Genomic DNA, 66435 nt, shown 5'->3' on the forward strand with positions numbered 1-66435 from the left:
CTGAATCCGAATGCTGACGACTCAGGAGTCGCGCGCCTTAGACCTCTCGGCTAACGAACGTAATGAAATAGGGGGGACATTTTGCGGTGATGAGGCACTCACTCTTAGTCGAAAGAGTTACAGACGGACAGACAAACATACAGGTGAAGCTAATAAAAAGCATGTAAAAAGCTAGCATACATTTTCAATTTTTAAAAAATATATATATTAATATTTGGCTGGATTATTATATTAAAGTAAGTTTTCTTAGTATTTACGTATATTTATATTTAAACTAGGATTTAAAGTTGTATGTATTTTTTAATCAATAAAATACTTTATCCAACCAATATTGTTTAATATTTAAGTTAATATCATCAAGTAATTAAGCTCTTTGTTTGTTTAGTTTTAAATCATTACGATATATTTTTTTTTTAATTATATGGATAATATAGTTACTATTATGCACGTAGCATAAAGAGGACTGTTTTTGTGTTAGAATTCCTTAAAAACTTAGTGTAATTGTGTTAAAACGAAAAAAAAAACTAATAATTATTATAATATCATTATGTTTGGTTGCAGTTTGTGTCACCATGCAGGCACTGAAAGCTCTCTGCCACTCGGCTAGACAGGGAATAAACACCGGCTAAAACAGCTTGTTCGACTCGACCAAGTGCACAGACGGGCACAGTAACACCTGCTCACGGGTGCTGGGCTCTGGACGCACCAGGAGTGCAACATGGCGGCCGTGTCCCGCGCTGTGACGTCACCCGGCGTCCCTGCAGTTCGTCGCAGAGCCGACATTCATTAATTATCTCCGCGCGACATTCGCTTCGGCCGCGAGTTTTAATAAGTCCCCTCCCCTCACTCTTCGCCCTGTGAATAATTACCCTCAGCGAGAGGCCTTTATTGGCCGGCAATTACCTCCCTTAGCAGGGGGGAGGGGGGGCTGCTGGATTAGCGTTATTTGTGTCACCTGCCAATAACTGAGCGGCCATTACCTCCTCGCCCCGCGCAGCACGCGTCCACCTTGTGGCATACAATACAACAATACAATACAACAACAGAACAACAGCACAACTTACATGAAGAGTAGCAAAGAAATCCTACATCGGTCTCAGAAACAGGTCCACACACCTCCAGCCCGGTCTTCTGGAATGAGAGTCTAGCTTGTTACCACTGCACCGCCTAGCGCCTTGGCCTTGATGCAATAATCTTAAAAATATATTTAACAAATAACAAAAAAATAATTGCAATTCTAGGAAACAACCACCTTGAAAACGTAGTTCTTGTATTCGGTATGATCAAATAAATAAATCCTTTAAGGGGGATTAGGACCCGCCATCTTCATTTTTTTTTTCACATTTTTGATATAGTTCTAATTATGAACTATTTATCCGATTGTTTCGGCATGTCAAGTCATAGATCATATCTCCCAGACCTTCTATACCGTGTTGCAACTAACAGTCTCGAGCTTGTTATCACCGCTAGGAAACAACTTATTTCTTCACGCGGGCGATGGCAGCTGTCACGATAACCACACGACACCATTTCAAAAGTGTCAACTTCAACAAGTTGCCAAAGCCAAGTTCTATGCCATGTGGTCCCAAAAACTTTAAGCACTGAAGCTTTATTGGAAGCGGTGTCAAATATTTTCAATGCTAAGAAGACTAAGCCTAATCTCCCTAAGTCTCGCAAGAAACAGTAAAAAATCATAACTATTTATTAAATTACCAGTCTTTACTGCATGTTTTTTTTAACACAAGTAAAATTCTTTAGACGTATTTATATTTGTGGGAAAAGTCCCTGGTGCAGTGGAACTCAGCAGGTATGAAGTTTACCATTATCAGCTTCACTTGGCCGGAGTCAGCGCCGGTACAAACGACCGCAGACAGAAACACCTCGCTGATGCTTGCTCCGCGCCTGATTGCAGCGAGGGGCGGGGGTTGCTCCGCGAAGCGCTGGCGATGAAAGGGCGGGAAAGAAACGAGCGAGGAAGATGAGAAGGCGCGCCGCAGATGAAGAAGGGGGTGGAGGGGAGGTTAGAGAAGAGAAAATTTGAAAGTGATATCTCCTCCCATCGCGGCCGTATGCATAAGAGGAAGGGCGGAAGTGCGAGCGAGATGGCGGGGGTGAGGCGTGTGAAGCTGGGAGGGAGGGCTGCGACTGGGAAACTTGTTATAATTTAATTTCGAGATAAGGGCGCCTGCCGGGTGAAGGGGGTGAAGAATGTAGTAAAGAGGCAGCAGGTCGCCTCACTTGGTATTACACCCGGGACAGGCATGTGGACCCGGGGGGGGGGGGGGCTGGCGGGTGAGCACACGTGTTCGTGAGCCGAGGTCAGCGGGCATTACTGGGTGCCGTCGCTTGTACGTCTCACTCCCGTCCTGTACAACGTATTTAGGTCAAGATTCGTCCAATTATTTTTAACACGATAAAGTTATTTCCGAACGTGCGCCGACATACATTCATGCTAGTGATTACATGAAGAAGTATTCATTGAGCACTACTCGTAAGGCCAACGAGAGAGCAGTTCAGGCGCGCGTCGGCGAGTCAAACTAGGGTTTGGAAATACGCAGCCGGGCCGCGCTGGCAACCCGCAGCCCAGCGAGCCGAGCCGGAAGGCGTGGGGAAACCACTTGCTAGTTCAGCACGACGCAGTATGATTCTCCGCGCAGTCGGTCAACACCGCATCACTCCAAGCATTATTGTCATCGTCGTAATCAGCCTCGTTTGTGTCAAACTGGAAACCTAACCTATTTGTCAAGACGCGATCATGAAGTGCATGCGCACTTTAAATTATCATAGGTCTATGCAAAAGGAGTTTCAACTAAACTTTATAATTATTTGTTATCACTACGACCGCTGACTACTAAATGAATTTAACTGTAAAGCTAAAAAAGTATACAGTCCATTCTTAAAATTTACGTTTGTTTATTATTAATTTTGTGTATTTCTATCACCCATTTCCCAAATAATTAAGTTGTGAGAAACTAAGTAAAAGAAAGTTTTTTTAAGTAACTTTAATGTATTTGTTAAACTCTCACGCTCACTCTCTTGAAGCACCGAGCTGTAATCCACGGCGAGACTCACAACTTGTCAAGTTGTCAGTTTAATTGACGTAAACTTAGTTCTGTCACCAGTCCGCTAGGCCCAATGGCTTCTCAGGTTTTCACTGTCCTAATCTAAGTTCCTAATTCTCTTTTCCATAGTACAGTATGGTGCTCGCTTCATTATTTACCTCTAAGGTTAACGATAAAGCTTTACATTATAAATAAAAACAAGCCTTAAAGAGTTTTTCGCTTCGCTCATACGGAAACCTCGCCTCTCTCTCTTCAGAATATTACAAGCTACTCTATCGTTGCCACACACTGCAGTGCGCTTGTCCTGCTCTCTACCGAGAAGTGGAGACACTTGATAACCACTCGCGGCTGCACTCTGGCGGGTCGGGTGGAAACTAATTAAGTCGGAACTGGAACGAATGCTCGTTACTATGAATACTTTACATTTTGTGACTTTCGTGTTTTCTGCTGTCACAGACATTTAAAAAAACTGTGGAAGGCAGCTAAAGAATAATGTAGGTAGCACAAGTGTAGTTCAAATGTTTTTTGTAAGCACATGACCGTTGTTTTTAAGTCTATTATATTCACGTGAGTCTCTTTAAGTACTATTATAAACTTTGAAGCGAAAAAACTGCTTTTGACCTGGATAGTTCAAGAAAGAAAAATATCTACATCTGATAGCACATATTAAATAATCATTATACTAGTATCATACACATTTTTCTTTTACAATTCCCACGAAGCTCTTTTTGTTAAATATCTTGATATTTAAAAATTTAAAAATAAAGTGGTATGCAATTTACTCTTAGATATGTTTTACATTCATCTCCGTTCGTAAAAAAAATAAGCTTATAAAAACTGTTTTGATATGAACGAAGTAAGATTATTTATATTTTTATAAGGCATCTTTAAGGAGAATTTAATATTTTCTCGGTCCTGTCTTCTCATACATCTGAAACTCATCTTCTTGCTAATGCTGCTTATCAGGTTTACGCCTCACAGAGTTCTGTGCCTTGAACTAATTTTAATTTAAATATTCATGCAGCTGTACGCAATGCAATACGGGGCAAAGAGTATAAGACTACATATTAATGCAAAATAAACATATTACTTTTTTTAATTCGTTTAAAAAATATAACTAGTTCTTCGAAGTTTGCGCTGCACGATTTAAAAGCGTGAGAGCAATTTCTTAACCGTCTGTATTGTCGAAAAGAAATTAGAAACATCTTTCGAAATGTTTTGTATCGGTTATTCTAAGGTTTTTTCATCTTTTCCAGAACTCCAGATCCATAAGATAGGGACCGGAAGCCTACTGCAGCGTATTTATTCTTTGACATCTTCCTATAAAGATATATTATAATTTGTTTTATCGTACGGCCTAGAGAAAGTATTTAACATTTCTGGTTGCTGAATTTCTGGTTTCGCATCACACATTTACTGTGTTTTGGTTTTTTAAGAAGCAATATTTTTTTTAAAAAGATACAAAAGTAAAAAAAAAAACGTTATTACTACGAGACAAATAAAATTTCTAACAACCCCTTCTTCCACACTTTAAGTTTATATTAATTAGCTTTTTTAATATTAATCTACTTTATATTACAGACTGAATGAAGTGAAAAGAGGTTACAGCATTACGTCAGCAAACAGCAGCACATGTCAGAGCAGTCATGCCACGGGCTAAGAACATTGGCTTCCTGACATGTGCTAGTTACCCGCAATTGTGGTATTGTTACTCTCTGTAAAAACATATAATCACGCACTTTATTTTCCCCTTACTTCTAAAATTTTATTAAAATTATCAACAACAGAAACTGATAATTGCTTGACATTCAATGGATCTAACATATTTGTTTGTTTTTTTTTTCCCTATATTTTTTCAAATTTTTCAAACATTTGTCTTTGTTCGTATTTCCCGTCTATGTTTGTGTCTGCTTCTGTATTTGTATACTGCCACCTGGTTTTGGACATTGTATGTTTGCTAGCACTAATATATATACATATAAATATATAATAAATCACGCAAAAGTCTTTGTATAGAAACCTGCGAGTCTTCTCTAAGAATTAAGAACGCATCGTCAGTACGAGAGGAGGTTATCCGAGAATAAACTCCGAAATTGCAGTTTTCTACTTTCTGACATATTTTATAATCATTACGTAAAAGAATATTACGTTATTCCAAGACGCTTATCGATAGTTTACCATTTTATTAGTTAGTTATGTTGTGTTTGCTACATTTAAATTCCTTTTTAACTAGTTTGAATGGCTGATTAGGTTAGGAGCTACATTAATTACATTTTAAAATTCATTACGTATTAAATACATTTGATTAATGTAATTAACCTATGAAAAGGTACCTATTTCTTTGGAACAATTACCAACTTGTAAGAAAAACTCACCTCGGAAACATGCATTAAAAAAATTAAACAGTAATCAATACTACTAAATAAGAAGAATCATAAAAAATCATGTTCGAAACTACTTACAACCGCTAACAACTTTCACATTTCAAATGACATTAGAAAATCTTTTTACAATTGACGATTCAAAGAAACCAACAAACCCAAAAATAAAAATATATATAAGTATAGTCAGACAACTGATCAGTTAGAAAATTTAGTCGATATTCGCCTCTCAACGTAATAATTTAATTTTCTTTCAATAAAAAAATAACACTTAGAATAAAACCTTCAGGATACCAAAAGGTAATCCTTTTATTCAACTGAATTTTATTTTCACAAACCTAGTGACTAAAAACAACATATTAAAACATGCATAGTATTTCCGTCTTTCAGACAGTAAAATACTCGCTTGCTTCACCATAAAACAATAGCAAAATTATTGAACGTCAACTTCAACATGGCAAAATTCAAATCCTTCAATTAACATGCTACTGTGATATAATTCTGCCTCAGGTAACGAAATATTACAATTATCACTTTTACCTTTTACAGAATAACTAATGCAGTCGTCTGAACGTAAAAAAATATTTATTATTTTTTTTTTATATCCCCCTCCGTACAAAGCATGATCTGATTTGTAGTTGCAACCTCACTGCTGGCTGTGAGATGAAATCTTCACAACAAATTAGTATTTATTCGTTAAATAGCGCATCATCATCACTGAGCTACCGAACGAGCGACTTGCCTAGAAGTATCGTATGGTTTAAACAATCAGTTATCAAATACATTCGCGCGGAAGAAATTGTACCATAAATTTTTTGGATAGCAGTGTACACACGGGGAGTCTGACACAGGATTCAAGATGAGGAACAGGCCACGAGTCAATGATAGCCATCTTGAATCTAGACTTGATGACACTGAAATGTCTAAACTTTTTATTTTTTATTGCCTGACCTCTGAGGATATTACAGTCTTCAGACTCTGTTATTAGTTGAGAATACCTTGAGGCGTATCACAAAAATTGTGGCCATATCGAAGCGGTCATGAAAAATAACATGTGTTCGGATATTTATTTGACTTTAAATGAATCTGCGATATCTTCGGGTATGTGCGGAACAACACGTGACTGCAACACAGCCGCTTCTGTACCACAGACAGAGGAATGCAAGTGCTGCATTCTCACTATAACGTCTGGTCACTGCATGGAATTCATTTGTGGAATGTGATACCCTGGCATACGCACATGAATACGCAAATATTCCGCCTTTGTGTCGTTACCCTATGACCGTTGGGGAAAATTCAAACCAAAGGACCAGATGCCAATTGAAATCATTCCAGACATATAATACTTGCTATCAGCTTTCGGAATACTTCCGAAAACAAACACATGATCTCCACAGTACAAAACACTTCAGTTGCAATTTAATTAACCGACAAAAAACATTATTTTAGAAGGTGTAATTTATTCCTTGCCATATTTAGTCGCAACATAAGCTGTTTATCTTGAATGATGCTAACACATTACAGGGCGACAAAGTGTGTTCTGTACAGAAAATATTTCGTTTAGTTATACCACTCTATATGTGGGATATTATTTTTTTTTTGTCTTCAATTCGTTTAACAATTAAATCTTGCTCAAAAACAAACCTTTAAACTTTTTGATGTATAGAAATTACCCAGACCCACTGATCCGGAGCATGTTTCTACATACTCTCGCTTTGGTTGGTTGCGGCCATGTTTGTACAGGTTCAAGTCCATGACATTTGAATGTATCTGTACCAGGGCCGGTGCAAGGTAAATTGGCGCCCTAGGCGAAAAACCTTAATGCCCCCCCCCCCCCCCCCACCGGGCCGGACACCCCAAAAACAAATTTCCTTGCCTCAAAATACATCACGTAAGCCTTAGATTTTGTCAACAATGAAATATAAGCAGGCTTGTGTTTTTTTTTTTACTTTTTTACTTATTACAAATCATAAACAGGTCACCGTGGACATTAAATAATTACTTATATCAATATAAACATTCCAAACTGTTACAAAAATCCATTTTCATCTAGTTTCAATAATCGTTAAACATATTATATGAGCTGTTATGTGTCGTGCTGCGCCGCCCCCAGCTACTTGGAGCCCTAGGCGGTTGCCTAGTTCGCCTATATGGACGCGCCGGCCCTGATCTGTACTGTATTCTATTGTAAAGAGCACCTGCCTCATGACGTTGACGATACAGTCAACGGGAAGTTGCGCAAACACCCGGGGATATGGCGGAGGCCGGCTGGCAGTCTGGGGTAGTTTCACGGGGAGGCCTGCAGCAGCGATGCCTGGCGAGTCACGTGGCGTGGCGACGGGCCAATCACGGGCTCCAGCGGGCCGCGGCGACCTGCGTCGTGCGCGGGGCAGAGCTAGGTGGCGCAGTGGTAACACACCGCCTCCCCTGGTCGGCAGCGCGCGCTCCACTTTCAAAACAACATTATTTTAGTTATTTTTCAATGTTATATGGCCACGTATTTTTTTTCAAACTTAAGTCAGTTATAATTTTTAACGTTATGAAATTTAAAATTTTATTGTAAGTTATGAGTGTTATGGTTTGTAAAGTTGGCAAACGAATTTGGTGTTGGTAACTTGTAAAGGTGTATTTTATAAATAAGTATTTTAGTTTGATTTTAAACAATTTTTTATTTTAAAAAAAATTGTGAGCTAGTCTTTAGTACTCGCCAGTGATGTGTGAACATCTTCCCTCGCTAAAGATCCAACTCATTTGTCCTCATGTTGTTCATATTGAAAATAAACTTATAATACGAAACTCGTACACGGAATCCAACATATAATTCTTTAAAATAATGCCGAGCGTGATAAAAAAAAATCATAAATAAGGAAGTCACTTTTTAAATTCCGAAATTTCTGGATGAGAATCACACACATTTGGGCCTGATTTTCTTCAAGGAATTTTATCAAAATACTGCCCATTTTAAAAATTCATTATACAGTTGATATAATAACGAACCCCTTTGGCTTTGTGAACTTGATTCGCGCCATCCGCCAGATGGCAGCACTGTTGGTTACACATTTCCGTTCCTCGACTTCCGTCGAATACACAAAATTACTCCCAAATGCCGTAAATGAGAGCTAAGATGTTACACACCAAAAATATTACTCTATCGATGTTTAAATATCAAACTTTGTTTGTTAAAATAAAAAATAACAAGGATCTGAATATTGCACTAGGGCAGAGGTGCCGAGAATACGGCAGATAAAGATTTTTTTTTTTTCACATGAAAAGACATCCCAGTTTGTTTGACGGAAGTATACACCACGCGATGTTATCGAGCCTTTCAGCAGGACTTCTCGCGCTTCGACCTCGCAAAGTGCAGTTGTGCGTTAAGCCCCCCCCCCTCCCCCCCCTGGTGGGTAACACTGGGGGTTTACAGGCCGTCGGCAGATCGTAACATCGCCTTGCATTTACCGCTGGTGCCGCGATACAAGATTGCCTATAACCTTCCTACTCGAGCGAAAATATACTGTTTAGTAGCGAGTTATCAAATAAGTAATAACGATACATGGGAAATGATCCTACACAGTTGCAATATTAGATCAATAATTTAATACTTTTTTTGGACATACGCCATTGCTGTTGTATACTGTTTGTCATTGAAAAAATCAACAATGCAAAATAAGAAATTAAAAGCAAGTGATTTTCAATCTGTTTGTTATATTAACTTTTTTTTCGTTTGAAAATAAACGCTACAGTGTGTTCTGCGTTTGAACACACCTGGACGAAACGCGCTTGCGCATCGGACTTCGACTTGTTACATTCCCGTCGCGTGATGCGCGCACTTCTTTACATTCTACGTCTCACCTTCGACACATCTAAACAAATATAACTTCAAAAGCCCCCACACAAATTTTGATTTCGAATAAAAAATGTCTGTCAACATTAAGTTTCACAAAATTCCACATTATCAGTCAATTAAACTAAACAATATCAATTGATTGAAGTGAGTAATAGTTTTGTAAATCCATGATTATTAATTTACAATATAATCACGATACGAGGTGTGATACATCTGTTAATACTAAAATAACAGCTACAACCACGATTACCTATTTGTTTCACTGTTGAAACTAGCGAACACAGTTTTCTCTTCAGGTTTACTTATAATTTATTAGCTGAGCAAAGTGCGTTAGAATATACCTAACAGGTCGACGATATGTACCCCTTCGTTGGTTCTCTTTAATATGATGAATAATACACCATCTCATTATTTTGATGTTAAATACCTGCTTTATTTATCATGCCAAAGAAAAATAACTTCTAGCGAGCGTACATTTTCATTATAATATATCTTAGATTCTGTTTGTACCTACAAATTCTATGCTTCGCGAAACTTATTGACAAGTTTCACTTCTATCACGTGTATTGAGACACACGCGCTCTTTTTTTTTTTTACTTTTTCGAAATTATTTAATGTATACGTAGCTAATAAAAATTATTTACCACGCGAAAATTGAATGGTACAATATCTGTGATAGTGATTTGCTACAAATATTTTACCGCAAAATATTATCTTTCTGAGGTTACCGGATCAATTCCACAGGCTGGACACAAAAAAAAAGCCACAAAAAATATAAGAGCCTGCAGAAGGTCGGTATTTGGCGAGTCCTTATAAATAAACATAACCCCCCCCCCCCCCCAGCAGCATCGTCTCGGCGTTGCTGCTGCGAGGAAACGAGAACAAAAACCCTTCTGGAGCGGACCAGGAAATGGCGTCCTGCGGAATATCACAGCCGCGGCCTCGTGTTATTTTCCCCGCGGAGTCCCGAGGGGGAAACTACCGGAGCGAAACAAACACCCTTTGACGGCTGGTGGAGGAGCGAGGAAGGGGGGGGGGGTGGGAGTAACTTCGTGTCCGAGTAACATCCGACCACTTTCGTTACTCCGCAACACAAATAAAATATCACTGTTTGGTTTCTGTTGCCGCCTTGCCGTCCGAGCGGATAAACTCCTCTAAGGATGTTCTGCGGCGCCGGGCTCGAGGCTGTGTGTGTGTGTGTGTGTGTGTGTGTGCGAATGGCGGCATCTCGCCCGCCGCTGAACAACATGGCGTCTCCGGCAACAGCCGAGAGCGCTCTGCCTGCGGGCAATGAGCTACGTCACAGCGCCTGTCGGCCTGCAACCCGGCTAGCAGGCGTGCAGCACTCTCGTTAGCAGGGTCTCACTGCCCTCTTCTGTCCCCAACATCATATTACTCTTTACGACTATTTTATATATTTAAATTATTTTCTTGATTTTTATTTATTTGGTCATACGTTTATATACGTATCAAATTTATTTGTACATTAATCTAATAATATATTTTTAATTTTTATTTATTTGCCCAGTTACAGTTCGGGTTACAGTTGCGCGGGTCTTCAACACTTGCACTTACATTTAATATTTCACATCGTAAAAAAATTATCCTAAAAGTAATATTGTTTCGATACAGTAATTAACCTAGATATACAAAGTATACGATTGTCTCGTCGGCACTATGGGACATAAAGGTTGGGTGTAAAACAAGTGAGGGAGGGCAGGAGAGGAGAGGCTGGTGGGGCAGAGGCAGGCGGAATGCTCAGGCGAGGGACAGACGAAGCACCCAGAGAAGACCCCTTCCACCGGCAACGTCCGCCACGTTCCCCACTGGCGGCAATCCCAAGGACACGCAGGGGACAACCCAGATCGCTAGGCGGGAGACCATAACCACCAGGTGAACATGTTTGTAAGAAAAATTCAACCTTCGATTATAGGGATAAGCATTTCGTATTAACATCATGCTTGGTAACATAATTGAGTAAGCTTACAAATAAGGTAAAGGTCTTAGCTGGAGCTATCGCAAGCCGTGTTCATCGGCCCTACGTCGTATTGTATTCCCGCCCCCAAGACGCAGTATTATTCCAACTCCTTCGCTGTTTCTGCGGCGCGCGACTGAAATAAGCCCCCTGCGAAGTTGCGAGACTCAGAAATACTCTCCAAGTTTAAACGAGAGGTTGCGAAATACATTGTTCAATGTCGCCAGTGATTCCTCAACCACTTCCGCTTATGTGTATGTTTAATGTTTGTAACCACTTGTATATCTGCTGTATTTGTGTTTTAAATTCTTTTATTTTTAATGTTCTTAACTTTTTTTGTTAATATTCTTTAGTATTGCAAATGTCAGGATTTTTAGTTCCTAAGATATTAGTTTATGTTAAAATAATATTACAAGTTTACTAAGTATGATTTGTGTGTGGTTGTGTAGTACTATTGTTAAGTGTGATAGAAGGCTTAAGCCTTAACTTTGTCATTAAGTCAATAAATAAATAATAAGGCTTAGGGCGATGAGAACTTCGAGGTTATAGTGGAACCATGCCCGGGAGAGAGAGAGAATACTGCCTGGTGCTGGGTCGACTAACTGTACCAACAAGCCACAGAGGAGCACCACGAGACAAGCCACAGAGGAGCACCACGAGACAAGCCACAGAGGAGCACCACGAGACAAGCCACAGAGGAGCACCACGAGACAAGCCACAGAAGAGCACCACGAGACAAGCCACAGAGGAGCACCACGAGACAAGCCACAGAGGAGCACCACGAGACAAGCCACAGAAGAGCACCACGAGACAAGCCACAGAAGAGCACCACGAGACAAGCCACAGAGGAGCACCACGAGACAAGCCACAGAGGAGCACCACGAGACAAGCCACAGAAGAGCACCACGAGACAAGCCACAGAGGAGCACCACGAGACAAGCCACAGAGGAGCACCACGAGACAAGCCACAGAGGAGCACCACGAGACAAGCCACAGAGGAGCACCACGAGACAAGCCACAGAGGAGCACCACGAGACAAGCCACAGAGGAGCACCACGAGACAAGCCACAGAAGAGCACCACGAGACAAGCCACAGAGGAGCACCACGAGACAAGCCACAGAGGAGCACCACGAGACAAGCCACAGAGGAGCACCACGAGACAAGCCACAGAGGAGCACCACGAGACAAGCCACAGAAGAGCACCACGAGACAAGCCACAGAGGAGCACCACGAGACAAGCCACAGAGGAGCACCACGAGACAAGCCACAGAGGAGCACCACGAGACAAGCCACAGAGGAGCACCACGAGACAAGCCACAGAGGAGCACCACGAGACAAGCCACAGAAGAGCACCACGAGACAAGCCACAGAGGAGCACCACGAGACAAGCCACAGAGGAGCACCACGAGACAAGCCACAGAGGAGCACCACGAGACAAGCCACAGAGGAGCACCACGAGACAAGCCACAGAGGAGCACCACGAGACAAGCCACAGAAGAGCACCACGAGACAAGCCACAGAGGAGCACCACGAGACAAGCCACAGAGGAGCACCACGAGACAAGCCACAGAGGAGCACCACGAGACAAGCCACAGAGGAGCACCACGAGACAAGCCACAGAGGAGCACCACGAGACAAGCCACAGAAGAGCACCACGAGACAAGCCACAGAAGAGCACCACGAGACAAGCCACAGAGGAGCACCACGAGACAAGCCACAGAGGAGCACCACGAGACAAGCCACAGAGGAGCACCACGAGACAAGCCACAGAGGAGCACCACGAGACAAGCCACAGAAGAGCACCACGAGACAAGCCACAGAGGAGCACCACGAGACAAGCCACAGAAGAGCACCACGAGACAAGCCACAGAAGAGCACCACGAGACAAGCCACAGAGGAGCACCACGAGACAAGCCACAGAGGAGCACCACGAGACAAGCCACAGAGGAGCACCACGAGACAAGCCACAGAGGAGCACCACGAGACAAGCCACAGAGGAGCACCACGAGACAAGCCACAGAAGAGCACCACGAGACAAGCCACAGAAGAGCACCACGAGACAAGCCACAGAGGAGCACCACGAGACAAGCCACAGAGGAGCACCACGAGACAAGCCACAGAGGAGCACCACGAGACAAGCCACAGAGGAGCACCACGAGACAAGCCACAGAGGAGCACCACGAGACAAGCCACAGAAGAGCACCACGAGACAAGCCACAGAAGAGCACCACGAGACAAGCCACAGAGGAGCACCACGAGACAAGCCACAGAGGAGCACCACGAGACAAGCCACTGAGGAGCACCACGAGACAAGCCACAGAGGAGCACCACGAGACAAGCCACAGAGGAGCACCACGAGACAAGCCACAGAAGAGCACCACGAGACAAGCCACAGAGGAGCACCACGAGACAAGCCACAGAGGAGCACCACGAGACAAGCCACAGAGGAGCACCACGAGACAAGTCACAGAGGAGCACCACGAGACAAGCCACAGAGGAGCACCACGAGACAAGCAGCAGGGCGAAGCAAGGTCCTCCAGGATGTGAACTGGGTAGCAACAGTCTGTCTAACAGTCCTGCACTTGTTAAGAGTCCGGGTACTGGGGACATCCTTCCTTGACGTGAAGAGTCCTGAGTGGGAATACAGCTGAACCTCCAGCCAGCGCCAGCCCATGTCTCATCCAGAGCAGAAGAGGAGGTGGCTGATGACTCATCCACATCCAGAAGGAAACACATTCCTTCCTATCAGGTAAGCCGCTGGAGTCTCGCCCATGACGAGAGGATGAAGAGACCCATCCCAGCATCATCACCGAGCACATCCCCTATCTCGCTCAGTTAACCAGACAGTTGGCTGTGTCATCAACCGTAGGAATCCAATACTGCTGGCACCCACCCCGATCCACCGCTTCATTCCGGGCCCCCTCAGTCATTGGTCCGGTGCAGGTCTATCCACCCCCTCCTAGCTGTCCATGCTAGTACCGGAGCTGCGTCAGCTCTTCGCGGGACTAGGGAACCCTCCAGGCTTGCTCCAGGCGATATGAGCACCACACCAATCTGATCCCGGGGCGTCAGAGAAACCCTCGGCGAGTATCCATTCACCAGAAGGATCATCCTGCACTAGTACCAACTTTCAGTGGCACCAGCAAATTCTAATGTTTTATTTGTTATTTGGATATTGTTGCACAATTAATAAGTAAAAAAAATTACATGAGTTCCTACTGTTCATCCTTTGTCCCGGTTTGTTAGGTCAGGTCAGTTACATTATAAATACTTTAAAACTAAACAACCATTACAATTAATTCATATTATTTTTAATGTCAGCTTAGTTTGAAAGTATTTATAATGTAACTGACCTGATCTAATCGACCATTTTAATTAATTAGGCATTCACGAACACACGTTAGAGTGTAACTAACCGTCAGTGCCGCTGCCAGATACGAAGAGCACTCGGCATACCTCGGGTATTCCCGATGCCCCCTTGCCCCTCGGCCCGGGGGAGGAGGGGGTTTACAGCCGATAAAGGCCCGAATGTCCTCTCTTTTCCCCCATTAGCCTTTGGTCACCAGGTCCCAGTGGTCGAACCCCCCTGTTGCCCAGACAAGTGGGGATCCCCGAGGCCACGGGAGCCGAGAGGCTGTGTGTTCGCATCCTTGCACCTTCCGTGGACCTGCTGGGTCGCGTCAAAGGACAGTCACCTCACCTCCCCCTCCCCCATGGATGACAGACTCTCTCCCGACACGAGGACAGCACAGCGGTCAGAGGCGGAGTGGAGGCAACTGCAGGCAACACATGGAGGAAGCACGAGGAGAAGCGCCCGTCGTCGAGTTGTCCCCACGCCAATCAGCATCTATGACAATGATTATGGTTTTCTTGCGCTACAAACTCACCTATACTGCGTTAAATAAAACATCCTTGTTTTGCTTCGTTACGAAAATTAAAGCGCTGATGTCGCAGCCATGCACAGAAAGACTGGCGACTCCTGCCTGTTTTTGAACAATGAGTATTGTACTCCGTACGCAAAATAATATCCTTCATTTATTAGTTCACGAAGTAAACAGACAGAGACCGACAGCGATACAAAATAAACTTCTAGTAAAACACCCCAGTACGTATTTTTACACGTTACTTCCATCACAATGAAAAATAACCGAAAAACATCTGCCGCTGTTGTAAAAACATATGATTATAATCAGCTGATGTGACAGCAGATTTTTTTTTTGTTTTCTTTTTAGACAAAGGAAATAAAGCGGAACAAATCCGCGATACAACAAATTATTCTCGCGGGCAATTCGCAAGATGTTCGCCATTCGTCTCCCGGCGCAGTGCCGTGTTTCAGCCGCTCGTCGGAAGGCGGTCATTAATCTCTTCCAGACCATCGTTTATTTCATGAGTCCACGGCGCCCGTGCGGAACAGAACAGAACGATAATCCAACAGGAAAATCTGGCGAATAACAGCACCAAAAACATCATAAATAAAAGCAGTACGGCTTTTGGTGTGAAGACAACTGCACTTGCTAACATCACAAAAGAATCATCCAAATGGTTTCATGAAATCAGTGCTTTCATCGTATAAAATTATATCTTAATAGTAAAATAATGTATTTATATTAAATTTAAAAATAGCAGAGAAAGCTCTTATTTTTTGTAATAAAGTCGTAAAAAGACGCTTTTGGGCCGCTCATGTTGCTTACGCGGACTTATGCACGACTGATAAATCAAATTAATGTACTACAGATTTATAGGTCTTAAAAAAGCCTAATACAGAAAAGTCTGCGATAGCATATGTCTATCTTCTAAGGTTTACCTACAGTAACCGTTTTTATAGTTTAGTGAATTTTAACAATATGGAGAGTAGTTTGATAAAATTCCTTGTCGAAAATCAGGTCCAAGTCGGGGTTTAGTATTCTTTCAAGTCTTTTTTCGCTTTTAATTGGAAATGTTTCAGTATATAGTTTAAAATTTCGCCCTGAAAATGGAATGATTCGATAGTTGATGTAGGTGATCCGGCAGCGAATTCTAGCGGCGGGAGTGGAAACTACGTGTGATTCGCGTCCGTAAATTTAGCTGGAAACACAATTTACGTATGTTTATCTCGCTCGGCGCATTATTTCAAAGAATTCTGCGTTACATTACATGTCCGAAGCCAGAGTTTCGTATTACAAGTGTATTTGCATCATGCAAAATATGAATTTGCTCGTAACCGAGTTTAGATGTTACACATCACTGGCGAGTACTAAAAGACTCGCCAACATTTTTATTTTTACTCTCACGTATTAAAAAAATTACCGCAACCAAGATAATTAAGTTGGTGATTTTAGAAAAAAAATAATATTTTGGTGTCCACAGATCCTTTATGCACTGTAATTTAAATTTTATCAATACGTGTTTACACACAATACCCGTTTATCTTTCTCACATGCCCTCTACCTCGTGAACACGTAACAAGACAATTATGAACACCAGGGTTGTACACAATTAAAAAATTGACAATAACTGTCCAAAGTTGCGTTATAATATTTTGATCCAATCTTCTCCCTCGTTATTAAAGCTATACTTATAGGTGCCCGAACAATAGTTAAATCAAATAAAGAGGTGACTTTTATCTACTTACGTAAGACCGTAACATTCCGAACTGAAAATAAACTATTCCTTAACCTTGTGGTTATTTTCATATTCAGCAAATTATATTCCTGCGTAATATTTCCTTACCTCCGACTTGGGAGATAAGTATTGCCGAGATTTTTTTTGTAACTTATTCATAAAGAAAATATGAGGTCACAAATATAGGAATAGGTATTTTAGGCTTGTTAGTAATCAAATATAAGCGTATTTTAAGTGCATAGTATCTATCGAATTGAGTAAATTCTGTGAATCATTCACTATTAAATAATTCTCGTGAGGTTTTCTACCCGCCATGTCGTCTGGCAAGACTTGTCAGTGCGATGCAGTAGAAGAGAACAGCGACTGTAATTAAGGCGCGCAGCTCCCTGCAGAGTTCAAGTAACAACAAACACCGCGCGTGAATAACTGCAGACCTGCGCTGTCCCACGGCGCGCGCAACAGACAGACACAAATTAAAATCTTCAGTTAACTTCCTAGGCATTTCCTTGAACCCGCGAAGACAAAGAGCTTATCGCCGGCGAGGAAACAAAACAATACCGCCTCCGGCGCAGGCTCGTGGCGTCGCAGGAGCGAGAATAAAAATTAAAGAAGGAATATGAGGAAGAGGGGTGAAGGGAGTGAGTTCGAGGGGCGAAGGGAGAAAAAACAAGAAAGTTTTCTCTTTCCGGCAGTTGCCACTTTGCCTCGGCGCCCCCGAGATTATTTATGTGTAGCTGGAAGTAACTTAATTTCATTTTCTTATCTCCTTCCTCTGCGCCCGACACGCCGCTAGAGGGTAATGAGCGAGGTGTTGACCCGCGAGACAGCCGTGGCAAGGAGGGAGGGGGGGGAGGCAAGTTGGCGTAATGTCTTTAGTTCGCCTGGTTACCGCTCGCGGAGGCAGGCGCGCGCGCGCCACCTGGAATACTGGAGCAGTCGCCCCGTGGCCCTGTGTGCCTCCCCCCCCCCCCCCCCCCGGACCGGGTCACACTGGCCCCTCTAGCCCCCTGGCCTTCCCTAGCCGCCCAAGCCGTCACTCTAGCCCCAAACCCCCTTAACCACCCTAGCCTTAATCCTAGCCCCTAGCTACAATCCTAGCCCCCCAAACACCCTGGCCATGCCTAGGCCTCCTCTTGAACCCTCTGCCCCCCCCCCCCGGTCCAGCGCGGCATTGCTCGACTTTCCTTCCTCAGTACCGTAAAGGCTCTGCAATCCGGCAACATAGCGACCACTGCTGTGCCGGGTTGCCGACTTGCAGATTTATCGAAAGTTTTTTAGCAGGAATACTGCAGAAAATTCGACACGCGGTACAACGATATTCAAACAAGTTATCACAACCCGCCCTGTGGCAAGGAGACGCACACATGAGCGGTAACTGCTCATGAGTCACGGAGCGACCAATCACAGGCGGCGCTGTGCGACCTGGCGCGAACGTGCCGGATTAAAGAACGTGCCGAACCCGAACACTACCGGACCTAAGAGCGCCGGAGAAGACCACGCCACATAAAATAGGTCAATAAAATAAGTAAGTTATCTTTCAAACATCGGGCTGAGTTAGATTTTCAAAACGCAAACAAGGTTACAAACCAACGTTGTAAGTTTGCTTCAGCAGCACATTGATATGTTTACCATCCACCCGGCGACCGTCAGTTGCACTCTCAACCAGAACTCCTTCAAGCTCACGATCATTCTTTAAGTAGGCTACAAGTTATCGTGAGTTTCTCATCATACAGTTTCCCCCCCCCTTAATTTATTCCATATACACAAGTACAACACGATTAACTAACAACTATCTTTCTATACATTGTTGTTAGTTCAGGAGCTTTTTTTTTTCCAGTCAATTACAGATTTTGCCAAATTCCAACTGCGAAGAATAACCGACACTACTTTTAAAAGGGGCACAAAAAGTTAAAAATCTTACATATTTGTATATTAAAAAAGTAACTGTTTGTTTCGTTCTTTTTGTCGTCCATGACACGGTTTATAAAAAAACTCAATTAAAAAATGGTTGTAAATATTTATATTTGTAACATAAGTCTGTAATGCCCTTCCTGGGCCCAGTACAGGGTGTGCGAGCCCACAACACCGGGCCTGTCACCGCTGACCGCCTGAGCCCTGGCGAGGAGTGGCTCCGCCCAACATGGCGGCCAGCAGGGGAGCGGGTGCTGATGGCCCGCCATTACTTCCCACAATTCGCCGGGGTTTACGGGCCGGCCTTGTTCGCCTTAAACGAGCCGCGATAAACCGTTCCAAACATGCCCCCCCTCCCCCGGCAGTCGTATCATCAGGGGAGTGAGAGGAAGGAGGGGGGGAGCTCGGAGCCCGGGGACCGTGTGTGGACCTGAAGACACAGGGAGGCTCACTCGCTCCGTCAGCATCTTGGCTCGGCCACGCGAGCTTCAGTCCTGCCTGGCTTTGGCTTGACTCGCAGTAACAAGCTCGTGGCAACCTAATTCAAGTTTCACGTAAGCTTGATGTAGGCAGATAGAAGTCAAACTTCTTTGGCAATTACAAAAAAAAGAGTGTTCTTTCTCTATTCTTTATTTTGCATTTAACGGGAACCACACATAACTTAGAGACACACAAATTAGAACAGTCATATCTTAATAACCTTGGAAAAAATCCAAGTAACTTAGAACTGTCATAAGTTAGAACGATCATAACTTAGAAACACGTAACTTAGAAACACAACGCAGAATTACACAACTTAGAAACGCTGTAACGTAGAAGGTCATAACTTAGAACTATAACAACGTAGAAACTCACAACTTAGAAATGTCATAACTTAGAAACACGCAACGCAGAATCACACAACTTAGAAACGTCGTAACGTAGGTCATAACTTAGAACTATCACAACTTAGAACTATCTTTACTTAGAAACACGCAACGCCGAACCACATAACTTAGAACTATCTTTACTTAGAAACACACAACTTAGAACATGCATAACTTAGAAGTTTCTATCTTGTGTGTTTCTAAGTTATGTGTTTATAAGTTGTGTGTTTCTAAGTTGTGACAGTACCCCGCATTTAACCAGACTGGGCCACAGCAACGCGTGGCCGGTACAGCTAGTGTGTGTGTGTGTTTGTGTATGTATATATAAACACCCAGAAATAAATAATTACAAACACGTGAACACATCTTGTAGCTACCCACAACCTTTTAACGCGAGATGCGAATAGCAGGAGCAAGCTAAAGCCCATTCACCCACAGGATGCTCATTTTATGCTATAACTTCTGTTATACCCATGGGAATATAAATGAGCATAAAAGTTACTATAGCAGAGGAGAAGAGAGAATTCTTAACTCCATACACGATACCTAGAATGTTAACAGCAAACCAGCCAACGGAGTTGCCGACCATAGGGGAAGGATATAAACATGTTGTTAAATTAACGAAATACTGAAAATATATATATATTAAAATTGCAGCTGTTTATGTTTTAAATTATGTAACCTGGTAAGTGATTTTTGAGATATTATTTTTTATATTTCATTTGCAAAAAATATAACAAAGGTGGTTTAGTATTAAAAAACGAAAACAGAGCAATTTTTAAAATTAACGAGATAGTATTTTGTATTGGTAGGTTAGTTTCAAAACAACATATTAATTATTATTAAATTAAAATCTATTTTTTTTGTATCCACAAATCTCAGGAAACAGGCTTTGCATCGTTGCTATTAAATCACTAATTTCCTCTACAAATAAAATCAGGGGTAGGTGCTCCAATCTTTGATACGTATCTTTTAATAACTGTTATGGTGTAGCTTCTCCCCGAGCAACCTGTTGTTTACAGACGTAACTGACATATCAGCGCGAGCGCGTGGTTCACACGCATCCCTGGAGCTTAGGTGACCCGCGCGCCAACAACAAAAATTGATTAAAAAAAACCCGCGGGGGGTCGGAGTTTGAATCAAATGAGACGTGGTCGAACATTCGGCCAGCGAACACTCAGAAGTAGCTTGGCTTCTGGGCTGTAGCCGTGTCCTTGGCAAATAATTCACCAACATTTCGGTCGACATTGCAGTCGCCATCATCAGGTTCTTACTTATGCCCCAAGTCGGAGGTAAGGAAATATTACGCAGAAATATAATTGCTGAATAAGTAAATAACCACAAGGTTAATGAATAGTTTATTTTCAATTCGTAAAGTTACAGTCTCACGTAAGTAGGTAACTGCTCCCTGATGATGGCGACTGCAATGTCGACCGAAACGTTGGTGAATTATTTGCCAAGGGCAAGTGTATGCAGCCTTTTTTCATCCAGTAACAATTTCATTGCATGCTGCGGGCGCATCGTAAAAATTAACTCTTTTTTTTTTCTTTCATAACGCCCCTAAAGAAGTATAACGTAAAAAAAATGTAACTCCATATTTCCGTGAATTACTTTTCAAAATGTCGGAGATTAGTTGGCACAGCCCCCAGACCAGGCGCGAGGCCCGCGGCGGGAAGCGACCGACCAGAAGGCCCGCCATGTCTCCAGGGAGAGTACACTCGAGTGTGCTCGTCGCAGTGATGGATGGCCTGAGCCGAGGACACGGCGGTCAGCTGGGACTGGCGCGCCCTCAGCTTCCTGTTCCGTCCTCTGGGATGAACAGAATGTTGTGTCGCGTTAGTTCAGTCACGAGGGAGGCTTCCAGGATGCCCACAAATACCTTGTGATCCAATTTCACGACTTTTTCAGAACTTTTTAATAAAATTTTCGCACATATTTTAATAACAGTCATTTATACATATTATATATAAAGTTATTTTTAATATATTTCAAAATAATCTCTAATCGCAGTAACACGTACAATTTTAGGTTAGAAAACTATAATATTTTCAGAAATAACTTGCGTGATTTAACTGAACAATCTCCAATTATTAGAGACCTGAAAAATTCGCGGATTCACTTCGCGATAAGCTAGAATCCAAATATGTTTGCCTTTTTTGCTGCGTGGGTGATTGGGCCACAGTTTGTCTGAATGACTCTGGGCCAATGAGAAACCTTCAACAAAAGAAGTACCCAATCACAAGCACCCCGGTTAACAGGTGTCACGAGTCAGTAGCCAATGAGCATGTATAATTTGCCCGAGAGCGTAGAGTATCGTGGAGTCTACCCTCTAGGTCATTGAAATAGCGAGTTTTTTCCTGTCTCTACCAATTATGCATGTTAAATGTGCCACAATGAACTGAATTGAGGCGTCGAAAAACCAAAATCCAATTTGGACAAAGGCTGCTGGAGACTAGCAACGCTACTGTCTGGACTTTTCCCTGAGCTCCGTCACCTGCAGACACCCGGACTGCTGGTGTGCGCTTGTGAGTCCCAGGAGCGAGGGCGATAAGGGTGACACCTGCTCGTGCAGCAAGCGTCACATCGCCTCTACGCGCGACAGTGGCACTTCGGTCAAAAGACAACAAGAAGTTTGTTCCCCACAACTATTCGGTAACTTGATATTCGATTATGTAATTTGTTTTAATTTAAGACCTCTCAGAAAATATCCGTTGCGTCCCTTTTTACGCTGACGTAAATACACTCCAGGAAGCAGTAAAACGTGGTTCACTCATGTTCATTCATTCATTGGCCAGAAGCGTCAGCAGGATGATGAGTATTTTTGAAAGGCTTCGCGCACCGCTGAATGTCACTGGTGACGGGTGAGCTAGTTATCAATAGGGTTGCGTCTCTGAGGTCATGAGTTACTAAAAGACGCAGGGGCTTGTGACAAGACATCGGGGGTCTCGCGAGTCTCCACCGAGGGCCCCACACACAGCGAGGAAGAACCGCGGGCGAAACCATAGTTCTGGAAAGAAGAGGTCTGAAAGGCCCCACATACGCTCAGCTTATCCGCCAGTTTCCCCACGTGTGACGACCAGCTGAGGCAACTGCGCAGTTCTGTCCAGTGACAGCTCCTGCATAGGGCATAGCCCCGGGAGATCAGTCTCTGGTGTCAGCTCACCTTCCGCGACAATAACTACAACAGGGAGAACTGACACAACTGAAGAAACTGAGCTGTGGCTACGAAGGCCCGGTTCAGTTCCAATCAGCATCCAGGTGAACTGGCAGACAAACTGGACGTGTTTGGGGCCTTAAGAAAATAAAAAATTTAAAATTTTATTCATATAAGTAACTGATGTAAGGCCAGATGCACTGGCATCTAGAATTTTTACCACCGCATGTTTACATTTTCATTGCCACATTGATTACTGACAATCGTGGATGAAAATTACCAAACTTTCTAGTAGTAAAAGTTTTAACTAACATTTCACAATGTAGCTTGGTAGGCTTAAAGAAAATTTCTGTTTAGCAATTATATGATTAAAAATAACTACAAGTAAACAGAGTACGCAATGATATTGCAGTAAACAAAGCAATTTCTTCGAGTATGATGGAACTTCATTCTGGGACGGACACTTCTGCGCGAGTGAAAGGAGCCGTGAATGTCGAAGCCTCGACACTCAGCCACCCTCGACACTCAAATTTCAGTGGAGTAGGGGGAGAAAAGAATTCGGATAAGTGTCGCCTTCCATTTGGAGAGGAAATGAGTGGCACTGGAGCAGAGAAAAGTCTTTAAGTATTTTACCCTCTCCCACTGATTACTCTGCCTTAATGCTGAAGGCTTAAACACCCTCTAGAGTGCGACTGTACTTTAGACTAACATAAAAAGTATTTCGATGCGCCACAAATTACGTTCTAGAGTTTCATTCGTGGGGTGACTTTTTTACTGGCGGAAGTTTATTCTCCAAATCTACAAATGACACCGAAGGTGTCTGTGTTAAAAAAAAAAAGGCGCATGCTCAAATGATAACCCATTAAATATTAACAAAGATTAAAACGTTCCCCATTCACCGAAAAAAACACACTCCAAAATTTTTTCACTAAAGTCAAAGATAGATATATTATATACACTACTAAAAAAGTAAACGTCGAAAAATGTTTTCAATATGTTGAAAATTTTTGAGTCTTCTCAAAATATTTTTCACGGAATAATTTTATACGGTATTTTGTGACGGCCACGTAACTCTTTTTTACTGGGCGATACGTTTGACAGACTGTAATGTACGTACAGTACGACTAACATAGGCCATACTGTAGTATATCTTACAAAGGTCATTAACATATATCCTATTGAACGACTAAACTGTAAGCAACGTCTAGTGTTAAGTATTCCGAGCCACGCGAGTAAACCTGTGAGATAACCACAGCGCACCGTGACGTCTATCATTCCAGAACATTCCAGAGGAGCGACTATACTATCGCAACCTACACTCCAGTCTGTACAGTCTGTACAGGCTGTGCAGGCTGTATTTGACCTTGGGGCCTGCACACGTTCATAGCCAAAGTCATAGTAACAATGAATTAATATTTTGCTCCAAATTCAATGAGAGTTCACTTCATAAGCAAGAACTTTCACCTAACCTTATCTGGATCATATCATACTTCTCATATTTTTCAGCGTTTTCTTATATATATTTGAGAGTTTTATATATATATATATATATATATATATAACTCTCAAATTTACGTTTTCAAACCCCACAAACGAAGAAATAAATACGTAAATTCAAAAATCCAGCATTAGAGTCAAATAATCTATTTTCGTAAATGGGAATGTGTGTGCTTGCTTCGGGTGAGCCATGGACGAGACACGAGCTATATAATTCAGCCCACGACTTCTCTCGGATAAAGGATGAGACGATATTCTAGATTAGAGGATAGTTTGTTTACTATTTCCTGGTGCACAGTTAACTCCGGCTAAACGCGACCACACACATATATCAATCGTCTCGGGGAATAACAAAAACAAACCGTGCAGAAGGCGTCTCGTGAATACTGATGTGTTTGATGCGATAACCCCGCCGCTGATGAGACTCGATGCCAGTGATGAGGCTTGAGGGTGGGGGGTGGGGGGGATTCCAGCACAATCAGGGCTAATGCCTAACGAGCTCCAGCAGATCACTCCGCGAGGTGACGAGAGGCAAGAATACAGCGCGGTCGGAACTAGTTCCTCACAATCTCATTTTCCCAGTTGGAATTTGAAATGCACGCTTGTGCTCTGACGCACCGACAATTCCATCGAATACACGCGATTGCAGTATTACTGCGTTTGATTTAGTTACAAATTTATGGGAAACCCCGAGCAAACAAATTCTTTTAAAGGAAGGCCGATCTGGTACGGTTATGCACAGACACTTGGGGTGACAGGATTTTTCTATTCTTCGAACCAATTTTATTTATTTATTTTATTTTATACACGAACAAAATTCAGCACTAGGCCGGTTTGCAATTTACTCGTGTTATTACCTACACTACATTATAAAAATAAAACACTTATACACTGAACATTGGGACCACACTATTGAATACAATAAATTAAGGAAGCTTAATGAATAATATAAATTAAGTAAAAAACACTAAAAACTATTCCAAAAAATCACTTGGAAAAATAAAACATAAATGTAAGGGTTCGTAGCTACACAATACAATATGCCACATCTGTAAAAAAAATTGTATGTTGTAATATTTACTGGGAAGGTCACATTTCCAGTGTGCAGTGTGCATTGTAACATTAAGATCAAAAAGAGACAAAATACGTACGTAAGAAGGAGGGGGTAAATTAGGGACCCCAAGAAAACGTTTGAACTGATTCCTAAAACTTTAAAAATATTCCGTCGGGAATCGACCGATCAAAACTGTCCAGCAATGACTAACGTAAAAATTCGTTATTTCTATCAATCAGTTTTTGAATCAAATTAAACAAAATTTTCATCTCCGCATCGTTTTTGACATTGTTGTCGGTCTCAACAGCGTGTGATTTTATTTCCCAGTGTAGTTCGCACTGGTTAGCTGAATGATAGGAGCAGGTTTAGTAATCAACTGTGTTTTTTTTTCAAGAAAAGGTTTTTTTTTGGAATTTCGTGGATGCGTCCTGTGCCTTGGCTTCCTAGAGGATCTTCTTCCCTAAACAAACGCGAGATGATAATTCTGGAGGGAAGTTAGGACGGCGCCGCAGGAAATTAGGGATTGAATTACAGCGTGGAAGGAGATAGTGCCCGCGCGACCCACAACCCTTCCCCCCGTCCTCAGGACCTTCCAAGGGCTGCTACTGTGGCCACCTACCCCCTCCCCCGTCCCTTCTCGCGGGCCATCCCTCTGGGCTGCGGTGTTCCCGGGAGCTCATTAATCTAAATTAAGGCTTCCACACTGCCAGCTAATTACGAGTAACTGCTATCCGATTAACGTCGCCGGCTCAGGGTCTAGCCGCTCGGGGATTGGCGCCGGCAGAAGAATGACTCCTGATGAACCTGCCACAAGCCTGCCACGAGCCTGCAACGAGCCTGCCACGACCCTGCTACGAGCCTGCCACGAGCCTGCCACGAGCCTGCCACGAGCCTGCCCCGAGCCTACCACGAGCCTACCACGAGCCTACCACGAGCCTGCCACGAGCCTGCCACGACCCTACCACGAGCCTACCACGAGCCTACCACGAGCCTACCACGAGCCTGCCACGAGCCTGCCACGGCCTACCACGAGCCTACCACGAGCCTGCCACGAACCTACCACGAGCCTACCACGAGCCTACCACGAGCCTACCACGAGCCTGCCACGAGCCTGCCACGAGCCTGCCACGAGCCTGCCACGAGCCTACCACGAACCTACCACGAGCCTGCCACGAGCCTGCCACGAGCCTGCCACGAGCCTGCCACGAGCCTGCCACGAGCCTGCCACGAGCCTACCACGAGCTTGCCACGAGCCTGCCACGAGCCTGCCACGAGCCTGCCACGAGCCTACCACGAGCCTACCACGAGCCTGCCACGAACCTGCCACGAGCCTACCACGAGCCTACCACGAGCCTGCCACGAGCCTGCCACGAAACCTACCAAGAGCCTACCACGAGCCTACCACGAGCCTGCCACGAGCCTACCACGAGCCTGCCACGAGCCTACCACGAACCTACCACGACGTAAACGAATCTAGATTTTCTAACAATAATCTAGATTTTCTAACTCGTACAAAGAGTATCTAATGGGGAGGGCTGACTTTACAGAGTCGCTCTTAGCAAATTGCAGAACAATTAACGCTTTTCGCTCAGGTGTCGCCATTTTGCGTAGGTGGCGCTGCGAGCGAGAAAACAACGAAGCAGTACCCGCGCGTTCGCTTATCTGAAACTGTTTGAGTTACTCTTTGATTGTGCCCTTGACCAACACTCTACATCGCTTACAGTTGATACTATTAAAACTGATAACTGAGACATTCTTTTACGGACATACGGAGTTGAGCAGTTTTGGGCCGAGCTGTGCTCGACTCGGGAAGACGTGACGTCCCGCGATCAGTCAGAGCTTCGCTCGACTGACGGCTCGCTAATTGCGAGCTCGGCTCGGCGGTACAAATGGCGCCAGAGTCAACAAGCGCGCGGCCATCTTTCACGTTTCTCCGCTACTCCGCTCGCAGCTCAGGCGCTATTCCCCTGGTCGGGCATTCGCGCACGAGTTTAAGGTCATTATTGTAGTTGTACGGTTGACACGGTTAAACTTGTAGACTTTATAAGTGGCTGAACATCAAAAAAAAAAAAGTATAAATTCAAAAATAAATAAATGACATAAAAATTAACCTCATCAAACAAGACTCGTTTATTTAAAAAAAAAAAGTTTTACGTCAAAAAATATCTTCTTGGATTTTTAAATCAATCCACCTGGGGAAAATAATAAATAAATTTCATAAAATTATGTGTTCTGTGTTTAGAGGAATCAGTCAAATATCCTCCCTTCTCGACTGCTGCTCTAACAACGGAAAACTTTATTTTAGTTTAATTTGTTTACAGAAAATGTATTATTGTTAAGAATTTAAGAAAAATCCTTTATTTCTTAAACTTTTCCGATTTTTTTTTCTTAATAAAAGAAGACCTTGGTTATTTTATTAATTGGTAGTTCTCTAACAGTCAGTCGTTCTATTCTAACCCTGCTGCGACATTATTTTCACTTAGGATATACCAAAGTAAAGGTCTATACGATAAAGCCTTTGTGAAATTCGACGAGTTGTAAGGTTTTTTTTTTTTTCACTCCAGTAAATTTACATAGTTTTTTTTTTTTTTTTGCAACTTAAATGTTTTAAATGTTCACATGTTGGAGCTGATTTTGGATGCTGTTTGAACTTTGTTTTCCAAGGTTAACTTAAAAAGCGTTAGCGTAAGTATGAGCGCGTGTAGAAGTATGTAGGTAATGCCGTGTGTTTATCTGGCAGCTGAAACTCAAAGAGTGTTGCCTATTGCATTTATCAATGACAGACTGCCACCACTGATGTGCAGAAGGCCCCAGTGTTTAGCAACAGCTACTCACTGCTGACTTCCCCGACAGCTGACGTCGACGCAATTATCCTGGTTTATTGGCAATATGAAAGGGGAGGGAGGTAGACTTGCAACACGCGGTTAACCAGACACATATGCAGGAAAACCACGGTTCTTCCTTCTGCCAGGAAAACCACGGTTCTTCCTTCTACCAGGAAAACCACGGTTCTTCCTTCTGCCAGGAAAACACCTGCTCGGGTCGTGATCCGTTCACCGCACGAACGAGCCAACTCGCACAGCCTCGCTTGTTTCCTCTATGTCCACATTCCCGCTCCCATGCCGTGGTGGGCCGAGGGTGAACTGAGCATTTACCACTCTTAGGCTAAAGCTGCACGCGCAGTTCACAGTCACCGCGGATGCGAACCCAGAAGCCATCTCAACAAATCTGGCCGGCGCATCAACCCACTGTCAAGCGGAGATCTGATCTCGCTGGATTGTGGAGAGGAACGTACAAAAAAAATGCGTGCGAGTCTTTCAGTCTTCGCCAGTGATGTGTGAACATCTCACCTGGGTACGAGCAGATTCGTGTGTTCTCGTGTTGCAAAAAAAAAAACTTATAATACGATAATACGAAACACGAGACCCGGACACGAAATTTAACTTAGAATTCTTTAAAATAATGCCAAGCGTGGTAATTATACAGAAAGTAGTCATTTTTAGGGAAAAACTATCAAAAATTTTCCCCCTTGTTATATAACCTATCTACAATTCTGTTTAACAAGATGGTACTATTGATTGCTCGTCATAACAAGATAAAAACGCATTAGGCAGGAAGATTGTGTAGAAACAAACATAGCGTCAAATATATTTAACATTTTGTTGGTTCTCTTAATCATCACGAACGCGGTGCTATCTTTTAAGTACTTTTCAGACGAAATGTTGCATCCGATAGATACATTAAAACAAAATTAACCTGGCACATTTTAAAACACGTATTATAACACTAAGTAGATTTTTTTTTCCTGTTATGACAGAAATCAGTTTGAAAATAATTCCTACGAAAAAAAAACATAATTGAGCTTTTTCAACATTTAAAATAACAGTAAAAATTTCATCACGAAATTATTTCAGTCAAAATGGCGTCGAATATATGTAGGCTAACAATTTCTTGTGTCCCTACAGTATAACTAACGCTGCGCTATTTCTACATTTCAATGTTAACTAAGCATTGTCAAAATATTATTGAGCATTTTTTTTAAGTTGTCATTAACTTTTATGACTTTAAATTATAACATAACATACTAAAGGATAGTTTTACTATTATAAAGTTTAGTGTGGCACACTAATACGCTTAATACATATCATGATGTTCGCGAAAATTGTTATAAACGAATGAATCACGCGGGTATATATATTTCTGAGACTTCCACAGATGGCAGCACCGTGTTTAGGGACACATTTCCGTCCCAGTAGACTTCCGTTCCATTCACGAACACTTAACTCCTACCAAATGTCGTATACCGAGATATAAGATGTGTACACATCCATAAATAAAACCACCGTTCGCTTTTTTTTTTTTTTGCGTGTTTGAACGAAATAATAGTTTATGTCCTTTTCCTACCAGTTCCAATAAATTATTCCACATGCACGAAGCAACAATCGTTGTTGGTAATTTGATAAAGTGCTTGAAAGTAGACAATTTCTAACTTAAGTTAAGATTTTGACGAGTAAAATTTTGAATCTTATGCTAATAAAAAATAGGGTTCATTCAAAAGAATACTTTTGTATGCTAATTTCTGTATATAGATAATACATATTTTAAATAACAGCCAAATAAAAATTTTACATTAGTATATGAACATACTATTGATATATTTTATGTTCCATGACAACAGATTAAATCCCAGCGAACGCTCCATTTTCAGTTATAAAGTAATTTTTTTGGATAAATCATTGTGCAAAAATAAATCGGTGCATGTACTTATGTACGCGCGATAGAAGTTATACTCATATGGCGTGATTAACAACTAACTTCAATTACGCATGCAAACAATTTATATATAAACAAAACTGGAACGATATTAAAAAATACGGCTGGTAAAGTATAAATTTCAAACTAATTTAAAAAAGTTTTTTAAATAAATACTCAGTATTCAGTATTAAATTAATACGTGTAAAAATTTATTTATTTAGTAAAAGAAGCGAGATACATTTTTACACGCTTTATATTAGCTTCACCTGTATGTTTGTTTGTTTGTTTGTAACCGACTCCTTTGGGTGCGATTTCGACCCACTTTGAACGGCCAGATTTCATTCAAACTTTGTATATTTATCGAAGACCGATGACAATACACTAATTTGATAAGATTATTCCATTATTAAATTTGTAAAATAAGATTTTTGTCAATGTATTTAATTTCACAATATTTAGTAGGCTTTGTTTATATCACGCCAAAGACAAACTGAAAGAAAAGAGTTCGCACATTGTAAAGAAAACCATTTCGCTCATGTGTGAACTCTTTTCTTTCAGTTTGTCTTTGGCACGATATAAACAAAGCCTACTAAATATTGTGACATTTAATTAAATGAAAAGTGAGAGTGGGTTATGATTATTGTGAACAATATACTTTCTTGAAGAGAATATTATCTATATTTGTAAAAATATGAAGGGGAAAAAAACCTGAAATAAGGGCTTTAAATGTTGTTTCTTTCGTTAAATAGAGAAACACAATTACGTCTTTGTTTCATTTTACCAATTAACCAAGAGTGAAACATTATTATAAAACAACATTTTCTGCAAATATTTCGAAACATGGAATAATTGAGGTTGATTTTGCTGTGAAACCAACAGCAGATGTGAAATCAAACACCATATGCATAACCTCAATAGCTACACCTGATAGGAAGATTTTTGAAATTCCACTCGAACACCAACCTGCAAATCTACACCAAGCAGTTACAAATACTCCAAACTATGACAAGGTCAGTAAATCATTAAATAAAAGACATCAAACACGGAAAACATAGATAAGTTTGACAGATATATCAAAAGCATATTTGGATAGAGAGAAAAACTTACAGTTTAAGAATTTTTACCTGAAAGAAATTGAGGAAAAAACAAAAAGTGCTGAATCTATACCTAGTGGATCAAATAAAAAATTGGGAAAACTGTTAGAAAAATCCTTGAAGAAAAAAAACTATATCTGAAACTCAAAATTTAGGGAAAATTGCAAAAGATTTCATGATTGAGAATTTCATGGGCAGAAATTCAAAAGCTTACCAGTGGATTAAAGATTTCAACAAAGAATGTGAACGTTTCCTAATCAAAGAAGACAAAAAGAAAATAGAAATTTTAAAACATTTCTTAGAATACTCCAGTGTAGTTTGGTACAACTGCATGCAAATGAAAATTACAGTGGAATCGGACTGGAACAAATGGGAGAAAATTTTTTGTGAGACATTTTCAAACAAAGGATGGTCACCCATCAGATTTGCTGACTTAGAATAAACATCAATGACTTCCCGAATATATTGTTTTTCAAAGCAGGATATTGAAATTATTGAGTACTGTAGTTCTTCAACACGCTATATTGGATATATATTTTAGAAGCAGCCAATATATACTCAAATTCACTTTAATAGTAAAGTCACGTAATAAATAAAAAATGGAGCTACATCTAGAGACACTTCTGAGATAAAACAATATTTATCGATTTTATTTTAACTGCAGCCAATATCTATTCAAAATATACTTTAATAGTAAATTGATGTAATAACTATCAAGGTTTTTTACATTGTTATAAAATTTCTTTCACACGTCGATAAAGAAGTATCACTTTAAATTATAAATAAACCAAACTAAAAAGTAGAAAATAAATAATAGTTTAAAAAACTAAACAACACGCTTTATATAGAAAACCAAAATAAAAAATAGAAAATAAATTTTAGTGTATATAAGAAAAAAATGTATTTTATTAAAAAAAATCGTGGGGTGCATGGTAAATATTCTATTGACATATATGAGTAGAATATTATCATTCCGATAATATTTTAAAACGCACCCCACGCTATTTTTAATAAAATACATTTTTTTCTTATATACGCTATTATTAATTTATATTTAAAAAAAATTACGTTATTCTTAATTCAAATTTATTAAAATTTATTTTCTATTTTTTCAGTTTGCTTTTCTATATAAAGCGTGTTGTTTAGTTTTTTTAAAACTATTATTTTAAATTGATAATGAGAAGTGTTGAATATTTGTGATGTTTATTGGAATGTGTTAGTGCTGCTTATCTGCCAGACCGCAGCGCGGACGGACTGAGCTGACGTGGAGCGGGGTGACGCACGGCGCGGTACCGGGTATAAGAGCGGGCACAGGCGCCGCCGCACTCACACTCGCCGCCATGCACGCCGCCTGTCTGACTGTCCTGGCTGTGGCCGCTCTGGCCGCTCTGGCGGGCCCGGCGCTGGCCGACACCTTCGTGTTCCGCAACCAGCACGGCTCCACCGTGTGGATCGGCGCCCTGGGCAACGCGGGCAAGCCGGCGCCCAACGGCGGGGGCTTCGCTGTGGGTCCCAACCAGCAGGTGAGCTGTCTCTACCGCCTCCCAGTTCCAGTCACTACATTGCAACGTGAAACGTAGCTTGGCTTCTTGGGTTGCAGCCGCGTCCTCGGCAAAAAAAAAAAAAAAAAAAAATCACCGACGTTTCGGTCGACATTGCAGTCGCCATCATCAGTTACCTGGTAACTGCTCTCCCCTCCCCCCCCCCCTGATTATGGAGACTGCAATGTCGACCGAAACGTTGGTCAGGGCCGGTGCAAGGGAAATTTTGCGCCCTAGGCGAAAAACCTTAATGCCCCCCCCCCCCCCTTCCCAAACCCCGGCCGGACACCCAAAAAAAAAAAAATTCCTTGCCTCAAAATACATCACGTAAGCCTAAGATTTTGTCAACAATCAAATGTAAGCAGGCTTGTGTTTTGTTTTTTTTTTTACTTTCTTTTACTTATTACAAATCATAAATAGGTCACCGTGGACTTTAAATAATTACTTAAATCAATATAAACATTCCAAACTGTTACAAAAATCCATTTTCATCTAGTTTCAATAATCGTTAAACATATGATATGAGCTGTTATGTGTCGTGCTGCGCCGCCCCCAGCTACTTGGCGCCCTGGGCGGTTGCCTAGTTCGCCTATATGGACGCGCCGGCCCTGACGTTGGTGAATTTTATTTTTGCCAAGGACGCAGCTACAACCCGGAAGCCAAGCTACTTCAGACAATGGCCGTGAAAGCCTGCGAACATTATTGTAACGTAAAGTTCGGAATGAGGATTGTGGTTAATTCATTTTCTTGTTGGCCGAATAGATCTTTTCTCTAAATGCATTGGAGTACGTATATGTATTGAGGAATGTGTATATTAAAAAGCTGCAATAGCAGTCGCCAGGAGTGGTCATGTAAATCCTCAAGAGAAGATTAAGTTTACTTCTAACATTAAAGCATCAGGTGTTTTCCGTAAATACAACTTTTCGTTAAAAGTGATTCTAGACGATACATTTTTTGATCACTTTGTGGCTCTCGGTCAGCCTAGTAATTATAGAGATTAGTCGTTGACAACATGGCTTTCTGTGCCCATTGAATTTTTTTATAAACATACACCTTGAATTTTATCTTTGGTTTCTGTTGAGATAAAAAAAACTGATCAGTGTAGTTCCATTTAGCTGATAGTACTATATTGATTTTTTGGTATCACATAAACATACAGTGTGAAATCTACCAAACATACATGATTCTTTTTCAATGCATTATTTGACTTTTTCCTAAACAAATGTAAGTAAACTTACCTTGGGAAATATGTTTACCCAAAGTTAAAGTTACTAAATAAGCAATATTACCATTTAATTGTTACAATGAATCTACTTTTCACTACTGAAGAAAAGATAAATTTGCTGCCGTAACAAAAATCATTCAAGTAACCAAGTGAACGTAAAGGCTGGTACAAAGTCGAAAGGCAAGCTGTTTACAATGATTTTAACAAAGAATTTGTTAATTAAATATATTACTTTATGGAGAAAATTAATTTCCAGTGCTTCATCTGTTTGAAGAAAAATAACGCAATTATATTTTCAGATATTACCAAAAAAAAATACATATATATTGATAAAAAAAATATGTCAAAATTTTGTACCTAGCGTTTTACAAAACATGTTCAACACAAATGACCGAGTTGCTTAAAGCAACTAAAACTGGACGCTAACTTGCAAAGTGAAAAATCAACACACTTGTGGGTTGGTTGAGTTGTAACACAAGCGACGAGCCAGTTCTAGGCAAGACTACTCCCAGTTTGCTGCCAACATAAAGGTCGGAACGTTAATTAATATGTAACACACGAAAATTTATTTCATTATTCACACTGGCAAACATTTCTTACTTTCATTTGCATCGTCAGTAAAATAGTGACTTCATAAATTAATAATATATAAATGGTTTGAACCCTGTTTAATACGTGTGTAACTTTTGCGAATGTTTTGGTAAAACTGAGATTATTTTTTAACAGTTAATTTCGCATTCACTGTAAGTCAACAAAAGTATTTCATAAGTATTTATTGATATGTGATTGGATTTCTGCTTTCGTAATTTTCGAACGTTTCAATTCTTCAAATTATTAGTTTTCATTGTAAACTAAACGCGTAAAATGTCAAAAAAATTAATTAATGACCTTAAAAACGGTAATATGCAAAAAATTTAAAGTCCATATACAATATCATTTTTTTAGGCATATTCGATAAGTACCAAAATTAAATTTTTTTCACATTATTTTTTATCTCGGTGGTTGTAACCAGTAAGATAAAAAGATTTTCAGCAAGGTGACCTCCGTTTGAAGTGTTTTTTTAGTTTAAAAGTAATCATGTAGCTTCTGTTTGATCAGCGTTTTATCAGTAGTTCAGATAGTGAATAATCAGAGTGTAAGTGTTATTACACTGATAATGTTAAAATAACAACCATAATAATGATAGCACTTAATAATACACGTGTAAATATGTTGTTTTTGTTCGTTTTTGATAGGAACTTCAACTCCAAACGTCGACTGTGAACACTAAATTGTTAGGATACCAATTAATATTTGTTTTGTTCATGTCAAAGAAAGTAGAGGAAAGGTTTATGGCACGGGTCCTCCACTGTTGCGATGGGCGCCCAATACCTCTGTGCCTTATGACCTGGGGTCATGTCAGAAGTTGGCATCGAACCCTCGTTACATGTGCATGACCCACCGAGGACCCTGTTAGAGGTCCACTAATTATATGAACAACTGTTCACAATTATTGCATGTCAGCCTTTCTAAAATTATTGACGATAATAGCTTTGTTGGTGTTGCCAGTAAACAGTATTGTATAATGTTTTCACGATATTCAAGATGCAAAACCATTTATTTTCAAGAGTCATCAGTTACGATGATATGCGGTTAGACCCGTCTACCCGGGCACACACGCGGTGTGCAACGCTTCAGATGTAACCACGCCATTTGCAAACTGCTCGACTTATCCGAGTGGGGTCTGCTTACTAAAAGCACTTAAGTACACTCCGAGGGCAGATGGGTCGTTCTCTTACCGTATTTCCTTTTTAAACCGTATTTGTAGAAGAGTGAAAATGGCTAAGAGTATGTTTTCAGAATAATTTTAGTCATGAAACCCCCAGTCGAGATTCTTGGAAGCACTCAAGGGACTTGCATTTCACCTTTATCTTGATTTCTACGCCATATAGTGTTATGGTTACCGCTCAGATCTCACAGTTACCCTGAGCACGATGAGAAGACTGCGTGCCAGCCACAGCCGTGCTCTTAGAGGCGATGCCGCGCTAGAAGCAGCAGCGAGAGTCGCACTTGCAGCCCCGGTCATGTCCACACTCTTCTCTGACGTCATCCAGGTGGAAGCTGCTCTGTTCCCTCGCACGGCTGCTGGTGTTCAACAGTTCACTGGAGCCCACTGGCAGTTCATAAGACAGATGTTTGAGTAGATTGGATTGTCCCGCTGTGCCTCGAACACGACTCCTGTCCCAGGCTTTCGAGCGTTCGACTCGCGCCACGCGCATTGGAGTTCACTTCAAAGTGATTGTCCAACCCTCATTTCACGCAAGAGCTGCTGCAGTTCGAAGACAACCCCCCTTCCCCTTCCCAAAACTTCACCTTGACCTGTAGCAAAACTTAAAATGCATATCAACAATATACTATTAAAGTTCGTGTGACCACTATCTGGCCGCCGGTATTTTTAAAGCCGCCATTACAATGAACGAGTTTATTTGCTACTCGCTTGCGAATTCACGTGTCGCGAAAAAAAATCACTGGCCCTGTGTTTGCTCCAGAGAGTACAGATTAATACTGGTCTACTTTTCTCGATTTTCGCGTGCCAATACTGTCTGAATTGTTTGGAAAATCTATTGGGATAATATATTCAAAACGAATAAAACCATATTCTCCTAAGAAATGCTATGATTATCTAGTAGGCTAGTTTTACTTACATCTTACATGTGTATTATAGTAAATTATAATAAAGGGGCTTCGAGGACAAGTCCCAGTGTGCTTGATGCCTGTCCGCCATATTGTATTGTGACGTCACGTCCGCCATTTTGTTTTCTAGAACATTCCGCCATTATGGAGTTCGCCATTTTGTTTTCTAGACCTTTTCGCCATTTTGAATATGTAAGTCAAAATCCATAATTATTATCAGAAAAACCGAAAAAGAATTAAATTTTTATAAGAAAATATTTAACTTAATGTTAATAATATTTAAATCTAAAAACTCACATCATGAAACTCGGAGTTCTGGGTTAAAACCCAACGATGTGATTCTACTAATAGCGACCTGCAATGAGACCACCGGCAGACTGCACACGGCCTCGTAGTGACCCGGTGTGACCGTGCAGGTGACGGTGACCACGGCCAACGACTGGGCGGGGCGCTTCTGGGCGCGCACCGGCTGCAGCTTCAGCGGCAACACGGGCCACTGCGCCACGGGCGACTGCGGCAACAAGCTGGCCTGCAACGGCGCCGGCGGCGTGCCGCCCGTCACGCTCGCCGAGTTCACGCTCGGCAACATGGACTACTACGACGTCAGCCTCGTCGACGGATACAACGTGGGCCTAACGGTGGGTCGCCTGGTCTCCATGCCCGCCGTACTGTCTCTCCCCGCCATCTTAAGTCGTTCCCCGCCATCTTGTGTCGTTCCCCGCCATCTTGTGTAGTTCCCCGCCATCTTGAGTCGTTCCCCGCCATCTTGAGTCCTTCCCCGCCATCTTGAGTCCTTCCCGCCATCTTGAGTCCTTCCCCGCCATCTTAAGTCGGTCCCCGCCATCTTGAGTCGTTCCCCGCCATCTTGAGTCCTTCCCCGCCATCTTGTGTCGTTCCCCGCCATCTTGAGTCGGTCCCCGCCATCTTGAGTCGTTCCCCGCCATCTTGAGTCGTTCCCCGCCATCTTGAGTCCTTCCCCGCCATCCTGAGTCGTTCCCCGCCATCTTGAGTCGTTCCCCGCCATCTTGAGTCGTTCCCGCCATCTTGAGTCGTTCCCCGCCATCTTGAGTCCTTCCCCGCCATCTTGAGTCCTTCCCGCCATCCTGAGTCCTTCCCCGCCATCTTGAGTCGGTCCCCGCCATTTCAGTTGATATCTGCCATGTTGTGTGGATCTCTCCATCATATTCAGCTCATATCTACCACATTTGTTTCATGCTACCATCTTAAGAGTCCTAAATTCATGTTAACTGCTTTCATTTCAGTTCTTAAATGGTATTTGATAACCAAGAATGGCACGAGGAAATACTGAGTGCATTAATAGTTGCCTCCAATGAAAATGCGAATGCAAATGTCATTCATGAATGATTTCTCAAGAAATAATTTTTGCTTTAAAGTTATTTTTTTAATGATACAGTTAAGACCTAAATAAATTATTTACACAGCAACTTCTCAATGTAAACAATGACATCGGTTTAAAACAATGGATGTGTTTAGTGCATGTTATGTTACATTAAAATTAATTTAAATAACTATATAAGATACCTAAACAAACTATTTATAAGCTCATTTGTGAAACAAGGGAAATACAGTTACAATCACAGGTAAGAAAAAAGCTGATAACATCACTGTAATGATCAAAAATCATCTACCATCATACATCAGTCGCTAAGTGGTCACTTTCAAGCTTAGAAGTTGAAAGTTCAAGTACATGGGTATTGAGTGTTGTTCAGGAATATAAGAACCCCTTCCCTTCCTCCAACCAGGGTTACAAATTTAAATAACAGAATCCCGTCGTTAACTTTTCAAAATCAGGTGAAAATATGATGCAGCCGAATTTGGCCATCTGCAAGATTACAAGTGTCATAATAAGAGATTCAGAAGGTACCGAGAAAAGTAATCACTATGTGTAACGAGTGGTTTAAACGTAATTATTCGCTCGTAGAGTTGACGAGAAGTGAAGGTAGTCTAAGTCCAAGCCCAGCATTCGTCATACAACATTTTTAAAACACGACAAGTCACTAACTGCACTAGAAGCTCCCAATGCTGCACTTGGCATTTGAATGATTTAATACAAACCACTGCAAACAAAATTCTGCTGGGCGAGAATTCAGGAGAATTCACTTTAAAACCTTAGTAAGGGTTATGAGGGTCACATTAAAATCAGTACAAATTACTAACAATACAGTGCACTCTTTGCCATTGTGATTACCCTGAATCCGACTGATCATTAAGACATCAGGAATGCGTAATTCCAATAGAGCTTGACATATTGGAATGGCAAGCTCTACTTATACTTGAATCGTGCATTCCTGCTCAGTCGGAACTTTGAATATATATACTGTATAGAAGTCGCGAGTGGATAGGATTTACTCTACGTTTTTCAGAAGCGTATGATGAGCAGCTTGGGAACTTCACCGCTGCAGTGCGCTGCCGTAACGCCCTGTATCGTCTTAGTTGTTATTTACACGTTAGAGCGCAGCACTGTCGCCCGCTGTCATTCCCCCATCTATCATTCACTGCAGCTCAAGGTCGTTCAACGGGAGGGGGAAGGGGTGTTTGAAGAGTTCGACACTTGTCTGCTAGGGACCACCACAAGTCGATGCCCTAGAGATGGTGGCGATTGCGGCGGTGAATTAACCAACTACCTCAAGACCGTATTAGAAATTTTAACCTGGGCTGGCGACTTCTATACAGTATATATATTCAAAGGTCGGAATAAGGGAAATCGCAATAGTCAGCGGGGAGTAGAGTCTGGCAGCCTCTGGTGACCGTGTGCATGACCCTCAGATCAAGCCCCAGAACAAGGCCGCCGGCGGGACGTACAACTGCAATGTCGCCGGCTGCCTCAACAACCTCAACACGAACTGCCCGGCAGCGCTGAGGCAGACCTCGGGCGGTGCCACGGTGGCGTGCAAGAGCGCGTGTCTCGCCTTCAACACGGACGAGTACTGCTGCCGCGGCAGCCACAACACTCCCGCCACCTGCAAGCCCGCCTCCTGGCCGCAGAACTACGCCGCCTACTTCAAGAACAACTGCCGTAACGCTTACAGCTACGCCTACGACGACACCACCAGCACCTACACTTGCTCCGACACCGGCTACATCATCACTGTGGGCTGAGACCACGTGGTGCATCTTCAGCTCTTTCCAAATACATTATCATAGATAACTGTGCATCTTCTTTATTACCCTCGCCCAAGGAACAAAAATAACTTTACCCATTTGGCGACACCATCTGCAACTCTACATGAGTAGCGAAATAAGGACAATGTTTCCAAATAAGTCAACATGTTACCATTTGGTGTGTGCCAACATTGTCATCTCCTCCATGAGACAGTTATACTATTAGTAACCAATCACAAAAACACTTATCTTGTTCTACAGCTATTTTCACAAAGCCTTGTGAATAATATTTTTCAGTTATTATCACAGCGTATATTTTGGCATCATTATTTTCAATCGTAGCTAATTTATTTTAAAGTAATTGACAAGAATTTTTATTATATGGCTAAACAATTTCTGAAATTTAAGAAAATTCAGTTGGTTAACTATTAAAAGACTGATTCGATGTATAATTATTTGCATGGCAAGGCACCTGATTGCTTGTGAAAAATATTTATTTTGTAGCCCGAGAGACTGGTGCCTACAGTATTTGAAAGTTATCACATGTTATGTTAAACTTGAAGCCAGAGAAAATAACAATCCCATTAATACAGAATTTTCTGTATATCATCAAGAACAACCGTAAGAGTAAGTCCCAGTTTGTTGATGGTCGGCTAAAACCTTGCCAAGGTATATTTTTTTCTGAAAATATTTTTAATCTCACCCTAATACCAAGAAAGTTACACACCACCTAAAGTACTTTTGATTCTAAAACGCGTCCATTGTCTGAGTGGAGCTACATCGGTACCCCAAAACTACAATGAGGTGGTTGACTAGTGCTTCTGTGGTGGTGGCTTCCTGGTAGACAGAACACCTACTGAAATGGCTATTTACTGAAAAAATGTAACAAGAGTAGAACAAAAAAAAATCATTACTTGTTTTAAAGATATACTACAAAATCCGTTATAATTCATTGTAAAAGCCCTAAACTTTATCTAAAACCTTTGGTTGAAACAATTTTTGTACAAACGAACTATTACGTACCGAATGAACAGTAGTGGAAAATTAAAAAACAAATTAAAAATTCCTTAGTATCAAATTTATCAGAATTTATTTTTAACCATCTTAATAATACCTTAAACATGTTTCTTTAAAAAAAAAAAACGAAAAGACAGTCATGGGGACTGTCGACAGAAGTGAAAACTTAAAACTTTGTTTTTAAATGTGTAATATGAGATAATTTCTACGTCAAATGTACGTAAGAAAATGATTTTGGTATTATATCACTAGCATGTCGGTGACGCGAACCCATAAGTTTTGCCCCTGCCAAAAAAATCGCTCAACGCGGCTAAAGAAGTTTTCACTTCAAAAATTTATACGACCACGTATTAGTTCCAAGGATGAAAAATAGCGATTGAAGGTTAAAAATAAGTGCATAACTACCTTAGTAGGAATAATATGAAATTTGTTAAGATATTCAATGATGGATGCATTGACTTTAAAATATTCAAAATATTTTCGCTACATGGAATATCAAAAATGTTTAATCGATTTTTTTTAAATATTGGCGAACGTATTGGATGTTATGTACGCTAAGTTCTTAAAATCTTCCAGGAGTTTATAGAAGTTTCCAAAACATTTCCAGAAGAAATAAGTACTTCTAGATCCACTTACGCCTGTAGGCTGTGCCGGAAGGGATTTTTTTTATTCAAGGCATTCCCATGTGTTATGTGTGAGTAGGGTGTCGTTCAACCACCCCCCCCCTCCCCTTTCCCAGCGTTGCACACACATATACACACAGGGCTTAGGGAATACCATATCACTCATTACTCTTTCGCATTCTTCATTCTGTGGACATGTCACGGCGTGAAGGACGTGACTCGGGCATGGGCAGATGCACGGGCTGTCAGCTTGACCAGTGACACGTGCGCCGTGCGCGAACGGGAAGCCTTCTTTTCGCAGACGAGAGAGCCATAACCCGAAGTTCATGTGTTTTTTTTTCCGTATCTTTAATGTAGATATCCTAACCAAATCAACCGTCCACAATGTTTTAAAGTATTTATAATGTAGCTAACCTAACCTAATTGATCATTAGTATCATTTTATCAACACCTCCATATTTATTTACAATGAAAAATAAAAAAACGAAGATGCACTATCGGGCGTTTGGCTCGCTCGTCTGCGAAAAGGATTCCCTGCACGAACACGTCAGAGCGGACCGTCAGCTGCTACGTCACGCAGCATTTCAAATAATTCGGAGCGGATGGAAGTAATCCACGGGTCCTGTGAGGAATAGCGGCGGATGTTCAGCGCGGTGACTGGCGAGTCGCGCGGTGGGGCGCAGACCCCCGGCTGCAGGGGTCAGGTCCGGCGCGGATGTCTCCCACGGGACGGCCCTGGCGCGAGGCTAGCCCCCCCCCCCCCCCCCCCTGCCCTGGGCCTCGGCCCTCAGAGCCCCAGGGGACCAGTGCTCTGTAGTCTACTAGATATTTGAAAAATAACTTGATGTAAGCTCTTGGACATACGCCATTGCTAAGCACACGTATGTCTGCAAAAGAAAACTACAAAAAAAAAAAAACACACAAATCAAGCAAATTATGTGGTGTATATATCCTGTTGAGAACAGCAATTTTTGCTTAATTTTTTTTGTCTTTTGGTTTTTTTTGTAGTTTTCTTCTACAGACATACATGTGCTTAGCAATGGCGTATGTCCAAAAGCTTACATCAAGTCATGCACTCCCATTGCACAAATCTTTCAAAGATAATATTTTAAAAATAATTATACAATTATCTGCTGAGTGACTGAAAACAGTCATATATGCATTTTAATCACCTAATTTTTTTTAATGAATGTATCCTTATTATAACTTATTATTGTCTGTTGAATATGTTTGGGATTTAGATAATACAACAGTGAAAGTACGTTTTAGTTACTGTACTGTTTTAAGTAATTTTCATTGTTGTAATTTTAAAAAATGTAAAGTAACTGGAACTATGATTTTTATGTTTTGTGTGGCCTTTGAACCTTGAAAATTAAATCATTTCTTTGGAAAACGTACGTGAAATATAACGTACTCATAAACACCGGTAAGCACACGAGGGTAGATAATTTTGTATATAATTTACACGGATGCAATATAAATTATCGTACAATTATTTTAAACTCCCGGTTCTTTTACTATATCAAAAGATCCGGGAATTTCCGATACTTTCGGGACGGGATTTTCCTGTTCTGAGCCCTAGTCGTGATCTCTCCCGCAAGACGGCGTGGAAACACTTTAATACTCAGTAAAGGACGAATATTCTTGGAAACTATAATACGTTCTTTAAATATTTGTAGCAATGAGAAAGCTTGATTCTAAGCATTATTTTGGACATACGCCATCGAAAGGCTTACACTGTATGTCATAAAGAAAACCCAAAGATTATACAAAGAGAGATGAATATAAAAACACACAAAATCAGCCGTTTTCAAATGTTAAATGCACACACAGCACAGAGAAGTCGGTGGAAGTAATCGGTCACAACAATATCACAGTACAGATGAACACAGTGGGCCGACGAGGCAGTTACAACAACAAAAACAGTAAACACAAACTAACAAAAAAAACAGAGGAACTTGGACAACACACACAAAATAAAACTATGCACAGGCGAACCCAGCCATGAAATCAAACACTACAGCACAGACGAACACAGGTAAACTTCCCAAAGACGAAACAGTTGCAGAGTTTCGGACACTGAGATATGTTACCGTCGCCAGGCACACACATACGAAATTTTCTGTACTGTCTGGGTCGTTACCACGACGTCGAAATACCACAACGCCGAATGTCAAAACTGTCCACAACGCCGACAGCTAGAAAACTGCTGTTTACCACAACGCCGAAATAACAACTGAATGAATTTGTGTGTGTTTCTTAAATGTACCTTAACGCCGAAATACCACAATGAAACCTAACCTTACCTAACCTAACCTAACCTAGCGTAATATAACCTAACCTAACTTAACCTAGCCTATCCTAGCCTAGCCTAACCTAGTCTGCAATGACATTTTTCGGCGTTAGTGTATTTCGGCGTTGTGGTAATTCGGCGTTGTGCTACACAGCAGTTTTCTAGCTGTCGGCGTTGTGGTGCGTCCCCTGTACGGTCTATGAATTTAAAATTTGACATCGGTTGACTTTGGCTTGTTTTCTGTGTGTTGGTGAGTTCGTGTTTCTTTGTCCGTATTTCGGTTTTTTTTCTATGAGATACAGTGTAAACTTGCAATGTTTTAAATGCAAACCATAGTGTGATGAAATAATTCTCGCGACATATTGCCATCTCCAGTGATGAGCTCAGACGCCAAGATGAGCGGACCGAACCTCGGCTGAACGACCCAGAGTCCCCACGACCGAGCATTGCAACCTCCGGTCTGTACACGTGAGCTGACGAGGCAGTGATGATAACATACACAAACACTGCTTCTGACAACAAAATGCTTCATATTGTGCCAGATAAATATCTTGTTGAGATAACCAAGCACTGAGTACCCACTACACAGCTGGTCAATAACCAAACTGATATTATTTTCTTAACAATAGTCATCCGCTAAGACTAAGATAATGTTTGCAGGGCGCTGCAGCTAAATATTATTTTAAAACAACACTTTCAGATATTTTTTGTCACTTTGTAAAACAACAATAAGTTTCTCTAAATTTAAGTTTTAACTCAAAGGCCAGTCAGTTAATAGCTAATTAACGATCACTGTATGTTTATCCCTGTAAACGGCGCTGCACGCTGCGGTCCGAGACTTAAGGTCGTGGTTGCACGCGACACGGCAGCTCTCGCCAGCTCTGAGCCCCGCCAGCTCTGAGCCCCGCCAGCTCTGAGCCTAGCCAGCTCTGAGCCTCGCCAGCTCTGAGCCCCGCCAGCTCTGAGCCCCGCCAGCTCTGAGCCCCGCCAGCTCTGAGCCCCGCCAGCTCTGAGCCCCGCCAGCTCTGAGCCCCGCCAGCTCTGAGCCCCGCCAGCTCTGAGCCTCGCCAGCTCTGAGCCCCGCCAGCTCTGAGCCCCGCCAGCTCTGAGCCCCGCCAGCTCTGAGCCCCGCCAGCTCTGAGCCTCGCCAGCTCTGAGCCTCGCCAGCTCTGAGCCCCGCCAGCTCTGAGCCCCGCCAGCTCTGAGCCCCGCCAGCTCTGAGCCTCGCCAGCTCTGAGCCTCGCCAGCTCTGAGCCCCGCCAGTTCTGAGCCCCGCCAGCTCTGAGCCCCGCCAGTTCTGAGCCCCGCCAGCTCTGAGCCCCGCCAGCTCTGAGCCCCGCCAGCTCTGAGCCTCGCCAGCTCTGAGCCTCGCCAGCTCTGAGCCCCGCCAGCTCTGAGCCTCGCCAGCTCTGAGCCCCGCCAGCTCTGAGCCTCGCCAGCTCTGAGCCTCGCCAGCTCTGAGCCTCGCCAGCTCTGAGCCCCGCCAGCTCTGAGCCCCGCCAGCTCTGAGCCTCGCCAGCTCTGAGCCCCGCCAGCTCTGAGCCCCGCCAGCTCTGAGCCTCGCCAGCTCTGAGCCCCGCCAGCTCTGAGCCTCGCCAGCTCTGAGCCCCGCCAGTTCTGAGCCCCGCCAGCTCTGAGCCCCGCCAGTTCTGAGCCCCGCCAGCTCTGAGCCCCGCCAGCTCTGAGCCTCGCCAGCTCTGAGCCCCGCCAGTTCTGAGCCCCGCCAGCTCTGAGCCCCGCCAGCTCTGAGCCGCGCCAGCTCTGAGCCCCGCCAGCTCTGAGCCCCGCCAGCTCTGAGCCCCGCCAGTTCTGAGCCCCGCCAGTTCTGAGCCCCGCCAGCTCTGAGCCCCGCCAGCTCTGAGCCCCGCCAGCTCTGAGCCCCGCCAGCTCTGAGCCCCGCCAGCTCTGAGCCTCGCCAGCTCTGAGCCCCGCCAGTTCTGAGCCCCGCCAGCTCTGAGCCCCGCCAGTTCTGAGCCCCGCCAGCTCTGAGCCCCGCCAGCTCTGAGCCCCGCCAGCTCTGAGCCCCGCCAGCTCTGAGCCGCGCCAGCTCTGAGCCCCGCCAGTTCTGAGCCCCGCCAGCTCTGAGTCCCGCCAGCTCTGAGCCTCGCCAGCTCTGAGCCCCGCCAGTTCTGAGCCCCGCCAGCTCTGAGCCCCGATAGCTCTGAGCCCCACCAGCTCTGAGCCCCGCCAGCTCTGAGCCCCGCCAGCTCTGAGCCCCGCCAGTTCTGAGCCCCGCCAGCTCTGAGCCGCGCCAGCTCTGAGCCCCGCCAGCTCTGAGCCCCGCCAGCTCTGAGCCCCGCCAGCTCTGAGCCGCGCCAGCTCTGAGCCCCGCCAGCTCTGAGCCCCGCCAGCTCTGAGCCCCGCCAGCTCTGAGCCGCGCCAGCTCTGAGCCCCGCCAGCTCTGAGCCCCGCCAGCTCTGAGCCCCGCCAGCTCTGAGCCCCGCCAGCTCTGAGCCCCGCCAGCTCTGAGCCCCGCCAGCTCTGAGCCCCGCCAGCTCTGAGCCCCGCCAGCTCTGAGCCGCGCCAGCTCTGAGCCCCGCCAGCTCTGAGCCCCGCCAGCTCTGAGCCCCGCCAGCTCTGAGCCCCGCCAGCTCTGAGCCCCGCCAGCTCTGAGCCCCGCCAGCTCTGAGCCCCGATAGCTCTGAGCCTCGCCAGCTCTGAGCCCCGCCAGCTCTGAGCCCCGCCAGTTCTGAGCCCCGCCAGCTCTGAGCCGCGCCAGCTCTGAGCCCCGCCAGCTCTGAGCCCCGCCAGCTCTGAGCCCCGCCAGCTCTGAGCCGCGCCAGCTCTGAGCCCCGCCAGCTCTGAGCCCCGCCAGCTCTGAGCCCCGCCAGCTCTGAGCCGCGCCAGCTCTGAGCCTCGCCAGCTCTGAGCCCCGCCAGCTCTGAGCCCCGCCAGCTCTGAGCCCCGCCAGCTCTGAGCCCCGCCAGCTCTGAGCCGCGCCAGCTCTGAGCCCCGCCAGCTCTGAGCCCCGCCAGCTCTGAGCCCCGCCAGCTCTGAGCCGCGCCAGCTCTGAGCCCCGCCAGCTCTGAGCCCCGCCAGCTCTGAGCCCCGCCAGCTCTGAGCCCCGCCAGCTCTGAGCCCCGCCAGCTCTGAGCCGCGCCAGCTCTGAGCCGCGCCAGCTCTGAGCCCCGCCAGCTCTGAGCCCCGCCAGCTCTGAGCCCCGCCAGCTCTGAGCCCCGCCAGCTCTGAGCCGCGCCAGCTCTGAGCCGCGCCAGCTCTGAGCCCCGCCAGCTCTGAGCCCCGCCAGCTCTGAGCCCCGCCAGCTCTGAGCCCCGCCAGCTCTGAGCCCCGCCAGCTCTGAGCCGCGCCAGCTCTGAGCCTCGCCAGCTCTGAGCCTCGCCAGCTCTGAGCCCCGCCAGCTCTGAGCCCCGCCAGCTCTGAGCCCCGCCAGCTCTGAGCCCCGCCAGCTCTGAGCCCCGCCAGCTCTGAGCCCCGCCAGCTCTGAGCCCCGCCAGCTCTGAGCCGCGCCAGCTCTGAGCCCCGCCAGCTCTGAGCCCCGCCAGCTCTGAGCCCCGCCAGCTCTGAGCCGCGCCAGCTCTGAGCCCCGCCAGCTCTGAGCCCCGCCAGCTCTGAGCCGCGCCAGCTCTGAGCCCCGCCAGCTCTGAGCCCCGCCAGCTCTGAGCCCCGCCAGCTCTGAGCCCCGCCAGCTCTGAGCCCCGCCAGCTCTGAGCCCCGCCAGCTCTGAGCCGCGCCAGCTCTGAGCCCCGCCAGCTCTGAGCCGCGCCAGCTCTGAGCCCCGCCAGCTCTGAGCCCCGCCAGCTCTGAGCCCCGCCAGCTCTGAGCCGCGCCAGCTCTGAGCCCCGCCAGCTCTGAGCCCCGCCAGCTCTGAGCCCCGCCAGCTCTGAGCCTCGCCAGCTCTGAGCCTCGCCAGCTCTGGTTCGTTTTGCGACAAGCTAGGTTTCATCGGGGTGCTTCTGTACTCGAGCTAATCTCCGAGCAAATGCCGAGCCTGAGACAAGACAAGGGTGTATCACTGACAGGCAGTTAGTCTTCTCACTGTGGCTGAACCTGCTCTACGAAAGAATAGTTTAAAATACGCATACGACTGTAGATTGTAGTCACGGCACTCATTATTACAGTGGTTGAATATCTATGACCCAATCAAACTGTGAATTATCTTCTGACATAAAAATGGGGGTTGTCTGTAAGGTCGGTTTACGTACGATAATTTTACGTGATAACGTCATACGAAAACATTGATAAAAAATTGCATACTTTTTATTTTTCAAATATTATTTATAAGTTTTTGCTGATTTAATTTAAATAATTTGTTTAAATGTAATCACGAACAATTAGTTTAAAAACACCGCTTTAACCTGTTTGATATTATATAGATTATTTTCTCGCACGGTTGTTGGCCGGTTCTTGCACGCTCGGCTCAGGCAGAACGTGACAATGAGTCATGCTTTTTCGTGCGTGCAGCCGGCGTTCATCGATTTATAAGACGTTATCACGTCAAAAAGGGGCAATACCGAAATAAAAATCACAGGTGTACGCGATGAAGTTCAACCACATCACGTGTATCAGCATGTGGGATCACAACCGCAAGCAGACAGCTCGCTGTAATCCCAGGCGACGTGAATGTGAGAGATGTGAGAGATGTTCGTCGACCGAGGAGTCAAGTTCCCGTGTCGTCGTCCTGCTGCCTACCGAGACACGAGGCACGCATTCCCGGAGAGTGATCAATATTCATTCCGCATGCCCCTTTTCTTTCCCCCGCGACCGCGGTCTGTCCCGGGGGTCGCACGGCGAGTGGCTGCGTGTGTACCGCGAGGCCTCCCAGTGTCCCAGTCGTGCCATCAGATACACTCCCCCGCCCCCGCCCCGCTTTCAAATCCGTAGGCAAATTGGATTTGTCTTGAGAAACGCCGCCGCCGCGCGCGCGGAAGAGGATCTGGCAACAGTGTAATCCCCTTACGGGATTTCCCCCCTCCCCCGACCTTCCCCACCCCCGGCGAAACCCACGCAACCCTCCTGCCTTCTCGGCGGCTTTTCTCGATTTCTGAGTTTTGCGACGCGCCTCGGGAATAACTTAAGTTGTGTCTCCCCCTCCCCTCCCCATCTCCCCTCACCTAAGTCCCTTCGCGCCTGCGAGGGTAGAGCTGCGGTAGACGGGCACTTGTCGCCGAAGTTGTCAGACCTACCAGTTTAATGGTACTTGTACCGGTGTCTGAGCCTTGCGGACCATATACTTAACTGTTAAAAACTCAATTGAATAGTATGGCTGTGAGATTTCGTTACGTATGTTTCACACAGCGTGAATTGTTCGGCCCTCACATCAGCAATGGAAACTCCGCTGACTTGTTCTGGGCTAGTTCCACGTGCTCTCGATGCTTCTGGGCACAACACATGCCCCCGCGGGAGAAGGAGTGATCGCAATTGAATAGCAGGTTTAGCTTGTTACAGATGTGCCACTGTCAAGAACCACTATACCATGGTAACTTGGAAGGTACTGTGCCATGAGAGGACACAGACCTAACATCTCTGGTCTGCCACTGGCGGTCCTAATGCCATCAGGGATGGATTTAACATAATATCTTGTACAGACGCCGTTGCTGGTTTATGCTAGTTGTCATGAAAGACAACCTCTGGAATGGACAACATAGGTGAATACTCAAAATACACAGATAACAATCCAACATAAGCAGATGACAAATGTTATGTGCTAAGAAAACACAGAGAATCCCATGGAAGGACTTTAGTGAAACAAATACAGAACAGACGAACACAATATGCTCACAATGAGAAAACTATAACACTCAATATAGAAAATTAACCACTCCTGGCAACACAGAGAGACGCACAGATAAACTCAGAGATGAAACTTTTACAGATTCCCACAAAAACGTGTCCAAGGACTACATATTAATCAAAGGATGACACAAAGCTCTACCTAGGAAAAACTTAGGGGTAGTATCTTTCATGGCATCTTTTACTACATTATTGAAACAGAAAGCCAGATAATACATGGATTCATCCCACTTGCATTGCAAATCAAGTATAGTTCAAAGAGATCCTAACGTATCTCTCAGACATATTCCCTTGGGGATGGTAGAGGGTATAGTGCACTAACCCGCGTAAACAATAGATTTTTTATCTCTACTGACGAAAGATAGGGGGCATGTTCACAAACTATTTAAACAGGCGATCCCAAATTGGTAAACAAATATTGTCCTAGAATTCGGCAATATTTCTCTCTGGAAAGAAAAAAAAGGAGGGGGGGGGGTTGTCTTTAAAGTCGGTTTACGGAAGATAATTTTACGTGATAATTCATAAGAAAACATTGATGAAAAATTGCATACAAACCACATTAACTTTTCACTTCACTTTATATAAACAGTTGACAAAACAGTTCACGTGTAGATTGTGTGCTGCCGCTGTCTCTCTTCTATACTCGGACGCACCGGCCGATGGAGTGGAAGAGAGATAGATGCGTCACAAGCCGATCGTGCCTCTCTATCGCTTGTTCCGCGCTCTCGCTTGCACGCTCGGCTCAGGCGGAACGTGAAAAATGAGTCATGATTTTATCGTGCGTGCAGCTGGCGTTCGTCGATTTATAAGACGTTATCACGTCAATAAAAAACAATATTTAGTAAAGTTATCTAAAACTACAAATATGTAGATAGGAAAAATTCGCGGATTCATTTCGCGATATGCTGAAATGCAAATAATTTTACCTTTGTGCAACTTTTGCTATTGGTTCACTGTTAACCTGGAGGAGTGTGGGCCAACTATAGGCCCTCAGTCAAAGCAGTATCGAATCACGAGTCTCCCAATTGAGACGCCTCACAATTCAGCAGACAATGAACAGGTGACGTTTGCCCGAGTGTGCACAGGATCGTGGAGTCTATCCTGGAGGTCATTGGATACGCGAATTTTTCCAGTTCCTACAAATATGGCAATACACACTTCCAAGGAATAGCCTCTAGTCTAGTGTAGTTGCCCCTCTTGAAGGAGGCGCACGTAGCGGTGCGGTGATTCCCCTCCTCCCCCCCCCCTTGGCCCTGGGGACTTGGAGGGGAGTCTAATCGCACTGATTAACTCACCTCAGAGTATAGACGATGCTAATTAGAATGAAACAGCGGGCGCAGAGTGGGAGAAGGCGTCTCCCCTGACGCGGCGATAGCGCCAGTAACAAACTGCTCGCGGCTTATGTAAATGGCGCGCCATTTCCCCCCCGCGCTGGCCCCACACTCTAATTATCCATGTCATTAGCATAACCAATTTGAATTAACCTCGCATTCGGTGAAAACGCGATGCTGGGTTAACAAAAATTGGACGGAGGTTAATGAAGGCAGCCCCCCACCCCCCGGCCAGACACAAAACACCCCCGTCGCTCTGGAACTCTATTAGCCGGAGAATGTATTAGGGAATAATTACCGCGTGGCCGGGCCGTCTCGGAGGAGGCCATTAGTGTGAATAAAAGACCCAAGTGTCGCAAGGGTTTGGTTGAATCTTACAGAGGACACTGAACGAATCTTTTCCCCTCTTTTTTTTTTCTTATACATCTCTGCGATAACTTTCAGAGACCGCGGCAATCATGATTTGCTGGGAAACCGGAATAGTTGAGGAATGTTTCTAAAACACGACCTTGCAGCTGCCTGGCTGGGAGTCTAGTGGCGAGCCTATCTTCCCTGCGCCTGGAACCTAGACTTTAGTGGTGAAAACCATTAGACCATTTATGGTGATTTTATTTAAATCAATTATAAAAAATGTTTTTTGAGCTTAAATAATATTTTTTTTGCATCGAAAAAGGATCTAACCAAGGACATGAATCACTCGAATCAACCAGTATTTTAATAAGCAATTTTTTTCCGAAATTTTAGGTTAATAATTAAAGATTTTCAATATGGCTGCCAAGTTTGCCTGCAATATGGCGGGAATTACGACGGTATTGTGGTTGACTCATCTGCACTCTAGCCAGTAAACCAATATGGCGGCAGCGCAGTCTAGCAGACGAAAACAAGATGACGGATCCAATATCGCTGGTTGGCGTAATGGATTCCTTGGCATAAGTGGTGTGGGGTCAGTCTGCCAGCAGCCACCATGGGAGAAGGAATATTTATTTTTGCTCTACCCAGGTTCGAACCGAGGACTCCAAGAACCATGACATAGATGTGTTAATTTTATCAAAACTTAAATTTAAAATTTTAATTAAATGGATTTTAAAATGTAATTAATTAATATTTTTATAAATTTTCATTATTTCCTATTTTTGATAATTTTTACCAATTTTCAGAATTGTGGACGTAATATCATAATTAAAAATGGCGGAAAACAAGATGTTGGGAAGTTCTAGAATTCAAAATGGAGGCTGTGATGTAATCCAATATGGAGATTAGGTTAAAGGTCAAGATAAAATATGAAGGTCCCCAGCATCTTACTGGTGACTGGTAAAATGGAATTTTAAGCCAGTTTTACATGTCAAGCATTCTACCATTTTTGGGGAGTAAAACGTGCAAATTTTCGTCAGAAATTGTCGAAGGCATGAAATTTCTCCAAAGCAACGTAAATTCCTCATGTAAGTCGCTGAGAAAATTTTAAGGTTTCAACAATTTTTGGGGGAAAACCAAAAAATTTGCCTTAAAAAAGGAAATTTTTTCCTTTAAAAGGAAATATTTAACTATTAGGTGTTGAGAATTTTTTCGGAAATATTTTCCATAAAACGGGAAAATTTGGGCCATTTTGACAAAGTTTGTGTCAAATTTGGCCAATTTTGAAGTTCAAGTTAATTCAATATGGCGGCCATGACGTCACAGTCCAAGATAGTGGACACCTTCTCCGGCTTCACACTCCTCTCCGTACGTGTAGAACTGAACCACCTTCGCCTTTGAAGCAATGGCGTGGTTTCGCAGTTGGCTGTACCCGGCACTCAGCTGGCGGCCGAGAGGGCACAGCGTCCTGCGGGGGACTGTACGCCGCGCGGTGTAAGATTCCCCCGGATTAAGTTTCAATCCAATCTGCGCCCGGTTGTTCCCGCGCCGCGGCGCTAGTGTTCCCTGGAGCGGCGAGGCTAGTTGGTGGCCAGGGGAGACCAGGGGCGCGCGTCTCACCCCTCGCGGCCATCAGCCAGCCGCGTGGCCGCACGGGAAGCCTACGATTCACTCGTCCTTCTGGACATACCCGAATACTCACGTTGGCAAGCCTTCTTTTCACAGACGAGAGAAACCTGCTTGCTAAAGTGATTATGACATCAGATCCAAGATGGTTGACGTGACATTAGAATTCAAGATGGCAACAGTAACGAAAATTTCAATGTTCGGAAATTGGGACGCTCGATATCAAAATGGCGACCGTAACGATAAATTGCAACGTTTGCGGAGTGGGACATTTGATTTCAAGATGGCGGAATTCTAGATAGCGACTAAGGTCAAGTTTAAGGTGAAATGTCAAGGTCATCCAATATGGCCGCCGTGACGTCAATATCCCCATCCACTATCTACGTACCAGCTCCAGCACCAGAAGCTCCCACTATATACTACTAGCTATGATCGTAATATATCGTGAAAGCTACTATCTAACGGGTGGGCCCAAATTCCACTTCACCTCCCCCATGCTAGAGCTGAAGAGAAGGAGGGGTAGCTCCCCCCCCCCCTCGCTCTAAACACTGTCGCGGGTGTTGTTGGCCCATCGGACCGCTGATGGTGGTTTAATTGGCAATTCCGCGGGCGTGCGAGTGGCGCCGCCGCGGGAGGTTTGGCAACACTGGACCGCGCGGCGGGCTCTCGCACAGAGACTAGCGGGACCGGCACTGGACTGAGGTCAGCTCGCCACTACTGTTGGAATACACGGCGCGTGCATCTCAGCATGTTACATACACTGTTAAAACTTATCACTTGCAGATTACGAATAATTCTGGTCGCAAATTATCCAGGAATATTCGTAAATTTACGGACATTGACTTTACATAATTAATTAAACTTGAAAAGAATATCCAAAAGAATATTCTTGGTGTATTAGCAAAACATTGAAAAACTGGTTATTTCCACAGCAAGAAAACTCTTATTTTGTCCACTTATGCGTTTACCTTGGTTTAGAATTAAATATACACAGGGAAAGTCAACATACGGTGTGATTTATACGAATATACAGACTGAGGAGGTCTCGGTAGACCCGCAACCCAACGGCCTGAAGAGGTCTCGGTAGACCCGCAACCCAACAGCCTGAAGAGGTCTCGGTAGACCCGCAACCCAACAGCCTGAAGAGGTCTCGGTAGACCCGCAACCCAACAGCCTGAGGAGGTCTCGGTAGACCCGCAACCCAACAGCCTGAAGAGATCTCGGTAGACCCGCAACCCAACAGCCTGAAGAGGTCTCGGTAGACCCGCAACCCAACAGCTTGAGGAGGTCTCGGTAGACCCGCAACCCAACGGCCTGAAGAGGTCTCGGTAGACCCGCAACCCAACGGCCTGAAGAGGTCTCGGTAGACCCGCAACCCAACAGCCTGAAGAGGTCTCGGTAGACCCGCAACCCAACAGCCTGAAGAGGTCTCGGTAGACCCGCAACCCAACGGCCTGAAGAGGTCTCGGTAGACCCGCAACCCAACGGCCTGAAGAGGTCTCGGTAGACCCGCAACCCAACGGCCTGAAGAGGTCTCGGTAGACCCGCAACCCAACGGCCTGAAGAGGTCTCGGTAGACCCGCAACCCAACGGCCTGAAGAGGTCTCGGTAGACCCGCAACCCAACGGCCTGAAGAGGTCTCGGTAGACCCGCAACCCAACGGCCTGAAGAGGTCTCGGTAGACCCGCAACCCAACGGCCTGAAGAGGTCTCGGTAGACCCGCAACCCAACAGCCTGAAGAGGTCTCGGTAGACCCGCAACCCAACGGCCTGAAGAGGTCTCGGTAGACCCGCAACCCAACGGCCTGAAGAGGTCTCGGTAGACCCGCAACCCAACAGCCTGAAGAGGTCTCGGTAGACCCGCAACCCAACAGCCTGAAGAGGTCTCGGTAGACCCGCAACCCAACAGCCTGAGGAGGTCTCGGTAGACCCGCAACCCAACAGCCTGAAGAGGTCTCGGTAGACCCGCAACCCAACAGCCTGAAGAGGTCTCGGTAGACCCGCAACCCAACAGCCTGAACAGGTCTCGGTAGACCCGCAACCCAACGGCCTGAAGAGGTCTCGGTAGACCCGCAACCCAACGGCCTGAAGAGGTCTCGGTAGACCCGCAACCCAACGGCCTGAAGAGGTCTCGGTAAACCCGCAACCCAACGGCCTGAAGAGGTCTCGGTAGACCCGCAACCCAACAGCCTGAAGAGGTCTCGGTAGACCCGCAACCCAACATCCCGACGGCCACGGGGAGCGACTTTTGCGTCTTACCTCTGCGTCACCCGTTCCATCTGTCTTCCAGGGACATCAGCTGGGCTGTGTTGGTTAATGTTAGTGTGTATTTATGTAAGAGAGCTAGTGAAGTTGTTGGTTTTACGGTGGCTATCCTTTAAATACAAATTAATTAATCATATAAAATTAAAAATATATATATTCGTTGATAAATCCATGAGTAAGAACCAAACGCCAGACGAATCCAGGCACAGAATGTTCACCAGAAGGGACCTGTGGAACGAGTGTATTTTCCGTGTGTCTAAATGTAGTTTCCATGGACAAAGTAATCTACTGTGGACCGAGTGGCCTGAATGTGCTTCTCGTGGACCGAGTATACGTACTTCCTGTGGACAGAGTGTACAACCCGTGGACCGAGTATACTTCCCGTGGAGCTCTTGCCGAGTCTGTGCGCGATGTCCGCGGACTCCAGGCGCCAATCTCTGCCACGACGCCTCGACCCGCACAAAGGGCTTATTGTGTCGCGTGTAGCGCCCCTCCCTGGGCGGCGGTAAGCCTGACTGACGAGGCTCTGCAGATAGTCCGGCCTTCCCGGAGTCCCGGAGTCTCCGGCGGAAATGAAAGTCCCTCCTCCAGCGCATATACATTCCCGGCCGCCACTCCTCCGGCCAGAGAGGGGTCCTCGCCTCGGTGTTCTCTTCGACTCCTTGCGTCGACGACTGGCAGGTGACACGAACACCCTCTACACTCTCTGCACTCGCATCCAGGAGCGATGCGCGCACTCGAGGCGTGATCCTTGCAGCAGAGATGGGACGTTCATTCACGACATTCTTTGTGATTATCAACTTCATCAAACTTCATTAGATAGTATTTTCGAGATACTGTACCCCGTTAACGGACAGATCAAGCACAAAAATGTAAAATAAATAAATCTCGAAGACACTTATTTTTATCCAAACTACTACTATTTTTAAAACGTTTTAAGTTCGTGATAACTAAAATTGTAGTCAGTGTTGTAGTTCATGAAATACCGCAAGTAGGATAGACAGGTATCTTGTACGCAAAGCCATAATGAACAGAAACACAAAAACTACCCTTCAATACTTATAAAATCGAAAATATTTCATAAAACTACCAAACTTTTTTCACTTATCTTACAATTCCCATTTTCGTGAGTTAAAAAAGTTACACGGAAAAAAAATTTGCTAGAATAATATTAGAGAAGCATAAATTTGCGCTTACTCACCCATAACTTTCCACTTGCTCTGCGTGACCCATTGGCAAGAGATTACAACAGTGATTACAAAATGTCTGCTCCACACTCAGAGACCGCCGAGATGGCAACAGCTTGCCCCTGAGGCTGCAGGCAACCAGGCAGGCAGTGGTGTCAAGAGAAATGCAGCTTTTCGCGTACATACTCCGGAGTACCGTAACTGGTTTTGAAAGGTCGATTATTGGGCTATAAATACGTAGGTATTTTGAATATGACCTATGTAACTGGAGTAAGACTTTAAGATAGTGTAAATTATTGTGGTATATTTTATGAGGTTTCGTCAAAAACTTTATGAAGAATATTTTTTAATAAGCTCCGCAGGAAGAAATTTTTTTCTCGTTATAAACTAACAATTGGCATTCGAGTTAATGTTTACACTCAGCATCTGAAGTTTATTTTGTTCACAACAACGAAAAAATTTAACGGAAAAAAGTTTAATTAACAGTTTTGAAAAGTGTTTATTTAACCAGGAACTAACTTAAAGAGTATCTGGTTTTGTCAATTTTTGTATTTGTATACATTGTATATATACCATTACCCACATACTTAAAATGTTAATTAACTCAGCACAACCAGCCTCCACGGTACAATCGATGGGGCTTAAATCTCTTCCACTCGACAACACAATAGGATTCATATATTAAAGATTGAGTGGAGTGAGGCACTGCGCATGTAAGGGGTTCGTTTTGTCAATAAACACGTATTAAAATAATTTCCACATGAAATCGCCTAAGCAGCATAGTGTTCCCGTTATCGTCTGCATCGAATCTACCGGCGTGATACAAGTTGTGATTTTTTATTTTATTTTACACCATTTCCTCTCCAAGTCCAAATTATTGTAATGACTCCCATGGAAACTGCGTTTGTAGTAAGTGAATTCTGTTGTGCCAAATGGAATTATTCACGTGAAGAGTTACCACTGAAGTGATTGTTGCCTTCCCCGGTCACGAAGTGAGATGGGCGGTTGTCGCTCCGGGCGGGGCGCGGGTATGAATCTGCGGACCGCGCGGGAGACAGATGGGCGCGAGGCCAGGTCACGTGTCGAAGACCTGTGGCTGGGCGCCGCAGGGGGGGGGGGGGGGTGACCTCTGACCGCGAGGGGCAGTGCGCCACATGTGAGCCGAGACTGCCGCCCTGCACGGTGCTACCAACTGATGTTCTCTTTGTCCTTTCCATGCTCATTTCTCTCAGCGCCATGTACAGTCTCAGCCGCAACTCACTGAAATAAATATCAAACGCAAATAAGATATTTTCCTAGTCGCCGGGTCTTGGGTAGGTTTGATGCAAATTCCACATGCCCTCTCTCCTGCATCCCCTCTCATTATTTCGGACATACGCCATTGCTAGTTTGCACTGCATGTCGCAGAGAAAGCCCGAATAACAGAACGACTACACAAACAAAACAAAAGGGGCCAAACTCAGTCGTCAGATGTAAAATGTAGACAGCACAGAGAATTCTGTGGAAGGAATTATTGAGAACAATATCGCAACACAGATGAACACAGGGCCGACAACGACGATCAGTTGCAACACAAAAATAACAGTAAATACAGGCAAACAACAACCTTGGACAACACAGTGACAGATAGAGAATCCCACCGATGATACTGAACCGACAACACACAAAAAAATACAACGACGCACATGCGAACCCAGCGACGAAATAAAACAGGTATTCAGACAGAGACGACCATATAGGCTTCCTAAGAGAAAACAGTTGCAAGATTTGTTTTCTTTTCCAGCCGAAGCTTTTCTTTTACAGATTACAAGAACCCCTCAGCCTTGTTTACCATCCTGTCTCCGGTCTACTCCTTAGCAATCAATGCATGCCCTTGCATCCCGCATGCCTGTGCCCAGGGTTTTATCCTGTGTCTATGCAGGTTTCACCTGGCCACAGCATAGTTTCAAGCTAGGTTTAAGATGGGGCAGTTAGTCATGGCACCAATCGCTGCCATGGCTGGCCAATCCCCGAACAAAGCACACGAAGCATGGGCGCGACTGTACGCAACACGACTAGGCTTATAGGCTTCGCCCTGAGACGCAGCCAGACCCCTACTAGGTTAGGAAACACCTGCATAGCACCGACTCGGCCGGCTGCTAGTGCGTGGGTGAGGGGGTGTCTGACTGCGACTAACACTCGCACGAACTCCAAACCCATGTTCACTGGAGCTTTTCCTTGTGCTAAATTCTGCATTCCACCCTTAAAATTTATACCACCATGTCTAAATACGTCCGTAAATAAATATATTATTTGCAGTATACAACAATACTACATCTACGGTGTCATATTGTTTGAACATGTTATATTCAGGTCAGTACTACACAGTTGGCCTGAATAAATTTTCCTAGTGATACGTAATATTTTTTCCCAGCTCTGTTGTTGGTTGGTTTTTATTACTTCAGTAACTTTTCCTCCCACGTCGGTGTTTGCGGTATCCAAGTAATAAATCCCACTACTGCGGCCTATAAATCGCGCCGCACACTCATATCAGCCAAATGATTCCGTAGTGATAATTGTGATGCACAGCTCTTTCTGTCCCATGTAATTATTGCCCGGCATTAACGTCGGGGAAAACATAATTTATCGCAGTCTGCACGCAGCAAACTAATGAGTATTCATACGAGCGGTTCCCGTTTCGCGCGCAAACTGAACGCTTGCAAGATCTGACGAACACAGACCGGTTAAATATACGAGTGGTAGGTTTACTTTATTGGCAGGCATGATAAATTAAATATATCAAAAATAATACTAAATATTATTTAAAAAGTATCCCTGACGTTACGTGAAAAGCACGGATGAGAAAATCGAAAAACCAACTCAAAATAGTGTAAACTGGCCTATTCTATCTATTTGAGAAAGGGTAGGATCTTATTTTAATGATGAGATGATGATGCACTTTAATTGGATTAGAATTTTAATAACGTTAAGTGTGGCATATGAATGCGAAACCTGTATTTTACTAGCCGCTCAGATAATGTCTAATGTGTCTTCCATGTCACTCATCGTGCAACGTAAATGCTTAAAACGAAATGATTTACGAAATGAATTTTACTTTTTAATAGAAAAATATAGTCATTCAAGTGAATTCCGTTGCATTTCATGTTTTACCTTAATATTTGTGGGTTTTGTCTTTCATCCCGGTGTTATTTCGGTTTTATCGCTTCTGAATAATCTCTCCTCTAGTTATAACATCATAGCCCCTCACAATAGTATCAAATGTGAATGTTGATGGACCAATTATTAATAAAAGTTATTAATTTTATTTTATTATTATTAAATTTTATAATTTAATTGTTTGATTTTGGTTTACTATTTGATACTAGTAAAATTGAAAATATGATTCGTAAATAATAGTACATCGTATTTAAAGTCACTATTACTATTATTCTTATTATTAATTCAATTTATGATATTTATGTTGAATTACTGATCATTTAAGTATAAATCATATTACAGGTGGTAACCCTCTAATCGATAATAAACTTAATATTAAGATTGTTTTGAATCATTAGGTACACAAACACACGGCACGCAGAACCACTACAACAGTAGGGGAGGGGGGGGGGTGGACTGGCGAGAAGCAAGGGACTGCGGGCTCTGGGGCGGGGGGGGGGAGGGGCGAAATGGCAGATGGTCGCCGCGGGGTGGAGGGGGCAGAGAGCGTATAACGGGAAGAAATGGAGGGGGAAAAGAACGGAGAAAATGCGGAGTCGGTGAATGTGCCGCGCCCGGGGCCACACGGATAAGAAAGTAGTTGGAAGTGTTAGGGGGTGGGGGGGTGTGTGGAAGAGTGTCCGCGAACCAGTCTTAAGTGCAAAGTCTGGTCCGGCAAGTGCGTCAGGGTGCCAGCCCTGTGGCCGCCCCTCCCCGCTTCTCGCAGCATCCCCCTTCCTACCTCTGATCCATCGGCCAACTTCTTCGCTGCCCAGATGGCCACCTATACGCCCACCCTGCCGGCACTGCGTCCTTGCTGATCCCAACACTTTGGACATCAAGCTCTTTTTATTTCTTTCTCTCCTCACCCTCCCATCATCAACTTCACGTGATTGAGCTCAAAAAAGGGCCAGACACAGTCAACTCGCCCCAGTTAACAATGAGAAGTATTTAGTTCATTAAGTCACTTGTTACTGTGCCCCATAAACTGCAGATCTAGTGTCGAAGTAGTTACTGATGTCGGTTTTCCACTATTTTCCGAGATGATTCCCGGGAAATACCTTCCCCAGAGTCACTGACCTGTGAAGTGGGTGTTACCAACTACAATAATATAGCTTTTAACGAGATGTTTAACTTAAAAAAAAAAAATCAAAATTGACATGAGTATACAAACATAAAAATGTTAGTCGCAATATATACAGTAGCTCTCGCAAGTACACAAAGATTGCATTCAGATGAACAAATAACCTACATTTTTCCTTCCAAGATCATCGGAAATCGGCTTTTCGATGACACTCTTATGTTTTCATTTCTGCTGTTACTTGATGACGCTCGAGCATGAAACACGTCGCCACAAACACGACATGGACACCGCGCATGAACCACCATGTAGGACGTCACGACTGTTGCGTTTTACAGCCACTTACTCCTTGGTGAAGAAATATTGTTACGAGTGGGAAATACAGGTCCAAAAAGGATGACCCAAATTAATTTTAATTTATTAATTATGTACAATGTACACTTTTAACTACACTCTAAATGACTGTTCACAAATTAATCACACTTCCATAAGTCCACTATTTACCCTTCCCACTGGAGCTTGGCTCGACAGTGGCTCTCTCTACTGTTCGTCTCTGAACAACACTTCGGTCCCAACACACTGCTCAGCACTCACCGCGCCACCACATTGTACCCTATGTTCCGATCTCCGCACACTAAGCCCATCACTCGTCGCCCGCTATCGCTCGCCAAGATGTCACTCATTCTCTTCACATCACTCTTGCGTCGCTCCGAGGATTTGCCGGTGTCGCCACTGACCTCTCTCGCCCCAGGTCAGCCCCGCCTTATATACCTGCCTGCGTTATCCATTGAAAAGCCTCGTATCCTTCGGAAGTGTCGCATCATCAAAGCCCCCGACTTGACAACAACAATGGCGTTATGCCACTTCACGCAATGGATCTCTGGAACATGCCGAATCCTCCAGAGAGATGGAGAGATGGGTCAGAAAGAGGCCAACTAATTGGGGGGAGGGGGTGGTCCATGTGCTGGAAGGAAAGGGAGAAGTGGGGATTCCCCAGAGATAAGCACGGCCAGCGCGCCGCTCCAGCCATCTCGGGTCGCTTCGTAACCATGTGTTGTATGTGTTCCAGTTGCGTAGGTTCATATATAGGTAAAGGAGAGGAATCTTCTGTAAAAAGTACCAGAAAACACAATGCATAAGGCTGGACTTAAGGAGAATGTCCATACTTTATAGCAGCCTACACTAGACTATAAACAGTGGAATTGGGTAGATCAAAAAGTGCAGCTAGGATATCCAAAAAAAAATACACATGTATCTGGCAGAACATAGAGCTCTTCCACGTTACTGCCATGTTATTATGACACAGAGAGAGTGGTCTGGGCCGGGAAGCAGGAAAGTGGGTGTTCAAGGGAAACATGAAAAACAAGAATACATTCTACGCCAGCAAGAATGACAAGATCCAGTTGGATGAAGGGCTAGAATACGAGCCAGCGACCGAAGGGTGGAAAGGCTCTTATAAATTTTAAACTAAGTATATGCTGTCCCTCTACTCGTTTCTGATGTTGAAAGGTTTCAGCGAGAGAGACTATACCAGGAAGATTCCACGACATTCAACCTCATTCTCCTACATTTCTCCTCTGCCAGATCTACTTATTTCGCGTTTTACGCCAGTCGACTGGGCCATCCAATTTTCCCCCCTATTCCCGGTGACATCATCCCGGAATCAATTCAGATCTCCGTGGCGGGAGAGTCTGGGATGATCGCAGTATCAGGGCGAGCGGCTCGCATGGGAGGGTGGTGAGCGCCATCCACGCATTACCATGCAAAGCTACCCTCCCTCCCTTCAGCAGCCGCCCTAATGTCTTAACGGAGACGACAGTTCCTGCAAATTGCGTGTCGACCTACGGCAAGGGAAGAGGTGCCCCTAGACGCGGTGGCAAGAGAGAAATGCCTGCTGGTCCTGATACCATGCTCGCGTTAAGCCATCGTCTCATTAGTCCACTAGGCTTGCGAAGTGAAGTCGTCTGTATTCTGAGTGTAACCCTGTCTTAAAGGTTCATTCTACTAGATCGCACTATCCAAGCAATGAGCAAAACTTTAGTCACAGTATTTTCTATTGATATTTCTCTTGATATTTTCTCAACATATTTCTTGAATTACACTATTCACACCGACATTGTTACCATATCTGTGACCAATTTGTAGACCATAAGATTGTGTACGTTTTAGTGGTGTATGTCAATGACCGAAAACAGACATTTTGTTGTCATGTCACTACAACTGTGTCACCGATACACAACTGAGCCAACTTGTAGGTATTGTCACGCACTCATAGAACTCTGCGAGCTGTTCTCTTGAAAACTGTGAGGCCACCATCACCATGTGCCATGTTGCCACATAAACGTTGCCACGTAAACCCCGATGTTTCGAAGCCTGGGCTTCGTTAGCAGTTGAAATCCAGGCATCGCACTCCTATTTCCGTACAAGTAATCGGAATACAGACGGTGAAAGTTTCATCTTCAGTAGTTTGTATGACATTTTATCATCTTCTCTTTCAAGGAGCTGTGCATCGGTATAATCTGAATTAGTTAATTTCTGTGCTCATTCGTCTTGATTAATGTCCGTCTTGAATAAGACGCGAGGTGGTCTGCGTATTTTAGCTATTAATTATTGCTGTGGCGTGGTTGACGAATATTTTCAACACCAACACCGCAGAAGTTTCTATTTTCAAGTTTCTCTTACAATTAATTGACAGTTTCTGTGGCCACTGCGCTGCTGTTTCTAAGGCTTTGTTCGAGCCTCTTCATTAATGCTGCGAACGTCTCGGGCAATTAATCACGACCGAGGAAAAGTCTTCCGCGAGCGCCGGCTCAAGAACGGGAGATAAATGCACGATTTGTCACGAGATGCTAATCGCGCCGTACTTAACCGTGGATCTGGATGGTGATGCGGGGGGAGGGGGGTAGGAAGAGTGGAGGCTATTGACGACGTTATTAATTACCTCTTTACCCCGGCAGAGATTAAATGGAGTACAATAGCTCCTCATCAATATTCGGCGGAGAATAACCACCTCCCCCCCCCCCCTTCACCGAACCCTACTCCAAAAACCTTCAAGGGCTGAATGCGCCCGAAGACACTTTGGTTAATGTCGCTCGTCCCGCAGATAATATTTTGGTACTAGACAGGTGGAATTAGAATATGTCAGCAAAATGCTGGTACTCTAAAGAAAAGACTATTCTGTGCTACAGGTAAAAAAAAAAATTAAAAAAAAAGGTGGTGATGGTGGTTTTGAAAAGACTTTGTATCAATTTTTATCTTCAACTATTTAAGCCCACAGATGAACATCAAATCGATTTTATAATATCACAAATATTTAAAGAAACAGTTTCCAGTGGATTAGTAGCAAATTAAACTAATTAAATTAACTTATTCATCTTGTCCCTTCTTTTATTGTATGTCGATGGTAAAACTGTGGTTTATTTCCAAGCTAAGGTGATTCGCAGCAAAACATTTCATTCGAAGCAACATTTCCGAGAGCTGAGGTTTCTCTGGCGCTCCAGAGCCTACTGAGACACAATTTTTTGCAGGCCAATTAAAGTTTTTTAGTAGACGAGAAGCCAATTCGTCATTTGATTGGTCGAACGACTAATATATCTATTGAAAAATCGACCAACAGCCTACAAATCAAAGCAAAATTATGACCGTTCCAATGACATGTTTAAATGCAATCGTAACTCTTTTTTTTTTCTTGTAATTCACCAACTGACATAGTCCGGTGTTTAGGTCCGCGGGCAGCGCCTGGAACACGTGACACAACTCTAGCTGCTGCGCCCTGATCGTGTCACAAGTACGAGAGTCTCAGCGCTAACAAGTGTGTGGAAGAAAGGGGAGGCTGTGGACGAGGAGTTATCAGATCTCGATTGCCAGCGCGCTGGGTGCTGATGGCCCCTTTGACGACGTCATCTTGATGGATTGGCGCCGGATCCCTGGATGCTGGGTGCTGGTGCTGATGGCCCCTTTGACGACGTCATCTTGATGGATTGGCGCCGGATCCCTGGATGCTGGGTGCTGGTGCTGATGGCCCCTTTGACGACGTCATCTTGATGGATTGGCGCCGGATCCCTGGATGCTGGGTGCTGGTGCTGATGGCCCCGAGACTCCGCCCTTGCCTCAAAAGTTCCCGCGGACTGTGCTGGGCGTCCCGTCGACGACACCAGCCGGACACCAGCCGGACACCAGCCGGACACCAGCCGGACACCAGCCGGACACCAGCCAGATACTGGCTGGATACTGTTATGGACACTAGCCGGACATTGACCGGACACCAGCCGGACACTGGCTGGAAACTAGCCGGACACTAGCCAGATACTAGCTGGATACTGTTATGGACACTAGCCGGACTTTGACTGGAAACTGGCCTGACATTAGCTGAACGCTAGCTGGACACTAGCCGGACATTGACTGGACAGTGAACGAACATTGGCCGGATACTGGCCGAACAATACCTGGACACTGGCCGGACACTATCCGGACACTGGTAGGACATTGGTCGGACACTAGCCGGAAATTAGCCGGACTTTGCCAGACACTAGCTGGACACTGTCCGGACATTGGCCGGACACCAGACGGACACTAGCTGGGCACTAGCCGAACATTTGCTGATACTGTCCGGACAGTGGCCGGATACTAACCGGATATTGGCCGGAGACTAGCCGGAGACTAGCCGTACACTAACCGGATTCTAGGCGGACACTAGCCAAAATGAATGAGCACAGTAATTATTCAGATCACAGCCTCTCTGAAAGTTAGTATGAGATAATTTCATAATAACTACAGCAGATATAGCATTCGCTGTTTAAATTCAGGTTACCTGGAGATAAGCGCGTGGTGACTGGATTCTACTGCTAAGAAACCCCAGGCTTTCAAACAGTGAGGTTTGTGTAGCATACAGCTGATATCTTAGAACAAGAACCAGCCATGTCCTGCCTGCAGTGGATCCAGACTGGAGCCGGGACCTCTGGGAGGCAGTGGACCATGAAGGTTAGGACCAGTTTTTGAAAGATGTCTTCACTAAGCGTGGGCGGGAGCACGTGGTTTGATCGCGGCGAGACGTGAGAGTTCCCGCAGTCAGCCAAGTTTATTGCGAGATACTGCTACATTTTTTTCTTTGTGAAGAATAAGTGTTCCCCTAGCTCTCGAGACTCAGGACTAGCGTTTATAGATTATCTGAAAAGATTGTTGAGGTACCTCCCAGTATCCCCAATATACTTCTCAGTATCCCCAACAATTTTTTTTTGCTATTAAAGATAGATGGGGGGTCGAAAGCGTGAAAGATGTTCACAGTGAACTGAATTTGTATTTAAAAGCAACACTATCTCAATTGCTCTTACAATTTTCGGGCCCATAGCTGTGAAGACTTGTCCAATCAGCGCAAGAGCGAGCTGTAATAGAGGCTCGCTCCAAAACTGCTACGTAAGAGAAAACACGGGGTAAAGAGAGGGTATAAGTGGGGTTCTCCTGGTACGCCTACATCAGAGGATCCGCCTCGCCAGCTGTAATAGAGGCTCGCTCCAAAACTGCTACGTAAGAGAAAACACGGGGTAAAGAGAGGGTATAAGTGGGGTTCTCCTGGTACGCCTACATCAGAGGATCCGCCTCGCCGCGGCGCCTGCCTTGGCGGCTGTGGAGACCAGGAGAGCGCGCCAACTTCACTCGCTCTGTCGACCAGGAGAGCGCGCCGACTCTACCTCTGACGGGGGGCGTGGTAAGGCTTCCAAGGCCGCCCGGTGAGTCCGAGAAGCCCTGCGACGTCGCGTACGAGATTACCGCACCGCCGCGAGAACTACGGCACGGGCAGCAACGTGCAGTTGTTTCGGTACAGCTACAGCTGCCCAGAGGTTTTAGAACGTAACGCTTGGTTCTTGTTTTACGAGGCGTGTGTCCTCCCACCACAAGTCTAAACTAACACTGCTGTAAGGCTAATGAAATGATTCCACGCGCTCAAAGTGGCGCACTTGTT

The 66435-nt window shown here is 44.3% G+C and overlaps 2 protein-coding genes across 2 annotated transcripts; both read left to right on the top strand.

Annotated features, from left to right (window-relative positions):
• Window positions 1-11818: 11818 nt before the first annotated feature.
• Window positions 11819-13810, top strand: LOC134540274 (cation channel sperm-associated protein 1-like). The gene has a single exon (XM_063382932.1). It carries the CDS (start codon window positions 11819-11821, stop codon window positions 13808-13810), a length of 1992 nt encoding a protein of 663 aa, XP_063239002.1.
• An 18695-nt stretch (window positions 13811-32505) lies between these two features.
• Window positions 32506-39803, top strand: LOC134540091 (uncharacterized). The gene is made up of 3 exons (XM_063382571.1): window positions 32506-32718; window positions 37051-37272; window positions 39422-39803. The coding sequence occupies exons 1-3, from the start codon at window positions 32536-32538 to the stop codon at window positions 39752-39754; spliced, it is 738 nt and encodes a 245-aa protein (XP_063238641.1). The 5' UTR covers window positions 32506-32535; the 3' UTR covers window positions 39755-39803.
• Window positions 39804-66435: the final 26632 nt, after the last annotated feature.

This window comes from Bacillus rossius, chromosome 16, assembly GCF_032445375.1.
Source record: "Bacillus rossius redtenbacheri isolate Brsri chromosome 16, Brsri_v3, whole genome shotgun sequence".
Lineage (NCBI taxonomy): Eukaryota > Metazoa > Arthropoda > Insecta > Phasmatodea > Bacillidae > Bacillus > Bacillus rossius.

Bases quoted from the DNA above. Each gene is read 5' to 3' on its own strand.
- LOC134540091 (XM_063382571.1), top strand. From the start codon at position 32,536: ATGCACGCCGCCTGTCTGACTGTCCTGGCTGTGGCCGCTCTGGCCGCT. The intron at 32,719-37,050 runs GTGAGCTGTCTC...GTGACCGTGCAG, and splicing joins CTGTGGGTCCCAACCAGCAG to GTGACGGTGACCACGGCCAA. The intron at 37,273-39,421 runs GTGGGTCGCCTG...CATGACCCTCAG, and splicing joins GATACAACGTGGGCCTAACG to ATCAAGCCCCAGAACAAGGC.
- LOC134540274 (XM_063382932.1), top strand. From the start codon at position 11,819: ATGCCCGGGAGAGAGAGAGAATACTGCCTGGTGCTGGGTCGACTAACT.